This window comes from Cyprinus carpio, chromosome B4 (assembly GCF_018340385.1).
Source record: "Cyprinus carpio isolate SPL01 chromosome B4, ASM1834038v1, whole genome shotgun sequence".
Taxonomy (NCBI): Eukaryota; Metazoa; Chordata; class Actinopteri; order Cypriniformes; family Cyprinidae; genus Cyprinus; species Cyprinus carpio.
Window position 1 is genome coordinate 20,924,188 of NC_056600.1, and position 72,089 is coordinate 20,996,276.

The following is a 72,089-nucleotide window of genomic DNA, read 5'->3' on the forward strand; positions in this document are numbered from 1 at the left end:
GGGCCGTTGCTATGGTACTTATGCTGGTTGCTATGGTGTTGCTATGAGGTTGCTTGGGTCCTCGGGTGTTTGCTATGGTACATGGGATGGTTGCTCGGGCCGTAGCTAGGGTCCCCAGGATGGTTGCTAGGGTACATTGAGTGGTTGCTATGGTACATGGGATGGTTGCTAGGGCCGTTGCTAGGGTACCTAGGGTGGTTGCTAGGGTAATCAGGGTGTTTGCTAGAGTGTTGCTATGTGGTTGCTAGGGTGCTCATTGTGGTTGCTATGCGGATGCTAGGGTCCTCGGATGCTTGCTAGGGAGGTTGCTAGGATCCCCAGGATGGTTGCTAGGGCCGTTGCTAGGGTAATCGGGGTGGTTGCTACGGTAGTGCTATGTGGTTGCTCTGGTACTTGTGGTGGTTGCTAGGGTGGTTGCTAGGGTACCAGGATGGTTGCTAGGGCAGTTGCTAGGGTACCCATGGTGGTTACTAGGGTAATTGGAGTATTGCTAGGGTACTTGGTGTGGTTGCTAGGTTACATGGTATGGTTGCTTTGGCCGTTGCTATGGTACTTATGCTGGTTGCTAGGGCCGTTGCTATGAGGTTGCTTGGGTCCTCGGGTGTTTGCTTTGGTACATGGGATGGTTGCTAGGGCCGTTGCTAGGGTCCTCAGGATGGTTGCTAGGGTCCATTGGGTGGTCGCTTGGGCCTTTTGTGAGTTTGGTAGTTTGGTTACTAGGGTAATCGGGGTGTTTGCTAGAGTGTTGCTATGTGGTTGCTATGGTACTCATGGTGGTTGCTATCCGGTTGCTAGGGTCCTCGGGTGGTTGCTAGGGAGGTTGCTAGGATCCCCAAGATGGTTGCTAGGGCCTGTGCTATGGTACTTATGCTGATTGCTATGGTGTTGCTATGAGGTTGCTTGGGTCCTCGGGTGTTTGCTATGGTACATGGGATGGTTGCTAGGGCCGTTGTTAGGGTAATCGGTGTGGTTGCTAGGGTGGTTGCTCTGGTACTCGTGGTGGTTGCTAAGGTACCAGGATGGTTGCTAGGGCAGTTGCTATGGTACCCCGGGTGGTTACTAGGGTAATCAGAGTGTTGCTTGGGTCCTCGGGTGGTTGCTAGGATCCCCAGGATGGTTGCTAGGGCCATTGCTAAGGTCCCCAGGCCAACATCCACTGTGCACTTTCCGTCAGCTATCACATGAGCCACTGTGACAACGTTCTTAATGTTGATGAGGAGTAAACTTTTATCTGTGTATATTAAATATTTTAAATAGCCTACAGTGTTTTTCTTTCATTTTCCCCGACTGCAGACAAATATAACACTTCGGTGAGGCAAAGCTGACGTCTATTTGCGAAAATGTGTCAGCGGTCAAAAGCTGCAAATGCATTTTCCCGACACCGTGGTGGTGGTACGTGCGGTGGTAGAACCAACGTTTTGGATGGCCACCTACTGTATGTTAAATTTGTTTGTTTCCTGCGTGGATTACTTGGCCGTTCTCCATATGGCTACAGTGTCTATGTGCAGGAGCTGGGTTGCGACGCGGTTACAGTGTGACTCACAATTACACTATCCTTTCTAAATTGGCTTCTAATTGTTTCATTATGTAATTGGCATGATACAATTTTACCTGACTAATAATAAAATGTTATATTTGATTTATTTTGAACTCTCCTGAAATCATTATGACTAATAAACTGCGAGGAGGCTTTTGTTACCGCAGAATCTATGCCCAGGATATGTCAAACTGAAGGCTCTGAATGTTAGGAGCAGTAGGCACATCATCGGAGACCTTTTGATTTCTGTCAATCGCTGATGTTAGCAAGTTGTATGGGAAAAGACTAAGTAAATTACATTTTTGTCATAAGCAAGCAGTAGGCAGCAGGCAAAATGGGTATAAGTCAACCTACACCCTCTGACTAAAATCAGACTGGCAAATTTATGATCGTGAGACCGGCGCCCTAGGCTCAAAAGAGACATTAGGTCCCCAGTGAATGTATAATTGAAAGTATAGTGAGTCCGGAGTAATAAAATATCTAAATTAATAAACAGTCGATATTTGTTATCAGCTTTTAATTAGAAACATTGCCTAAATTTAATGATCACGTGAAACTGGAGTCAGATTGAACACAGAGCTAGACTAAAATTCAAACTAAATCCTGATAAATTCAGAAGCGCAAGCAAAAGACCGAATACACATTAAACCTTTGACCAATCCACTGGATTCCACTTCTTGGGCTGGCAGGTGGATTACCAACAGTAAGTGCAATGTACTCACCTAAGAAAGTACTGGATAATATAAGCAACTACATGGGTTAAAAGTTAGGTTTAGGGTAGGTTTTAGGTTAGTACCTAGTACCATTATCTATCTATTGATTTTTACAACATATAGTACATCTACAGTTCATAGTGAATAAATTAATTAAAGGGACCAGTTCTCACTATTAACTGGTTGTTTATTAGCATGCCTATTATTAAAATATTAGCTATTCATTAATACTTATAAATCACATATTCTACATGAACATACAGTAGGTGGCCAGCCAAAACATTGGTTCTACCGCCGCTCTTACCGCCGCCGCGGCGTCTGCAAAGTGCATTTGCAGCTTTTGACTGCTGAGTGGCGCTTTAATCACAAGTTTTCAAACAAGCGCATCAAAGCACATTTTCGCAAATAGATGTCAGCTTTGCCTCACTGTTTTGTTATATTTGACTGCAGTCGGGGAAAATGAAGGAAAACACTTTAGGCTAGTTAAAATATTTAATATTCACAGATGAAAGTTTAGTCCTTATGAAGATATGTGCGTTTCTTAGAACGAATTCAAGCAGGATAAATGTCAAGCCTATGAGCCTGTGCTTATATTTTCTCTACACTAATTTTAGATTTGACACATTTAAATATTGTGCAGTATTATTTATATAATATGAATTGTATGTTATATTATTCAAAAGAAATTGTGGTTTACTTTGCATCGGAACATTAAGAGTGGTAGCCTATTGTGAGCTAGGCTTGCGTGTTTTATAAATTATTTTCTTTATTTTAGTAAAATGTGAGGCACTGTATATTTTCGCTCCCATTATTTAGGCCTAATTAAAACAAGAAATGAATAAATTAAACCTGCACGATTTAGCTAAATCACTGAAACTCTGATTAATAAAACGTCCTCATGATTAAACTCAAGTCATTATAATCAACAAAATACACACAATGTAAAAAAGAGCTTCATTAATTGACAACTTCAGTGATTTTAAATGGAGTCTACTTTACTTGCTTTCATATAATTTAAGTAAAGTAAAAATAAATAAATAAATGAAATAAATAAATTGCAGCCGCATTTAGATGCAGGTTTGTACAATATTCTGTAAAATGTCAGAGTGCAAGATTTGCTCGGCGCCCATGATGCTGAGTGCATGTGCAGCATTTATTCTTATTTGTCTACATTTTATCTTAATTACAAATCTTGTTTGGTTTTATTTTGGATAATTGCATGTAAAAAATATATATATATTTACTTTGTAATGCATATGCAAAATGTGAATTATTATTCATATTCAAGTGTTTGTGCGAAAATCATTAATGCGCTTGACAGGGAGGCGCCCTCTTGATCACGTGATTTTTTTCCCTAATAATGAAATAACTGAAAATCTGGTTGTCTCACATACATGAGAAATATATATATACAGAAAGCTTGAAATGTCTTTTAAACGAATCAATTCAAAACGAAAGCATTATGTAATCTGAGAAGGTTTCATTTCTCTCTAAAGCCGAGTCCATGTGGAGAGAGTCAGCACTGTGAATTTCATCTTGCAGCCAAGAAAACATTTGTTTATTAATAAATAATTAAAATGTCTCCTTTTTCGCAATTATTAGGCTACTTCTGCCTGTGCTTTGTGGCAAACTTAATGCATGTTCTTGAGAGCGGAATATATTAATCCTCGTTATGGATTATAGATGTAAATTTAATATAAACCTGCGATTAGTTGAATAATGACAAATGACCGACTAGTAACTATAAAAATCTTACGTGGGAGGCAGATCTATTAAATACCCTCTAGACATCTCTGTTAAAGTTTTTAAAGCATTTTATACGTGTTTGTATAAATTCTTCTTTCAGAATGGTCTGTAACGGAGAGATGCCTTAACAATGCTTTTCCCTCTGAAACACAAAAACGAAAATTTAAATAAAATTGATATTTTATGTTTCGAGAATGGCCAACCCTTCTCTGTAGATATTGTGCTTCTGGTTTGTGCATTTTAAATCACATAAAGTCTACAAAATATAATGTCTCCCAAAACTCTGGTTTTTTTTGTCACCTATAAAACATGTTCATAGACTGATACTTTACTGACTCTGTTTGGGATTCAGAAAAACTTAAAGAGATGGTTTAATATAGGCCTATTGTTTATGAATAGGCTACATTCTGTGAAAATTTATATTTCACACTCTAAAAAAATATTGTATGGACGCAACAAAATAAAACGGCCGACGCTCCACTCAGCTTCAACTTTATTTTATTTATTTATTTATTTTTATAGGCTACATTATGAAAATAACATTTCAACTTTATCCACGGAGCAAGTGCGGAGCAGTGTTTCTGGTATCAGTGAGCGCGGAGCGGATTGATTATTAAATGCTCGAGCGCGGAGGGGAAATTGTATGATTGCATGATGAGCTAGTATTAAAAAATAAATGAAATAAAGGTATTTCCAGCATTAAGGTAATAACGTTACTGCTTTTTATTAATCATCTTGTCTCAGTTATATAAATTTGACTGGTAATGATAAAGAATTATATTAAAACTTGTCTTGAACAATTTCTTTGTCATTTGAATATTGATTTTAAGTATGGAGGCAAAAAAAAAAAAAAAATAAATAAAAATATTTAAATCGTAAAACGGATTTTTTTGTGAAAAAAATCTGGGATTTTTTTTTGGCCATAATGCCTATCGCCCAGCCCTAATGCAACAGTTTGCATCTTTTTATTTTATTTTATTTATTTATTATTTATTTTAATTTTAGTTAAGGCACTTCCTCTGAAATTAAGTTATAATAACTAATAAACTGTATTGCGCTATACAGTAGTCAACATTTGAAGTGGATCAAACCTTTCTTTAAAGTTGTCCTAAAACCTCTTCTGCAAGTTTGATACCCTCATAAGACACTGTCCATATGAAAGAGCAAGAAATTCACACCTTTATCTCGACCCCCACAAGCTATACAGAACTACCCCACAGCCCCCTCCAGCTGAACTGAACTCGGTCTGTTTTTGGGCTGTGAGGAACGGTGTGTTGTTACTGGGTTGAAACATGCCTGCACTCACAGCAGTCCTACTCTTTTTATTCATTATTTTCTCGCAGCCCATATTATTATTTTCACTAGACCAAAATAATAACAAATTATCAATTGATAATTAATCATTATTTTTGCGAAAATCATTATTATTTGTGAACGTAGGCGTTTGAGGAATGAAGACGTATTTCATTGAGCTAATGCTGTTAAATAGAGATTAAAAAAAAAAAAAAAAAAAAAAAACCCTGTAGGCTATTCTTAAACTTGGAGCTTATTATATTGAACTACAAATCCAAACACCAGAAGCAACCTACACTCTCAGTGTTCTTTCATTGAAAAGTATGCATTTTATTTATTCACAGGCTATATGGTAGAAAGTACGGAGCCCCTCTGGTCCCACTTTGTCACACAAAAAAAAAAAAACCTATCTTGTGGCCTCAAGATACTAACTCGTGGCCTCAAGATACTAACTCGTGGCCTCAAGATAAGTAACTCGTGGCCTCAAGATACTAACTCGTGGCCTCAAGATACTAACTCGTGGCCTCAAGATACTAACTCGTGGCCTCAAGATAAGTAACTCGTGGCCTCAAGATACTAACTCGTGGCCTCAAGATAAGTAACTCGTGGCCTCAAGATAGTAACTCGTGGCCTCAAGATACTAACTCGTGGCCTCAAGATAAGTAACTTGTGGCCTCAAGATACTAACTCGTGGCCTCAAGATAGTGAAGTGTCTGACACGGACCTTTGTTATTAAACTGGACCCTGTACTGTAGTGCAATGTAATACTTCACATTCTGTGCAATATTCTCTGTTTTAATATTCAGTGTAATAAAGTTTGCTGCAGTTCTGCTTCTATTTATTTACTAGTACTGTTCATCACAATTAATTCAATTCTGTTAATACAGTAATGTAAATCTTGTAGGCTGTATATCCATAGTCCTTTATAATTCTTCTTCATATTTTATAGCATATGTTTCTGAGTTAAACAAAACCAAGTAATTGCAATGATACATAATACAACACTCGGTTAGTCTTTGTAACGTAAATCTCCTCAGATGACATAGACGCCTGACAACTTTGTTGTTGTGATTAACGTAAACACGCAATTCATACTTTGCAGTCACGTGACTACCATGGATACCTCGCGGGCAACATACGCTGACAAAATGCATCCAAGTGTGCATCCAATTGCACAACAACTATCTGCCATGCAGGCGACGATTATTTACACCTCAAAACACCAACTTTTGTATATTAAAACTGGCAAGGTCCTGTCAAGATCCTGTTAATTCATACTTTGCACATGACGTCACAAGTACTGGCTGGGAAATACCGGGAAATACACATAAATACATACAGCCAGACGGAGGTACCGTGACCTAAGCCTAGAACGCCCTCTGCTGACGTTTTATCGTAGGCTACAAGGACATGCTTTTTCAAAATGTGAAACACTTCAATAATTAATGAACCAGTCTGCACACTACTATAGGCTAACTTAAAATCAGAATCAGAAATACTTTATTGATCTTTATTGATATTGATAACTCGGGGGACAATTCTTGTGTCACAGTTGATGTGCACATCAAGACATTTATATAGGATAAAGACATTTATATAAGAATTATAAAGGACTATGGATATGCAGCCTACAAGATTTACATTAAATTAAATTAAAATTAAATTTATGCATTTAGCAGACGCTTTTATCCAAAGCGACTTACAATGCATTCAAGCTATCAATTTTTATTTATCATGTGCTCCCGGGGAATCGAACCCCCAACCTTGCGCTTGGTAACACAATGCTCTACCACTTGAGCTACAGGAGCACTACTGTACAGCATTACTGTATTAACAGAATTGAATTGATTGTGATGAACAGTACTAGTAAATAAATAGAAGCCAGAACTGCAGCAAACTTTATTACACTGAATATTAAAACAGAGAATATTGCACAGAATGTGAAGTTTTACATTGCACTACAGTACAGGGTCCAGTTTAATAACAAAGGGTCCATGTGTCAGACACTTCACTATCTTGAGGCCACGAGTTAGTATATTGAGGCCACACAAGTATCTAAGTTTTTTTTTTTTTTTTTTTTTGACAAAGTGGGACCAGAGGGGCTCCGTAAGAAATAATATTTTAGTTGAAAACTTTAAGTGCCATTGTTTAAAAAATGCATCATAGAAACGTTTCTAAATTACTACCCCAATTCTATAATGGTAAAATTTATTCAGGCCGATGGCGTTTTTTTGACATTATTTATTTTTATTTTTAGAATAATTGTATCCTACATAAATGGGTGAATCAAAACAAATATAACTTTTTAACTGCAGGCAGATAGGCCTATATTATTGTACATTACAAATATTTGGATCGTCCCTAATTCTGTCCCTTATTTTATTAATGTATAAATACTTATTTTCTTCAAGAATAAACATTATAAATAATTAATAAAAGAAAGAACCTCTTTAAGCCCTTATTTGTAGGTTGTAGGAGATATGCGAGCGATTCATAGATTTAAAAAAAAAAAAAAGTGGGTGCTCGGTTTCAGAAAACGAATACAGCTCGTAAAAAAATGCTATGATGAAAAACTCATGGTAACTTATTAATTCATAGAAATAATTTAAGCAATTAAAACCTTTTTTATACTAGATTCAACTTGAATTTCAATACTATTAAACTGACTTTAAAATCTCAAGGAGTTTATAAGTTGAAACGGTAAAATGTCACACTGCATGTTAAATAGCCTAAATGAACTTGTGTCTTATATTGTATCTGAAGACCTTGATTGCATTTTAGCATAAAACTAACAATCTATTTTGATTTTTTTTTTTTTTTTTTTTTTTTTTTTTAATGAACAATTCCTGTATAAAATGTGACAGCAACCTTTATATCAAACATTTTGAAATTGTCCACAGCTGAACAACGCGAGAGGCAGATTGAGCGCGCGGAGTTAATGTGATGCACAAAGTCATTTTTAGATGCAATGGAAAAATAAAGCTGGATAAAAACATACACGAAAACATGCTAAAAATTAAATTAAGTTTGTGAGAGTTGCATTTTATTACATTCAGAAATAATAACGGCAGGCCTTACAATGCTATAGGCTTATGTACCAACAGGATATTTTTAGTTCCCTTCACTTTACAACAAATCCTTTGAATTCAACAAATTTATCAGAACAGAACAAGAATTACAAATATATAATTCTAATGGATAAATATAATTGCAGTATATAATAAATATAGGCTTATAAAAAAAAAAAATTATTAAAAATTATTTAAAGTGATACATAAGGCAAGGTTGGGCTTATCTCTCTCATTCCGGACAAATCCAAACATGTTGCCCATTTGAAGTTAAACTCTTATTCATTAGGTAAAACAGGCGTTGGATTTCACACGTGTTTCAGTATAGACGAAAAAAAAAATCATAATGACCAAAAATATGCCAAAGTGCTGCTCGCGCTGGTGAACTGCTGTTTCCAATGAATATGTGCGCGATCAAAGTCACAATTCACAATTTTTGGTCACACAGTAAAGGGATAATTCAAAAAATGCAAAGTGTTATCAATTTGAAAAGTCAAGAATAATAACAGAGTGAATAAGAATTATTTGTAAATGCTGGACCGTTCTCATTTCGCTCTGCAAATGGAATCTGAATATTATTATAATTGTTTTTAAATTTTTTTAACCAAGAATGAACCGAAATGAAAACATTTAGATTTTAATCCGTATATATATATATATATCTATATATATATATATATATATATATATTATATATATATATATATATATATATATAGTATGTATGTATGTATGTATGTAATGACTGTTTAATAACAATAGCATGCATAAGATCCCTTGTGTAAAGGTCTTTCTTTTAATTTTTGATGAGTAGACTGTAGCCTAAGACTGTCCTATTTTTTAATGGCTTTTAAGGTTGTTATAATGTATATTATAATGTTATTGTTGTTTAACGTCTTCCTTTCATTTTACAATTACATTCAGTTCGCAATCCGTCCCTTTGCGCCACCTGGCGGTAGTATAGCGAATGATTTTAACACGCGACTGACTTGCAGTTAACGCCGCGGCCCTGCGGCGGCGGTACGCGAGGCGGTATTACCCATTTTGGTTGTCTACCTACTGTATACCACATACCTAATCCTACTGAATACCTAGCTTAACAACTATCTTAACTATTAATATGCACCAAATTAGGAGTTTATTGAGGCCGAAGTTGTAGTTAATGGTTAAAGTGTGAACAAATGTGCTAAATTTTCATTTTGTAGTGGGTTCAGCTCCAAATAAATAAAATATAGTTTTATAGCCTGGAACAGTGAATTGCTGTTCTTCTCATTAATGGCATGTTTTCATATATTGAACTTGGATTTTCCAAATAAAAATCAGACTACCGGCCACCCACTCCACACCTCTTACACCTACAATCAAAGCTCTGCATCATCTGCCACACGGGAGACCACCACCAACCAACCACCACCAACCACCTGAAACCCTCCCAAACCCTATACTATACAAAAAGTATTCAGAGCACACAAAAATCATCTATTGACAATTTGGTAACACTACAGTATATATTAAGGAACACATATTCACTATTAAGTAGTTGCTTATTAGTATGCATATTTCTAGCAAACAGGCACTTTGTATTAAAAAGCACATATTATTGCTTTATTCTAAATGGTAATGTTCTACAACTAATAGACATTTAATTAAGAGTTCTCCTTCAATAATTACTGCTCATTGATATTAACTAAGGCAGCTATTGTACATGAATTAAGATCTTAATATGCTTTGCTTAGTATAGGCCATATAATACATAGTACCTTAAAATTTTAGTTGATAGTCTATTCGTTGTAGAACATGGTCATACAGAACAAGCCCTTAATTTGTGCAGTATAAGTACTAATAAACAGCCCACCTGCTAGTAATATGCATAATAATGACCAAGTGTATTTGATGTTTGAGATCTTATTAACATCAGGATTTTGGAAAATCAGATCACATCAGTTGGAAAATTACTTTGCAGATATCCAAGGCCAAATCTGAAAATAAAATTATTTGCAGCAAGAACAACAGTTTGTGATGTTTGTTAAAGTGTATGAAATTTATCCATTTAGAGTAGTAATCACTGATAACTAGTGAACTGAACCACTATTTTGCTCACAATTCTTCAACAGAGAGAGAGAGAGAGAGAGAATGCCACAATATTATTTTCAGTATTATTTTCATTGCTATGTGATTATTATGGTGTTTTATGTGAACTGTAGGCTGTTCAACTTATGTGGTTGTTAGGGTGTGTATCCCACTACAATTAATAAAAAAGAGAGATTGGTTTAAATTTGATATATGATTTTATTTTAGTAATCAGTACTAAATTGTGTCATAATGTACCATTCCCTCCACCTGGTTAAAATTGTAGTCCCATATGCTATTGCTACAACAACCCTACTACAGCACTTCCCATTCACCCCTAATAATGCCCTTACATTTAGTGCCAATCACATAAAAATAGGCATTTATATTACATTTTGGTGAATTGCTAGCAAATTTGTATGATTTGAACAGTCAACCCCACTGTAAAGAGATTGTAAAAAACGGAGACTGAATGTCTAAATTCATATGAATTCACGAAAACCTAAAATAGTTATGACTTGTCCTAAGAGTATGTTGTCAATTTTCTTAACTCGGCTCTGCTCAACTCCTCCAGTGTAGGTCTAAGGGAATGTTTTCTCCAGGTTTATTAGGGTACCTATACTTCCTCTTTTTCCCAGACATGTCCTGGACTGCATTTCCCAAAAGCATTGTAAGCTTAAGTTGATCATAGCTCCATTGGTGGCAATGGGTCTACAATCAATTTAGGCTTACGATGCTTTTGGGAAACACAGCCTAGGTCAGGATTTCTAGATTGCCAAAAACATCTGGGTTTTGCCTTTGTTTTCCTGTTTTTTTTTTTTTCATACTTGCTGAAGGTAATAACTAAAAAAAAAATTTGTTTGACCAGCAACATGCAAGCATTGTACATAATTTACCAATTGTGTGTGCGAGAAGGTGGAATTTACAGGGAACAGTCAAAGCGATATCATAGCAGTGTGTGCATATAATGTATAAGGACTTTAACCCAAAAAACCCAAAGAGATATTATTTATAAAAGTTAAGACTCATCCACGCCTTCCCTTATGCCTGGTTTAAACACACCCCCATGTCTACATCATGATGTGTTTAGATTTGCATAACACCACCCAAATGTTCACGCAAAGAAAAAGGCATTACCTTTGATTCTCACTGGTGCTGCTGGTGCCATGTTTTGGAGATGCTGTTTCGTTGTGAAAGCGAAAATACTTTGTTTGGCCTTCCAAAAGAGGACACAACTAGATATTAGTGTTTAAGTTGTATTTACAACACTGTTCCAGAACAATTTAATCCAAATATTCATATATGTGCAGCACATTTTATGGAGGACTGTTTCCTGATCCTGGGAGAGAAAACTACAATGCCGGCTGTTCTGACTCACAGTCTGTAAGTACATTTACATATGTAAAGGATTTGCCACTGATGATTCAAATTAGAGTTTTGAGCAGTGGTTCTCAAATACAGTCCTCGCGCCCCTTGCTCTGCACGTTTTGTATGTTTCTCTTATGGCTTCAGATGTTTGTTCTATTAGAACGTAAGTGCCCTGCGAAGTGGACATCACAGGATATTCCGCCATGATTCCAGTTCGAAAGAAATGTATATGTTCCATTCAAAGTGCATTGAAGTGTGTGAGACGTTAATTTAAATTGCATTTATTTACAGAGGTATATGATGTCACACTTGTCCATGTGTGAAGACGCTGCGCAGCACAAATCCATGATTAAAGTGAGGTAACAGATTTCCCCTGCTCAGGGAGTATGGAGCAATAAACACTGTGTAGGGACCATGTCAATGGGAACACAGTTCATGCACGGAGCTCTCTTCTAACGAGCTGATTATCTGAATTAGGTGTGTTAACAAAAAGAGACATGCAAAATATGCAGAGCTGGGGGGTGCAAGGACTGGAATTGAGAACCACTGCTGTAGAGTAGTATATGTCATTTGTCGTTTCTCTGATCACAAATGCAAGGTTTTATGTTTACGTGGCACGATGCAATGCAACACGTAAAAACACAGTATAAGTCATTATAATCCATAATTATGTCCCCAATAGATGCAACAAATGCCTTGTTTGTAATGAGTTTTATTGTTATTTTCTTGTCAAGCCGGTGTTCTGACCACGCATCACAGTATGACAAGGGGTGTAACATTTCCGTCACATGCTTGAGGCATCCGGCCAATCACAACGCACTGGTTAGCTGGCCAATCAGAGCACAACTCGCTTTTCGGGCGGGGCATAGAGGAGAAATAATAATGTACAGTATGTGTTTTTTGAACCTTAAACCACATAAACACATTTCATTACACCAAATAATGTTATTTTTAGCAACATCAATGAACAGGTAAAAATTACAACTTTAAAGGTGAATGTGTGTGTAAGAAAACCCTTGGCAGTGAAGAAACCCCTGATCAAAGTCAGATCCTTTTGAAACACGCATAAATGACAAGCTTAACACAGCCCCTCGCTGGCGGTATACAGAAATTTACATGAAATTTACTGTACATTATACTGAACCAAATTGTTGTTATTAAGGGATCTTGCAAATTTTTAATAGGGTACTTTTACATAAGACTGTGCCCTGTGGGTACCAAAGACAAGATGGTTTATAATTATATTATATTATATTATATTATATTATATTATGTTATGTTGTTATTTATTGTTTTTTATTATATTATATTAATTTAAGATATACAGTAGGAGAAAAGAAATCAAATCATCACGACTTGCTTTATTATATTATATTATATTATATTAATTTAAGATATACAGTAGGAGAAAAGAAATCAAATCATCACGACTTGCTGTTAGGTATATCTAAGCGTTTGTGTGCAGAGTGGAAGCTAACGCATGCTTATTAATGCACGGACATAGTGCGATATCATTCTGTTCAACTGAAAACTTGAAGGCCATCATAAGGATAATACTGATTTCAGTCAGCATTGTAAATGGTGTACCCTAATTTTTGTGTACACAATGAATATCATCAAAACGCTTTAGAGGAAACAAACAGGTGCTCTTTCTCATCTGCGTAAGAAAGCTGCGAAATGCAAAGCTCTAAAATCAACTTGTCCAAAGCTGATGGTTTATATTCACAATAAGCTACAGAATACATATAAAACTGAACCCATTATGGGCTAATAATGACAGTAAGACCTTAATAATGTATGATCACGCTTTGGTTCTTATTTAAGAAACTGTTAAAAAGTTGTATATTATTACAGCAAAAAAACTAAAAAAACAAAATCAAGCCTATATAAGATCAGCATTTGAACACTATTAATCATCTGCATTGTTATTTTTATTATTGCATAGTGAGATGAATGAGGAGCACGTCTGTCTTTTATGTGCAAACACGCAATGTTTGTCAAGTCAATCCATTGAGTGGTAGAAGCTAGTCAGTGGTTTCAACTACACAGGTTCAGGATTGCATATATATATATATATATATATATATATATATATATATATATATATATATAGATAGATAGATAGATAGATGTACTGAACAAAATTATAAACACAACACTTTTGCTTTTGCCCCCATTTTTCATGAGCTGAACTCAAAGAAAAAAGACTTTTTCTATGTACAAAAAAGGCCTATTTATCTCAAATATTGTTCACAAATCTGTCTAAATCTGTGTTAGTGAGCACTTTGCCGAGATAATCCATCCACCTCACAGGTGTGGCATATTAAGATGATGATTAGACAGCATGATTATTGCACAGGTATGCCTTAGGCTGGCATGTGAAGTTTTACTCTATTGGGGGGTCTGGGGGGTGGGGGGGTGGGGGGTGTGGGGTTGGGATGAGATTTCCGAAAACCGGTCAGTATCTTGTGTGACCACCATTTGCCTCACACAGTGCAACACATCTCCTTCGCATAGAGTTGATCAGGTTGTTGATTGTGGCCTGTGGAATGTTGGTCCACTCCTCTTCAATGGCTGTGCGAAGTTGCTGAATATTGGCAGGAACTGGAACACGCTGTCATATACGCTGATCACATGCTCAGTGGGTGACATGTCCAGTGAATATGCTGGCCATGCAAGAACTGGGATGTTTTCAGTTTCCAGGAATTGTGTACAGATCCTTGCAACATGGGGCATTGTCATGCTACAACATGAGGTGATGGTTGTGGATGAATGGCATAACAATGGGCCTCAGGATCTCGTCACGATATCTCTGTGCATTCAAAATGCCATCAATAAATTGCACCTGTGTTCATTGTCCATAACATATGCCTGCGCATGCCATAACCCCACCGCCACCATGGGCCACTCGATCCACAACATTGACATCAGAAAACTGCTCACCCACACAATGCCATACATGCTGTCTGCCATCTGCCCTGTACAGTGAAAACCAGGATTCATCCGTGAAGAGAACACCTCTCCAAAGTGCCAGACGCCATCGAATGTGAGCCTCCTTCCTGATTTCTTATTTTTTTTGCATGTTTGTCACACTTTAATGTTTCAGATCATCAAACAAATTTAAATATTAGTAAAAGATAACAAAAGTGAACACAACATGCAGCTTTTAAATGAAGGTTTTTATTATTAAGGGAAAACAAAATACAAAACTGCATGGCCCTGTGTGGAAAAAGTGTTTGCCCCCAAACCTAATTGCACCCCACCCTTAGCAGCAACTACTACAATCAAACGTTTGGGATAACTTGCAATGACTTTGTTACAGCACTGTGAGGGAATTTTGGTCCACTCATCTATGCAGAATTGTTTGCAATGAGTTTGTTACAGCACTGTGAGGGGCATGAACGCCTTTTTAAGGGCCACAGCTCCTTCAGGTCAGGACTTTGACTAGGCCACTCCAAAGTCTACATTTTGTTTTTCTTCAGCCATTCGGAGGTGGACTTGCTGGTGTGTTTTGGATCATTGTCCTGCTGCAGAACCCAAGTTCGCTTCAGCCATGAACAGATAGCGGACATTCTCCTTCAGGATTTTTTGGTAAACAGCATGGTTCCATTTATCACTCAGGTCCTGAAGCAGCAAAACAGACCATCACACTACCCTCACCATATTTTACTGTTGGTCATTATGTGGTGTTACTTTTACGCCAGACTTAATGAGGGACACTCCTTCCAAAAAGTTAAACTTTTTGCCTCGTCAGTCCACAGAGTATTTTTCCCCAAAGTCTTGGGGACTATGTTTTCTGGCAAAACTGAGATGAGCCTTTATGTTCTTTTTGTTCAGCAGCGGTTTTCGTCTTGGAACTCTGCCATGCAGACCATTTTTAACAGACCATTGTTAACTTGTTTTATCTTTGACTAATATTTACATTTGTTTGATGATCTGAAATATTAAAGTGTGGAAGGGGGCCAACACTTTTTCACACCATTGTATACCGTATATATATCGCTGTGTGTATTCTGCAGTTTGCTAGTTTGTTACACCATTAGATAGAACATGTCCATTTTATACGACCAGCAACCAGTGCTTTGAATGAAAAACACGCCTCTACAAGAGATAGAAAAAGACATGCATCTACCAGAGAGACAAAAAAACTTTTGATCTTATTTTATAGACTATGATTAAAGTTGTAATGAGATGCACATATACAGTACCTGTCATGGTTTCGGTTTCCCTTCTCCTTTTTTTCCCTTCAGCTGTTCTCATTATCTCTCCTCTACCACGCTAATTGATTCACACCTGTTCTCTGCGCTTTGCCGTACCAAGACCCGTACTCGAAAGTATACCAATAAGCGTCGTGTCAGAAGTCCTAAGTATCTTTGTGGTCAGAGAGTATGGCTTTCCACCCAGAATTTACCTCTCCTGACTACTTCCCGCAAACTGGCCCCCAGTTTTATCGGACCTTATCAGATTTCTAAGGTCATTAGTCCTGTCCGGTCAAATTGAAAACTGCCTTCCAATCTTCGTCGCATCCATCCCCGTTTCATGCATTAAACCAGTCATACGCACACCTTCACGCACCCCCTCCACCTCCCCCTATTCGGGTCGAGGGTGCCCCTGTTTACACAGTGCTGACTCCTAGATATGCGTTCGAGGGCGGGGTCACCAGTTTCTCGTTTACTTGGTGGGTTGTGGTCCTGAGGAGAGAAGTTGGATCCCCTCCCGGGACATTCTGGACCGCTCTCTCATCGATGAATTCCTCCCGCACTCACCAGGTTCTCCCTTGGGAGCGCCAGTGGGCGCTCCTTAGGGGAGAGGCACTGTCATGGTTTCGGTTTCCCTTCTCCTTTTTTTCCCTTCTGCTGGTCATCTCATTACACTCACACACCTCTTCAGCTGTTCTCATTATCTCTCCTCTACCGCGCTAATTGATTCACACCTGTTCTCTCTTTCCTCTAATCACCTTTGCTATTTCTAGTTCCCCTTTTTCCCTCGCTCCTTGCCAGATTATTTTGTTTGCTATTGATGCATGAAGCTGCACTAACCCTTTATTGCTGTTGTGTCGTGTCCTGTCCTGTCCTGCATATTGAACTGTCAGTCTCAGGTCGGATCTAACTGTGCTCTGTACTTACCTGTCGCTCTGTCCAGTCCGGCCAATGCCGACGAGTCCCCTGCACAGTCTCCTCTCCAGCCATCTGACCTTGTTTCTTACGAGAGAAAGGAGGACAGCGAACGCCTTTCCCTGTGCGCTGACAGTGTGCTGACCCGTTTTACGAGGAAGGACTTTCTGTTATGGATTTACATCGAAAAGAGACTTTCTATTCACCGTTTGTGTGCCTGCTCCTCGGCTGCCTTTGTTATTTATCTGAAGACTTTTTTTGCTGTTACACTGCTATTCCCTATTAAAAGTCTTCATTTGCATTTCGCTTTTGGGTCTTACCTCTCCTCACTACAGAATAATCTGGCCAGCAATGGACCCAACGAATGCAAGCCCGATTCAGACTGCTGTTGAGCTGCAAGGAGCCATGCTCAGGAAACATGACACGGAGCTAGCCGCTGCCCGGCATGCGGTGGATTCCCTGGCCGCCCAGCTCTCGGATTTGTCTGCTCAGGTTCATCGGCTCAAGAGGGGTCCTCCTGTGTTTTCCGGGGGGTTGGAATCCCCAGAGCCCAGAGTCAATAACCCTCCATGTTACGCCGGTGAGCCTACACAGTGTTGGTCGTTTCTCACCCAATGTGAGCTTGTTTTCTCTCTCCAACCAGTCACCTACGCAAGAGAGCGGGCACGGGTTGCCTACGTGATCTCTCTCCTGACAGGACATGCCCACGAGTGGGGAACCGCAGCATGAGAGGCTGAGGTCGAGTACATCAATCGCTTTGACACTTTTAGGGAGGAGATGATTCGGGTATTTGACCGTTCGGCTCGTGGAGAAGAAGTGTCCCGCATCCTGTCCACTCTCCGCCAGGGGAGACGCTCTGTGGTAGATTACTCCATTGAGTTTCGCACCCTCTTGACCACCTGTCGATGGAATGAGCCGGCGCTCGTGGCACGCTTCCTTGAGGGACTCAGTTCCAGCATCAGAGACGAAGTCATCGCCCGTGAACTGCCCACTCGTCTCGATCCTCTTAACGAACTGGCCATACGAGTAGAGAGGAGGTTTGATCTCCGCCGTCGCTCCAGGGGCGTGGACTTCTCTGCTTATTCAGCCACCGCGTCCATCTCTCCCTCCCAAATTACTAACCCAGAACCAGAACCCATGCAGTTAGGTGGACTGCGCATTTCTGCCAAGGAGAGGGAATGTTGCATCACTTACCGTCTCTGCATTTATTGTGGCGCTGCCAGTCACTTTGTGTCAACGTGCCCAGTAAAAGCAAGTGCTCGTTACTAGGGGAGGGATTACTGGCGAGCGCTACTTCCATCTCTCCTTCAAGGTCGTGCACCATCGTTCCTGTAACCCTGCAGTGGCCTGGTTCGTTGGTTTCTTGTAATGCTTTAATAGACTCTGGGGCTGAGGGAAATTTCCTAGACGAGTCCTGGGCCCACAAGCAAGGTATTCCTTTGAAGGAGCATGGGGAGGCCACTCCTCTTTTTTCCCTAGATGGTAGTTCCCTACCCCGGGTTCATCTTCAGTCTGTTCCCTTATCTCTCACTGTCTCTGGTAAGCACCACGAGACCCTTTCCTTTTTAGTTTTTCGTTCCCCCTTTGCTCCTATAGTTTTAGGTCACCCCTGGTTAGTCAAACATAACCCTCATATTCACTGGTCTAATAATAACATCCTCTCTTGGAACCTGTCTTGTCATGTCGAATGTTTATTGTCTGCTAATCCTCCTGTTTCCTCTGTTTCTGTGTTTCAGGAGGAGCCGGGCGATTTGACCGGGGTGCCGGAGGAATATCATGATTTGAGCGCGGTTTTCAGTCATTCACGGGCCATTTCTCTCCCACCTCACCGCCCGTACGATCGTAGTATCGAGCTTCTTCCCGGGGCCACGCCCCCTCGTGGTAGATTGTTCTCCTTGTCCGCACCCGAACGGGAAGCTTTAGAGAGATATCTGTCCGAGTCCCTCAATGCCGGGACCATTGTCCCCTCCTCCTCACCTGCTGGTGCAGGGTTTTTCTTTGTCAAAAAGAAAGACGGGTCTTTGCGTCCCTGTATCGACTATCGTGGGCTCAATGACGTGACCGTTAAGAATCGCTATCCCTTACCGCTCATGTCATTCGCCTTTGATTTGTTACAGGGGGCAAAGGTTTTCACCAAATTGGATCTTCGTAATGCGTACCATCTCATTCGTATTAAGGAAGGGGATGAATGGAAGACTGCGTTTAATACACCGTTAGGGCACTTCGAATATCGGGTACTTCCGTTTGGACTCGTGAACGCACCGGCTTTATTTCAGACGTTAATCAATGACGTTCTAAGAGACATGCTCAATATCTTTGTCTTCGTTTATCTTGACGATATATTGATTTTCTCTCCGTCTCTCAAGGTACACATACAACCGGTACGCCGAGTCCTCCAACGCCTTCTTGAGAATCGTCTGTTTGTGAAAGCTGAGAAGTGCACTTTTCACACGCCCTCCGTTACCTTCCTTGGTTCCGTAATCTCCGCTGATTGGATCAGTATGGACCCCTCGAAGGTACGGGCGGTTACAGATTGGCCAATCCCTGACTCTCTTGTCACGCTCCAGCGCTTTTTAGGTTTTGCAAATTGCTATCGATGTTTTATACGTAACGTTAGTCAAGTAGCGGCTCCCCTTACAGCTTTAACATTGGTCAAGTCATGTTTTAAGTGGTCGGAGTCCGCTCAGAGGGCGTTTGATCACTTAAAATCTCTTTTTACCTTGGCTCCTATTCTGGTAACCCCAGATAGCTCTAAACAATTCATTGTTGAGGTCGATGCGTCAGAGGCGGGAGTTGGAGCCATCCTTTCCCAATGCTCGTCCTCCGACAACAAGGTGCACCCCTGTACTTTTTTTTCCCACCGTCTCTCGCCTGCAGAACGCAACTATGATGTAGGTAATCGCGAACTGCTGGCCATTCGCTTAGCTTTGGGAGAGTGGCGTCAATGGTTAGAGGGGGCAACCTTACCGTTTGTCATGTGGACGGATCATCGTAACCTAGAGTACATTCGTTCCGCTAAGAGGCTTAACACCCGTCAGGCTCGCTGGGCTCTATTTTTTGCCCGTTTCGATTTCTCGATCTCATATCGCCCGGGGTCAAAGAACGTGAATCCCAATGCACTCTCTCGCCTCTTTGTTTCCTCAGACTCACCCTCCACCGACGAGGGAGTAATCTCTCCCTCTCGAGTTGTTGGTACGGTTGTCTGGGGAATAGAGAGGGTAGTTAAACGTGCCCTGTCTCGCTCTGTCGCTCCGCGTAACGTTCCCAAGAACCTCCTTTTTGTTCCTGTTATGGCGTTTAGCAATTCTTCAGTGGGCTCATTCCTCCAGACTGACCGCCCATCCCGGAGTTTGGGGCACGCTTTCCACTATTCGCCAACGCTTCTGGTGGCCCAATCTTGACCGTGACTTGCGATGTTTCTTCGCTTCGTGTACGGTTTGCGCGCAGACTAAATCTAGCAGTTCTCCGCCGGCGTGTCTCTTAAGACCATTACCTACTCCGTCTCGTCCGTGGTCTCACGTAGCCCTTGATTTTATTATTGGCTTACCCCCGTCAGCAGGTAATACGGTCATCCCGACAGTAGTGGATCGATTTTCTAAGTGGACCTCTCCCTAAACTTCCTTCTGCCAAGGAGATGGCTCACGTTTTAGTCAACCACGTCTTTAAGATACACGGACTTCCTTCCGACGTTGTCTCGGACAGGGGACCTCAATTCACGGCCCAGCTCTGGAAGGAATTTTGTCGTCTCATTTGCGCATCTGTCAGCCTCTCCTCCGGGTTTCACCCCCAGACCAATGGCCAGGCTGAACGCACCAATCAAATCGTTGGTCGCCTTCTGCGGAGCTTAGCTTTTCGCAACCCATCCTCTTGGTCAGAGCAACTACCATGGGCAGAATATGCCCATAATTCATTACCTACGTCCCCCACCGGTCTCTCGCCATTTAACTGTTGCCTTGGCTATCAGCCTCCTGTGTTCTCCTCACAGGATGCTGATTCCAATGTCCCATCAGTGCAGGCTTTCATCCGTCGTTGTAAGCGCACTTGGAGAAGGGTTAGATCTGCGCTTTGCCGTACCAAGACCCGTACTCGAAAGTATGCCAATAAGCGTTGTGTCAGAAGTCCTAAGTATCTTTGTGGTCAGAGAGTATGGCTTTCCACCCAGAATTTACCTCTCCTGACTACTTCCCGCAAACTGGCCCCCAGTTTTATCGGACCTTATCAGATTTCTAAGGTCATTAGTCCTGTCACGGTCAAATTGAAACTCCCTTCCAATCTTCGTCGCATCCATCCCGTTTTTCACGTTTCGTGCATTAAACCAGTCATGCGCACACCTTCACGCGCCCCTCCACCTCCCCCTATTCGGGTCGAGGGTGCCCCTGTTTACACGGTGCGTAGACTCCTAGATATGCGTCGTCGAGGGCGGGGTCACCAGTTTCTCGTGGACTGGGAGGGTTATGGTCCTGAGGAGAGAAGTTGGATCCCCTCCCGGGACATTCTGGACTGCTCTCTCATCGATGAATTCCTCCGCACTCGCCAGGGGGCGCTCCTTAGGGGACAGGCACTGTCATGCTTTCGGTTTCCCTTCTCCTTTTTTTTCCCTTCTGCTGGTCATCTCATTACACTCACACACCTCTTCAGCTGTTCACATTATCTCTCCTCTACCGCGCTAATTGATTCACACCTGTTCTCTCTTTCCTCTAATCACCTTTGCTATTTCTAGTTGCCATTTTCCCTCGCTCCTTGCCAGATTATTTCGTTTGCTATTGATGCATGAAGCTGCACTAACCCTTTATTGCTGTCGTGTCGTGTCGTGTCCTGTCCTGCATATTGAACCGTCAGTCTCAGGTCGGATCTAACTGTGCTCTGTACTTACCTGACGCTCTGTCCAGTCCGGCCGACGCCGACGAGTCCCCTGCACAGTCTTTTCTCCAGCCATCTGATCTTGTTTCTTACGAGAGAAAGGAGGACAACGAACGCCTTTCCCTGTGCGCTGACAGTGTGCTGACCCGTTTTACGAGGAAGGACTTTCTGTTACGGATTTACATCGAAAAGAGACTTTCTGTTCACCGTTTGTGTGCCTCCTCGGCTGCCTTTGTTATTTATCTGAAGACTTGTTTTTCTGTTACACTGCTATTCCCTATTAAAAGTCTTCATTTGCATTTCACTTTTGGGTATTACCTCTCCTCACTACAATGCCACATTGTTTTAATTGTATGGGGCAATACTGCAGTCATTTTGGCAATAAAAATGTAAAAATATATTGCAGTAATTAGAAACTGTCCCAAGACTTCATGTAGGCCTAATCATTCATAGTTTCATTATTGGGCAATTCACAAGTTCACACTTACATATAATTAGCTGAAGTATTATAATGCATATTTGGCGTGCTGTCCGGGGAAGGGCTCCGAGCTTAGGAATGGCCCGAACCTAGAGTACCCCCCATTTAGAAGTTTAATATGAACTCCAAGTGGAGGAGATGGGGTAGAGGGGGGATGCTGATAAACCGTCAGTGGATAGAGGTAAGTCAGCTGTTTTTATACCCTAGTGTTGATTAACTTAAGTGTGCTCCACCTGTGCTAATTATAAATGTGTTTTATAGACTATTTTAGATTTAGCAAATAGGCCTACATGTGTAAAAAAAATAAATACATAAATAAATAAGTTTTTGGACGACAATATATTTTGTATATATTTACAATGCACAAACCAGAAGCAACAATATCTGCAGAATGGAGAGGGACTGACCATTCACAAAACAAAATATCAATTTTATTTCAATTTTAATTTTTGTGTTTCAGAGGAAAAATCAATGTTAAGGATGTGACATTTCTCTGTTATGGACCGTTCTGAAAGCAGAATTTATGCAAACGTGTATAAATGTTTTAAAAACTTTAACAGAGATGTCTAGTAGCCTATTGTACACGCCTTTAGAGAAAAATGCAACCTTCATTCAAATTATATAATCAGGGAGTATTTGCTTTTGTTTTGCATTGGTTCCTTTAAAAGTAGGCTAAACATTTTTCTCATGAGGTACCCCAGTTTTTCTTTACTTCATTATCAGGAAAAAAATCAAGTGATCATGCGGGCGTCTCCCTGTCATGCATGCACATTAATACTTTTCCGCACAAACACTTAAATATAAATAGTAATAGAGCACATTTATTTTAGGTTAATGCTGGGATCAGCATTAAAATAAATCTTCACAAGTCTACATCAGAGACAGGTTCAGTTATAACCTGTAAAATGAAGGCTATTAGACATTTTAAAATGACCTGCAGTTCCTGTTCGTTGATCATTAGTTTTCCTGTCGCAGTCATAAGTGTTTTATTACTTAAATTGTTTTTTTCCATAAATTGCTTATGCATTTAAGGATAAAGATACAAAGCAGGTTAAGTTAAATTGTGCAAATAATTATAAAATGCTATAGACTGCAAAAAAGATTGCAGTTTCACATTTTGCATATGCAAAACAAAGTAAATTTTTTTTTTTACATGCAATGATACAAAATAAACAAGATTTGTAATGAAGAAAAAATAGACAAATAAGAATAAATGATGTAGCCCCTCAGCACATCTCTTGAGCATAGCACTCAGCAGCGTGCACGCCGAACAACCAAATCTTGCACTCTCAGAGCAGATTATTATAAGTTATGTGAAACAAGTGTGAAACAAGTAATTTTTTTAAAATAAGATAATAGTGACAATGAACATTATATGAAATTTAAATTAGTTTTGACGATTTGCCCTTCAGTCCGCTAGTGCATTTCTGACCCGCACTTGGCTGAATTTCTGTGAAAAAGACAATTTCTATAATGTTATGATACCGAAAGCCTGGAACAGATTACAGCAGTAGTCTATAGACCTACACAGTAAGCCATCAGTCATTAGCATGATTATTATGAGAGAACTTTAAACAGAGGACATTTCATTAAAGGGTTAGTTCACCCAAATATTAAAATTATGTCATTAATGACTCACGCTCATGTCGTTCCAAACCCATAAGACCTCCGTTCATCTTCGGAACACAGTTTAAGATATTTTAGATTAAGTCAGAGAGCTTTCTGACCCTCCATTGAAAATGTATGTACGGTATAATGTCCACGTCCAGAAAGGTAAAAAAAACATCATCAAAGTAGTCCATGTGACATCAGAGGGTCCGTTGGACTTTATTCCGCTTTTTCTTCTCTTCCGGGTCAGTTGTGAACGCGACTGCTGTGACTGTTGACGTACGACACTGCTGACGTGTTTTCTGGTGCGCCCAATAACAAAGAAAACACGTCAGCAGCGTTGTACGTCAGCGGCGTCACTACAGTGTTGTGAACGCGCTCACAACAGACCCGGAAGAGAAGAAAAAGCGGAATAAAGTCAAAAAAATTTTTATTTTTGGACCGAAAAGTATTTCCGATGCTTCTATAAATTGCAACGGACCCTCTGATGTCACATGGACTTCTTTGATGATGTTTTTATTACCTTTCTGGACGTGGACAGTATACCGTACATACATTTTCAATGGAGGGACAGAAAGCTCTCGGACTAAATCAAAAATATCTTAAACTGTGTTCCGAAGATGAACGGAGGTCTTACGGGTTTGGAACGACATGAGGGTAAGTCATTAATGACATAATTTTATTTTTTGGCTGAACTAACCCATTTAATCAATCCCTTCTTTTCAGTTTCAAAGATTTATCTAAATCATCCCAAGTTTAATTTATCCGTTTCTTGTTTTAGTTAGGCCTAAATAATGGGAGCAAAATTATACAGTGCCTCACATTTTACTAAAATAAAGGAAAGAATTCATAAAATAGGTTACGCTACAAGTTCTTAATTAGTGAACAGAAATCTTTTCCCCACGTAGTTCTTTGTCAAGATAAAGGACAGGTAACGAATATAAAAGTATGTGCATGAAAAAACGCATGCTGTTTTATTAAAGGAATGTTAATATATAAATTAAAATTTTATTTTTTAGTCATGGGGGAAGTTGTGGCCTAATGGTTAGAGAGTTTGACTCCTAACCCTAAGGTTGTGGGTTTGAATCTCGGGCCGGTAATACCACGACTGAGGTGTCCTTGAGCAAGGCACCAACTGCTCCCTGGGCACCGCAGCATAAATGGCTGCCCACTGCTCCGTGTGTGTGTGTTTTCACTGTTGTGTGTGTACACTTTGGATGGGTTAAATGCAGAGCATGAATTCTGAGTATGGGTCACCATACTTGGCTGTATGTATTGTGGCGGGAGGAGCAAACGACAGACACAGTGGGGGTGGTGTCAGGCCTCGGAGAGGCTTTTATTAACAGAAAATAAACCAAAAGAGGGAATAAAAGTGTCCAAAAAGGGAGGCGTGTCCAAAATAAACAGGGAATCTGGTGTCCTTGTCGTGCTGCAGGGTTTGTGTAGGTGGGGCAGTGTTCAGGAGGGAAGGGTCCAGGTAAGGGGTGGAGTCCGGCGGCCACACGCGCTCCCCTCTTCGGTTCGGGGCGTGAGGTATGGTGGCTTCTTCCAGCAGCTGCATTCTTCTCGCTGGCCGCGGCGCTTGAAAGGGATAGACGGCCCGGCATCCTGGCCCGACGGCCGTGAAACGTGAATCCATGTATGTAGCCTAGCCTGAAATAGGCTACCACTTTTAATGCTCCGGTGCAAAGTAAACCACCATTTCTTTAAGGTAATATAACACATGATTTATATTATATTACCTGTAAATGTTTTAAATCTAAAATAATGGGTAATACTTAGCTTAGCGTAATGTAACGCCACGCCAGCAGAAGGAGCCATTACCTGAGTATTGACTGTTCACCGCTCCCTCTGCTTCTACAGTCATTTCCTGTTGAGGACTATTTAACATGAGTCAGCGTGTTACTTCACTGTGAAGTATTGCCAGTTTACCTGCCTTACCGAGCATTTTCCTTGTGATTATTCTGACTGCCTGTTTGTTTATGATTCTGCCTGTTTCCTCATTCAAATCTCTTGGATTGCCCCATTGGATTTACTGCCTGATTGGACTGATGTTTGTGTTTGACCTATTTGCCTGCCTACTCGTCTCTGCCTATTGGATTACCCCTGTGCATGTTGAAAGATCGGACTGCCATTACGGTACTGACTCTTTGTCTGGTTTCACGACTCTGTTTGTAAGATCTTCCCTTAATAAACTCCTGCAAATGGATTCTCATACTGCCTCAGCCTCGTCGTTACAGAATACTTCGCCTCAACTGAATCCAGCAGAAGTTACCGCCATGCAAGCAGCGTTCGCTTATCAAAGTATTGTATTAAAGGGGTACCAAGATCAACTGGGTAAACTTCAAGCAGTCAACGAGCACTTGACGAACTACATCCAGTCTCTTCCATCAGCCATGCTGAGAGCGGTGAGTTTCGCACTACCTGATAAGTTTGATGGTTCTACTGATCGATCGTTTTGTTCGACAAGGGAAGATTTATTTCGAGAACCAGGATGACAAGTTTAATTCTGATGATCAGAAATATGCCGTCATGATGTCATTGTTGTCTGGGAAGGTGATCGACTGGGCTGCAGCTGTTTGGGACACTGACATGCGATTTAGACGATCGTTTGATTACTTCATACAACAACTTCAAGAAGTATTCGAATATCCCGCAGGGGGCAAGGATATATCGACTCAACTTCTACAAATATCCCAAGGTAACAGAACAGCTGCTGAAGACGCCATCTTGTTTCACACCCTCACGGCTCAGAGTGGTTGGAATGATGTTTCTCTGAAGGCTGTGTTCCAGAGGAGCCTCAACACTGACCTACAGGCAGAATTGGTTTGTAAGGGAGAAAATGTATCGTTTACTGACTTTGTCAAGCTTGCAATCAAGATGGATAATTTAATGAGACAAACTCCTCAAGGAAGGTATGTGAGTGAGATACCGCCTGTTACCCCAAAGATGACTCAAGCCATACCTACCGATACCGTCAAGTTCCTTGGAGAACCCATGCAAGTAAACCCTACCAAGCTCTCCGAGATTGAACGAGCAAGGCGACTCCAACTTCATCTCTGTCTCTACTGTGGTGAACCAGGCCATCGCTGCCAGAGATGCCCAGAACCCAGAACCCCATTATGGTAAATATGGAACACTTCTCATTGCCTAGTAATCAAGCGTTCAAATTTCCTCTTACCTTGAAAACTGAAGAACTGTCCATATCGTAAACGGCAATGATCGACTCTGGAGCTGCATTAAATCTCATCCATGAGGATATCGTCAGGAAGTACAACTTACCCGTCCAACCATGTAACCCACCCATTAAAATTAAGACCATCAACGACACTGCAATCGGAACTGGAATAACTCATCAAACCAAGACACTTACACTGCAAGTGGGATTATTTCACCAAGAGTCCATATCCCCCTACGTCGTTAACTCACCTAAGCATGAAGTCATCCTAGGATTTTCATGGCTGTCCGTTCACGACCCGGTCATATCTTGGCATCAGGGTGAGTTGACCAAGTGGTCAGCCTTTTGTAAAAGTCACTGTTTCTCGTCAATTCCCCAACCTTGCTATACTACCAGTGTGGAAAGTCCCATCAGTGCCAAGGCGGTCAATATTCCCCCCTGTTATGATGACCTAGCAGAGGTTTTTAGTAAAACTAAGGCCACACAACTACCCCCTCACCGTCTCTGGGACTAGTATTGATTTACTCCCCAATGCCATGCCTCCCAAGAGTCGTGTTTACCTGTTGTCTCGAACTGAATCCCAAGCCATGGAGGATTACATTGAAGAAGCTCTGAGTTCAGGATTCATCCGACCTTCTACTTCTCCAGCGGCAGCAGGATTCTTCTTTTGTTCTTTGTAGGACGGAGGACTCAGGCCTTGTATTGATTACAGAGGATTAATCAATGTCACGGTAAAATTCCGCTACCCCCTGCCATTGGTTCCTTCAGCTCTGGAACAGCTCCGTGAAGCAAGGATATACACCAAACTCGATCTACGAAGTGCATACAATTTAATTCGAATCAAGGAGGGCGATGAATGGAAGACTGCCTTCCTCACCACTAGAGGGCACTACGAGTATCAGGTCATGCCGTATGGACTTGCCAACGCACCAGCTGTTTTTCAGTCCTTCACAAATGAGATCTTCCGTGACTTTGCTGAATCAGTATGTAATTGCCTACATTGATGACATTCTCATCTACTCCAAGTCTGAAGCAGAACACGTTAACCATGTCAAGACCATACTCACTCGGCTCCTGAAGAATCAATTGTACGTCCTTCCTGGGTTAGCACATTAGTCATCAGGGTGTCAAGATGGATGAAGCCAAGGTTACGGCAGTAACGGAATGGCCCCAACCATCCACCGTCAAGGAACTTCAGAGATTCCTGGGATTTGCAAACTTTTACAGACGATTTATTAGAAACTACAGCATGGTTGCTTCACCTTTGACATCGCTCCTCAAGGGAAAACCCTCCAAACTCAGGTGGAGTGAGGAGGCCACTCAAGCATTCAACACGTTTAAAGTTAAGTTTACCACAGCTCCCATCCTCAAACACCCTGACCCCAACTTACCCTTCATTGTGGAAGTAGATGACTCTGACCCAGGAATTGGAGCCGTGCTCTCCCAGCGCCATGGTCAACCAGGTAAACTGTACCCTTGTGCATTCTTTTCAAGGAAGTTAACGGTAGCTGAGCAAAACTATGATGTGGGGAATAAGGAACTCCTGTCAATGAAAGCAGCGATAGAGTAATGGAGACACTGGCTCGAGGGAGCAGTCCACCTGTTCCAGGTGATTACAGATCACAAAAACCTGGAGTACATTAACCCTCTGGAGTCTAAGGGTATTTTTGGGGCCTGGAGAAGTTTTGTCATGCCCTGACATTTGTGCTTTTTTCAGTTTCTTATAAATGTCTAAATGGCTAAAGTCTAATCTCACTGTAATCAGCACAAACTGGGCTATAATAATATGTGAGCAGCATGTATGTACATGATTGTTTTTTTGAGAAAAAAAATGTTATGCGTGGTTAGTGAAAAACTAAAAATGTTAAATCACTTGAATAAGGCAATAAAACACATATAGAAAATTGGTTCCCGGGACTTTTGAGAACTGGAGCTTGTAGCCTAGAATTTTTTTTTCTAAATGATGTGAAAATCATCTTGTTTACTCACAGAAAATAATATATTGATTTAGATTTTCTAAGACACTTTTTGTTGGTAAAAGTCATATGCGAGTAGGCGTCAACTATCATGAATTCACACCTGAGAAGACAAAGGCCTGCATAATGAGCTGCATAATGAGCCATTCAGTCAGCTGTGTCACTGAGAGGGGTGAGTTACAAGAAAGAATTTAAGGACAAAATAAATGTATATAATTTTATGTTTGTAGTTTATTTAGAATATATTTAAGTATCCCACAACATAATTTAATATTCACTTGTAAATGCAGTTAAACAGTTTATTAGGAACAATCAAAGCTGACTTTCAAACTGAATTTTTTGCATCATTATTCCAGTCACACAATCCTTCAGAAATCCTTTTAACAATCTTATTTTCTACAAAAAAATACATTTATTGTTATTATTATCATTATTATTATTATTAATGTTGAAAAGAGCTGAGAATAATTTTTTCAGGTTTTTTAGGGGGGATAAATTGGAAGAACAGCATTGTTTATTACATTTGCTACAGTTACTTTTATTGGTACATTCATATTTACATCAAGCTTTTGAATGGTATAGTAGTGTATATTGTTATTGAAACTTCATAATATTTCACTTGATTATACATTTAGTCAGGAATTATAGTTTGGAAAAAGTCTTTGGAAAAAGTCTAACTAGTAAAATGTTTACCACGTTATGTGAAAACTAGTACAAGTATAGAAATAAATAAAAAGAGACTTACTCATGTTTATGATCTCTGCTGGATAAAGTGCTTCATTCTTTTTTTCTGAGGAAATCCAAATCTCAAATCCTCAACCTCAGCACATCTTTTTGGGGTGAATTATGTCTTATTCCTCTCATCGCGAAGCAAACAGTTAAATAAAAAAAACTTGAAGAACAGTCTTGCTGCATTGTCTTCTGTTGTGTGGGCGTATTCAAGCCGCGTGCTTCAGTGAAACATTAGAATTTGAATAGGGCGCTCGGCACGTGGGCGTGGTCGCATTAGAAGATAATGAAGGGAGACGTGAAAAACGGACATCACGTTGTTTTCATATGGATTACTTTATTACTTTATATTTGTTTTCGGCAGCACTTGTTTAGTTTAAAAGTAGACGTCAAGCTTTCTATAGATATCTCTCTCATGTCTCTGTGTTGAGTATTCACTGAGTTACAGTTCATTTTAATGACACGTTTGTAACTGAAGATCAGCGCAGACAAAGGCTGCAGACAGCACTCCTTGTTTGTTATCTTTATTTTATAAATGCACAAAGTTTTGTGGTTATTATGTCTGTATACAAAAAAGTAGACCCTTTACAGATTCGATTGATGTATTGCTCTTATCTGTATGGTCAAAACTGAAAGTGTAATTTAAGTTCTTTTCGGGGTTATCAGGAGAATATACGCGTTAATCGACTCCAGAGGGTTAAGGGTGCGAAACGGCTCAACCCACGCCGAGCTCGCTGGTCCCTCTTCTTCACGCGCTTCCAATTCACAGTGACTTGTTGCCCAGGAAGTAAAAACACCTGTTACGTAACTCGTTCTGGTGACCTTCAATATCCAAGGATGTCACTAATTACATCAAAGCCTGTCAAGTTTGTGCTCAATCCAAGACCCCCAGAGAGTTACCATCCGGACTTCTGCAACCTCTACCCATTCCACAACGCCCTTGGTCTCACCTCTCAGTAGACTTTGTGACTTACCACTGTCCAATGGTTTCACGGCAATCCTCGTTATCATAGACCGGTTCTCCAAGTCATGCCGGTTGGTCCCCTTGAAAGGACTCCCCACAGCCATGGAGACTGCACAGGCTATGTTCCACCACGTTTTCAGGAACTATGGAATCCCAGAGGATATTGTCAGCGACAGAGGCACCCAGGTCTGGAGAGCGTTCTGCAAACAACTGGATATTAATGTCAGTCTCACATCAGGTTATCATCCACAAGCTAATGGTCAGGTGGAGAGATTAAATCAAGAGCTAGGCAGATACTTACGATCCTATTGCAGCAGAGAACAACATCAATGGTCAGAATTCCTCCCATGGGCAGAGTATGCACGAAACTCCCTGACTCATTCGTCAACAGGTCTGACCCCTTTCCAGTGCGTCCTCGGATATCAACCCCCTATGTTCCCGTGGTCTGGCGAACCATCATCAGTCCCCGCTGTGGATGACTGGATTTGTTGTAGTGAGAGGGTGTGGGACAGTGCTCATGTCCGCCTTCAACAAGCTGTAAGAGTACAGGAACTCTAGGCTAACAAGCGACGCCAGCCACACCCTCCCTACCAACCAGGACAACGGGTCTGGCTCTCTACACAGGACCTGAAGTTGCGGCTACCAAGCAGGAAGCTCAGCCCAAGGTATGTTGGTCCATTCAAAATTCTTCGAAGAATATATGAGGTCACTTACCAATTGGAGCTTCCTGCTAACTACTGTATCTCTCCCTCCTTCCATGTGTCGCTGCTTAAACCGGTCCACCCGGATGCTGACCCCAATCACGAGGCTCAAGACCCACCACCGCCACTGGACATTGATGGAGCACCAGCCTACAAGGTCAAGGAATTACTGGACTCTAGAAGGAGAGGGGGTCAGCTCCAGTATTTGGTGGATTGGGAGGGTTATGGACCTGAGGAGAGGTCATGGGTAGCCGCCAGTGACATTCTTGATCCGTCTCTCACGGAGGACTTTCTACTCTAATTTGTTCTAAATGAGAAATTAACATAACTTTATAAGTAGCCTACAAAATTTGCATAATGATTATGAAATATTTTATCTAGGCCTAGAGTGTTTTTCTTTAATTTCTGCTGACTGCATCAGTCAAATGTAACATTGGCGAGGCGAAGCTGACGGCTATTGGTGAAAATGCACTGTGAAGCGATCCCTTGCAAACTTGTGGTTAAAGCGCCACTCAGCGGTCAAATGCTGCAAATGCATTTTGCAGATGAGGCGGCAGCGGTAAAAAGCAGGTTCTGGTTGACCACCTACTGTACGTCCAGAGCCTCAAATATGAGAACTCAAAAATGTTTTAACTATGCTCTGATTTGTCAAGGTACCAAAGTCTGCAAACAAAAGTCAGAGATAAAAGCCTCCTGAGTTATGAATGAGTAAAAAAAAAATATTCTTTGGGGTTTATCTGAGATCAGGCTACAACCAGATTCTGTAACAGCCATGCAGATTAAATAAGTTAATTGCTAAATCAACATCCTCATGTATCTAAGCGTAACGATGACCTCCTGTCTACATAATTCTTGGTTCGAAATTGTCCACATATTTGATTTGCACTGACAGCCAATTAAATTTAACTGAACATGAATGTTGATCTATTTTGGGAAAGCATTGTAATCAGTTAATGAGTTGTAAGAGAAATCTTCTTGATCTCATTTTGGTGCTTAATTAACCTTGAAATTAGAGATTTCCCCTGGCTGGAGAGACTAACCTCTGCTTTTTTGTGATGTTTTTTAAACCCATCTCCTGCTTTCTTAGATTAGGTACATTGTCAAATGGATTGGTTATTTGTTTTATGCTCTCCGTCTCTACCGTTAACTCTGCCCTTGTTCCAGATGCCTCTGGGAGAGATGGAGGATTGATGCTTTTTCTTAGTTTATCCAGCTGAGTGATTGAGACAGCTCTGATAGTAGTGTCCACACATGCTGGCAGCAGTCACAGTGGTCATTTGTGTGTGCATGCAAGCATGTGCAAAAAGGCCATTTAAGTGCAGAGTAAAATACAGTATATGGTAACAACGGGGAATATTTACAATGATTCTCTCATTCAACAATCTGAAAAACTCACATCTGGAACCTAGGATGCCCAAATATTTTAACGAGGGTTTAAGTTATTCAGAAAGTGGTAAGTATGCTATCCTTAGGGTGAATACAAGACTGGAGTTCAAATGCTTCGTACGGCACTGCTTTGGAACCAAATTGAAGAAAAAAAAAATTAATAAAAAAAAAAAATATCAATTGATTATATTTTTTTATAAATTGTGTTTTTTTTTTTCTTGGTTTTTTTTTGTTATTTAGAACAAAATGTTTCAAACAAAGCATGTTTTCATAAGAAATATTATTTTATTTTTAGGTTTTTGATGGCTAAAAATATTAAAATGTCAAAAGATGGTAAATTATCAATATTTCCTTCTATTTACTAAGAATACTAAGTTGGCATACTTGTGCTAAATGTCAGTTTCTTGTTGAGAAATGTTGAGAAACATTAGCTCTTGATTCCCATCCTGCTTGGATCAGTACATGTATATTATGCTAAATGTTTTGATCCATACATGTATATTATGTTAAATGTTTTGTAAAAAAAAAAAAAAAAACTTTCTATAAAAGTCTGGCATACTTGTTTAAAGTAATATATCCTAAAATTACACAGACCTTTTTTCTTTTGTTGCAAAGGTTCAAAGGTTACTGCATAACAGGAATAACCCAGATGCTGCTCATGGACAGTTTAATTTCAGTCAATTTTTGAGGTTACATTTTTGTGGATGTTGCCGTAAGAGTCAGCTGTCTGAACGAGTAGGGTATTCCTGCAGAATCGGAGGCTGCAGTTTTAGGACCCCGGTTATAGGACCCCAGTTATAGGACCATAGTTTTTTGTGACAGCATCACCTACCGAACTGGATCCCCAAAAACACTAATTTGAGATGGACGACATGGACAATCAGACTGTGAGTACCGATATTCAATTAACTTTTATTATATTACATTTAAACGAAGCAAAGTTTACATGGCCAAAGTGAGAGCTCCTAAATACAAATTAATAACTAATTCCCACGAATTTAGAATTTGTGTTCTAGATTTATTAATTACTATGAAGTTCTTAATTCGTGGCCATGATTTAATAAATCCTTTTATAATTTTATAATAAGTAAATCTAGCCAGCACATTAATTTAACTTAAAAGATGAGAATGAAAGCATGCTGATGTTAAATGTGTAAGATTTACCTGTAGCTTACTGTATTAGTGTGATAACTTGCTTAATCATTGTTTTACCTTATTAGTTAAGTATAGAATACCTCTTATATATTTACACATTTGGAGTTTGGAATTAGACGTCAGTAACATGAATATTCTTATTTGACTTTCTCTCTCTACAACTCCAACATTTTATAAGTGTTAAATCAGAGATATATATTTCAGTTGAACATGTTAAACAAATGTTTCTTATTTATCTCTCTCTCTCTCTCTCTCTCAGAGTTGAAGCCTTCAGCCATTCTGTCTGCAGCAACTGATGGAAAAGGGGGTCTTTTTGGTGCTTTTGTTCTTGCACAAATTATATATATATATATATATATATATATATATATATATATATATATATATAAATTAATTCTTTAATCATTCCAGAGTTTTGTCTTGCCTCTCTACAGCCGTTACAATATCTGGCTATATCATTTAGTGACTGCATATGCTGATTCCATTTTTATTTTACCCGATAATAAGAAAATTAGTTAAACTTAAGGAGGTTAATCAATATACAGTATAATTCAAGAAACTAATACTTACTCCACTTTTTCAGTTGTTTAGAGATTGATGTACATTTTTAATTTTTTTTTGTGTAAATTAATTTGTTTAAATTTAACCTCTGATGCATTTTTTAATAAAAAACACATTTTATAAAATATAATAAAAATACTCCTGAGATTAAATGTCATTCGAACTATGTATGTACAAACTGCAACCGTTGCTATATCATCCAGTTCGGCAGGTGGCGCTGTCACAAAAAACTAGGGCCCTATAAGTGGGGTCCTATAGCTGGGGTCCTAAAACTGCAGCCTCCGATTGTGCAGGAACATACTATTGGTCTGAACAGTAGATAGCAAGGCTGCCTGCCTTTATGTCTTTGGCTTTCTCTGCCTTTCATTAAAAATGTTCCTTTCTGTTTCTCTGGTTGTGCCGTATGGACTGGTGCATTCAGATGATCTCAACTCACAGACACATTTAATATCACAGCCAGATGTCAACTCTTGCAAGCCTTCATGTCTGTGTGTGTGAAAGTGTGCCAGAAAGCCGAACATTGGTTGAGGGACAGTGAGACCTCTCATGAGCCACACGTTAAGCAGGTGAGGAAATGAGAACTTCAGAACAACTCCTGCAGCTCAGCAGAACTCTCAAGGGCCCTATTCTTGTTCTTGTAATCAAACTCTATCTCTCTCTCTCTCTCTCTCTCTCTCTCTCTCTCTCTCTCTCTCTCTCTCTCTCTATATATATATGAGGTATATTTATAGTAACTAAGTATAGTTACAAGTACTAGGGTTAAAATGTTATATTTATGTGGAATACATTTACAACATGTTTTATATTCATGCTATTATATGTATCTATTCACATTAAACCATACACTGTAAAACTGTGATGTAAAAAAGAAAAAGAAAAAAAGGCCCACATTCTAATATACTGTTTTCCATTAAAATAGTAATATACCATAGAAAATGCAGTCTGAGTAAAATGTTTTTTTTTTTTTTAAATAAAAAAAAAAAAAACAAGCAATAATAATCAATAAAGAATTCTAAAAACAACTTGTTCACATAACTTTTTGAATTTCTCTAGCGTTCAGACACATCAAGAATCAGCATATGAATCTCAACAATGGTATTCACTATTGTGATAATAGATAACAATCCTCTCAATAGTAAATGGATAAGATTAGGCTGCTAACTGATGATTAAATCATCATTAATAAGTAACCCACATCACAATGAGACTGTGTTTGTCTCTTATAAACACATTAAAGCAGCCAAATAATAATACTAAGAAAACAAAGGTCAGTAGCTCAACAAAGTTGCCTTTATTTATATAGTGCTTTTAACAATACAGATTGTGTCAAAGCACTTTATGCTATTAAATAGGAAAATAGTGTGTCAATAATGCAAAATGACAATAGTAAACACTCATTTTTTAGTTAAAGGCAGTTCATCATTGAATTCAGTGATGTCATCTTCCAATTCAGTTCAGTTTAAATAGTATCTGTGCAATCAAGTCGACGATATCCCTGGATATTAAGTATCCCCAACTAATGGCACTTTTCCACTGTGTGGAACGACTAGCCTTGGCATAGCTCAGTATGGTACAGCACAGCTCGGCTAGGCACGGTTTGCGTTTCCACTGCAGTTTAATATCGCATTAGAGTGGGCGGGATTATAGTTGCGCCGCCTCTACTGCCGCGACTCCTAAAAAAACTTTTTCATTCCACGTCGCCCCATCAAGCTCTCTCTGGATCCGGTCCTCTGCTATCAATGAAACAGACGTTTGTACTTCCGCAGCAGACAACAAAACTTTTTGGTTGTTAAAAAAAAAAAAGGTGCGCTCATCACAAAGACTGAGAAAATTACCGCGGAATTGCAGTTAAAATCTGACTTTTTTCAACAGAAGTGGGCACTTATTGAAACATTTGCTTGAAGGAAATAGTTCATATATATTAATTTTAGAACCATGCAGATAATTTGCAGGTGCATTGTGGTGCATTTACTGAATTGCTGTCAGGGAATTTATTTATTTTTAATTTAGTGTTTTTGTTGTTGTTGTTTTCTTAGTGCTTATTTATTTATTAATTTACTTTTCATTAGGGCTGGGTGATATGCCCCCCCCCCAAAAAAGTCCCCGATTTTTTTCACCAAAAATCCAATTTATGATTTAAATATTTTATTTTTTTTGCCCCCCCCTACAATATTCAAATGACAACGAAATTGTTCAAAACAAGTTTTAATATAATTATTTATTTATTATTTACCAGTCAAATTTATAACTGCGAAGATGATAAAAAAAAAAAAAAAAAAAAAAAAAACTGTAACATTATTACCTTAATGCTGGAAAGACCTTTATTTTATTTATTTATTATTATTTTTTTTTATATAAATTATTTGTAAATAGAGCAGACACTGTCTAACTGTGTCTACACCGGATGCGAGAGTTGTTGTTCCTTGCCCCACTGCGCTAAAAGTCTGTCTAAACTTGACATCACACAGTTGCAAATAATCTGAACGTAGTGTCAGAACATTTCGTCATCAATAGAACGAGCATCAGTTTACTGGTGGGGATCGTGTCACATCACGCCGAGTCCAGCTTAGACAACATCACTGGGTTCTATTGTCTTTTATTGGATAGCGCTACTCGTGCCCGATGTAGACATTGCATGCGTTTTTTAATGGGTTAATTTACAGCCCTGCTTGTCTTTAATGTTTTTATTAAATATCTGTATTGACTGCATAATCATATCATCGTATTATTTACTGCCATGCGAGCCACAAAAGTAAAGCTTGGTGAGCCGCGCAATGAGCATTGCTGCAAGTTGCTTTTTGGCGGATATGCTGTGCTTGTGCTGCCGCGGTCTTGTTCATTTTGTAGGGCAAATCCGTGATCAGCAGAGTTTACAAGGTCTTCACTGAGGATCTGTCTCGGGGGCTCATCTAGTTGTCCTGGTCTCCACTGACATTCAGGGCTGTAGAGGTCATCTCTAGGTGCTATAGGTTTATAGATAATAGTTCAGCCTTCATCACTATAGTCCCCCACAATCTGGTCTCCAAGATCAGAAACCTCAGACTGAATGTCCCACTATGTGACTGGGTTGTTGATTTTTACAGTACTACTGTAATCATATTATTATTAGTTGGTCGTTTTTTGGTAAGTAACTCAGTAAACACATTATTAATAAATCATAATATGTTTAGACTGATTGACAGGCAATCTGACCAATTATAATGCCAAATCCACCATCTTGTCAGAAAAATAATTGATTAACTTCGGGGGACTTAAACTTTATAAAAATGTGTCATATTGATGTCTTTCTGTGGTTTAAATAAAATACTTTGTTCATTTATATTTATTTTTATGCTTTAAGTATTTATGAAAAGACAATCGCTTCACGTGCTGCTTGAACTGAGGCAATACAGTGATCTGTCATGACACATTAAAGAGCCACAAAATGGTATTTATTTATTTTTCTTTCTTAAAAAAAGACAGATTTTGAAAGCTGACACATTGTTTCATACCAGAAGTACCTGCTCTGTCTTGTCTGTCACCATGTTGTCAGTGGAAAATCATGAAAAATTAATGAATGCAAATCCATTCCTGTTATGCTTTGAGGCAGTATGCACAGAACAACATTTCATACTGTACTTCCTCTGAGAATCCCATATCACACTTTTATTACATTCTTTCAACAAACTTTATTAATCAATAGTAATTAAATTAGCAGCAGATTTAGACCTTTACCTTATGATGTGTAAGGATTTTTTTTTTTTACACTCCTACTTGATGCTAAGAGAACTTGTGTGGGTTGCAGGGTGAGTAGTGGGTTGCAAGTATGAAAATCTTATTAGAATCTTATAAAAAAAAAAAAAAAATCACACACATAGTATATATGTCCAGTTTTGTTTTTGCTTGGTGAAAACCCATTACAAACACTTACCCCCATCTCTTGGACAAGGTGCATGTGCCAAGATGCCACAATTATCCCAGTACTATTTGACAAATATCCTGTGTAGAGTTCATCTGCAGAAGAAAACATTGCCAAATCATGTTTTCTACTCTTGAAATTGCTAATATATTTCCTCCTTCTCCAAATGATATCCGTGAAAAACATCCCTGGCTGTTAAACTCAATGGTCAAATCTCCCTCAGATTGAAAGAAAAACCTTATTTTACATGTATATGCAAAGTATCAATGAGCCTTGGCAGTGTTATTCCTCCAGGAAAAGATAGCATTATCGCATCTCTCAAAAGCATCAAAATGAAAAGAAGTATTTACTTTGCACGAGTCAGTCCCCAAGACAATGAGTGCTATGACACAAAATAAGCGTTTGGATTTGTGAATGCTTTGGACATCCTTGTGGGGTTCAAGAGCTCCTTGGGTATAAGAACAAAATAAAACAAAAATAAAAAAAAAAGAAGAAGGGAGAATGGACACACACACACACACACACACCACACACACACACACACAGGAAGTCCCTTGTATCATCAATCTCATCCTTCAGAGCAGGACCCCCCTGAGTCTGCACTGCTGTTCTGTCTCTCTCTGTACTGCAGCAGGTCTCCAGACACCCCTGTCTCCAACCAGGGTACTGGACCAGCCCACAGCACATTAATGTGGCACACTTCCGATTATACAACTCTGAAGTCAGTTTCCACCTCTCTAAAAACTACATCCTGCAGTGGAATTGGAAAACATTCACGATTTAGCATCAGTCTTAAGTGATGATAGTTGGAACATCCAGAATATCATCTGCCAAAATTTAGGGGTGGGTCATAATTAGGGTTGGGAACCGAGAACCGGTTCTTATTCAGAACTGGTTCTGTTTTTTTTTTTTTGTTTTTTTAACTGAAACCGTGAGCAATTTCTAAGTTTCGGTTCTGAAAACGGTTCTGGTGCGACACGTGACCAAGCGCTGTGAGCAGCCTTGTGCTGGTGTTCTGATGATTTGGTGTTTCCCATAAAGGATGTCACAAACCAAATAACAGAAATGCCGCCCTGCCTCTTTAATTACTGAGCACATTTTCTAATGACGCGCACTCCACAGACACGCGCGCCGCGTTGTGTCTTTAACTGCCGAACACATGTTTGGCAGCGTACAGCACCTGCCTCCACTAAATTACATGATATATTTCCCATATTGTCATTAATATATATACTGACGTCAACTTATTGGACCACTAAATAAATAGACTGCTATTGTTATGTAAGTATGAGGGTTAGATTATTTAGTGTACAGGTAATTTCAGGAGTGATAAACAAAGTGACAGAAAATATTTATTTTATTTGCATTTTAAATGTTTAAAAATGTGGAAACCACTTATTGCATCACACCATCTCCTGACTGCATTATTATTTGTAAAATAGGGGCTTTGTGGAGTGTGTGTATACATGGTTATAAGTATAACAGTTTATATTTCATTAATTTAGGGAAATTAACAAGTGTCTTAGCCCTCAAGGGACTATTTGGCCAACCAGCTTATTCCTGCTTGAAAAGCAAAATGTTATTAATAGTGTAAAAAACATCAATTTTGAAGCACATGCTGATTGATGGACTAGCATTGCTCAGCATTAATTACTTCCTTCCAGCAACACTACATTCAATGAAGGTAAAATAGTAAAAAACATAAAAATAGTTCATTTAAATGGAATCAGACCTGGAAAATTTGTATACTGTAATATATATGTTGAATTTCGACATTGCCAACCTTTAAATTAAGTTGACAGTAAGTAATAAACAGTATTGAGCATTGACTAGTTTAGTATTGTGCATTTTTCTTTAGTACTATTTTTTTAATAGTTGTTTAATGATTTTAATGGAACAGGAATCGGAACCGGATCCGGAACTGGAAAATTTCTAACGATTCCCAACCCTAGTCATTATGATGTTATGATATTTGGATCATGTGTCACTTAAGGTGTGGTTATGAGTACATCACATAAGAAAGGTTGGTGGGATCTCTAACTTGTAGAACCTCTTGCTGTATCATCAACACAAGGAAGACACAAGTAATAAAATAGATTGTATTAATAAAAGATAGATGAGTAATCAACAACTACTAAATTAATACCATTAATGAAATAAGAATAAAGTGCATAAGATGCATAAAATGCAAGTGGTTATGTTGGGTATTGCTATGTCAGAGTTATGTTATCTGAAAAAAGATAAACTGTTGCTACTCTGAAAGTAATAAGGTGAAGAACCTTATTATGCATCAAACAAATATGGGAAAGATTATTTGTTATCAACTGTAATCAGCTATATAATATCTAATATAAATTTAAAAAATCATTTACTGATACTATACAGCAATGCCAAGGCCTCTGGAAGAGGTTTGGATAAGTGATAATTACGTTCTCTGTGGTCCAGTGAGCAGTGCGGTAGCAGTGACTTCATCTACTGGTTGTGCTTGTAACAATGCAGTGGGGAAAGAATTTCACGTTCTGAACCTGATTGAATACTCTGTCTCTTCTCCACCAATAAGCTGGTGTGTGGTGGGCATTCTGGCGTAATATACAGGTGGATGCTGCACACTGGTGGAGGTTGATGAGATTCCCCCCTTCTATGTAAAGCACTTTGAGTTCCCAGAAAAGCATATAAGAATATAAATGAAAGGAATTATTATTATTATTATTCTCATTATTATATTATTATTATTATTATTATGAAGCCTGAACATAGATTATCTCTTTCCTCACAGGCTGGAGGCTCAGAATGTTGTCGTATCTGTTGCTGCCTCAAAGCTGGAGACTCAGGACTTGGTATCTGTTATTTCCTCTTCTTTCATGGGTCAGAGGTTCAGAATGTTGGTGATCTGTTGCAGTCCTTTCCTTGATAGGAATCTGATATTGTCTCACAGTGACTCAGAACTTCTGTGTTTCTGTTAACGTCTTTTCCATTGCAGTACTCAGACTCAGAACTTGCTCTGTTAGTGTCTCACTCTTGTCTTTTGGGAAGGTACATTTATCCCTTTCCGATGAGGAGGATATTGCAATTTGGCGCTTCTCCATTTTCAGGCTGTGATTGACTGTTTCCATCAGAGTGGGGGACACAGTGTGGCCCACCCTTCTTTCCTCCTGTGGAAATTATTTGCATTGTCCAAACACACATTTAGAAAAGTGTAATTAAAGCTTTACCAATGCATTATTCACTTACCAAACCACAAGCAGAGTACCTTTGGCAATGTTACGAACACATTAAGTCGAAACATGATGGAAAAAGATTTAACTGTCATGCATGCATTTATTAGTCCTAAGTAAGATGACATGTGTGTTGTAGTTTGCATCAGTTTAAGGTTCTGAGAACATAGTTATGAATGGATTTGCATGGAAGTCTGTGATCCCTCTTTGTTTCACTTGCTGCTGCTACGTCCAGAGGTCCTAAGGAATTTTTAAGGCGGTCACAGGCCAAAACCTGAGGAATCAGTTGGTGGGTGAAGAGCAGAAACTGCATTCTGACCAATAGGAAGTCCTTCCCAGGTTTTGTACCAAAGGTCTGCTTCTTGCCCTCTAAGAGGTGTCTAGCTGTTGTCCTGGCATCTTTATCTGATAGCATTGGACAGTTCCCATAACACCCAATGTACTTGCTACATCGTTAGAAGTATGGCATCTACACTAATATTAGTCTGTTTCTCTCTTTTTCCGAGGTAGCCACCAGATCCAGTTTGTATCCAGATCAGATGGTCACTGCAGTCACCCGGATCCAGTTCGTATCCAGACCAGATGGTGGATCAGCACCTAAAAAGACCTCTACAGCCCTGAAAGACAGCGGAGACCAGGACAACTGGATGAGCCCGAGATACAGATCCCCTGTAAAGACCTTGTCTCAGATGACAACCGGGACAAGACCACAGGAACCAGAGTCCTTTGCACAATGTGACATTGCTGCACCCTGGAAACTGCTGATTTTGTCTGGCCAGAGGAGAACTGGCCCCCTAACTGAGCCTGGTTTCTCCCAAGGTTTTTTCTCCATTCTGTCACCGATGGAGTTTTGGTTCCTTGCAGCTGTCGCCTCTGCCTTGCTTAGTTGGGGACACTTCATTTCCAGCGATATCATTGACTTGATTGCAAATAATTGCAAAGATACTATTTAAAATGAACTGAGCTGGATGATGACATCACTGAATTCAATGATGAACTGCCTTTAACTGTCATTTTGCATTATAAACCTAAACCATCAGTAAACCCTAGAGATGGTTGTACGTGAAAATCCCAGTAGATCAGCAGTTTTTGAAATACTCAGACCAGCCCGTCTGGCACTGATAACCATTCCACGTTCAAAGTCACCAATATTTGCTTTACATGCAGGGATCGACTGGGAACAGTAATTAATGCGTTCATGACCGCAAGGTTAGATTATTGTTAGAATATGCTTTAATAGGTGGTTGCTCTGTGCCTTTTAAGGGTTAGTTCACCCTCACACTGCTTCAGGGGGTAAAAGGCCTCCTGTAGCAAATCAATGTGTTTTTGTAAGAAAAAATATGCATATTTAAAATTATATAAACAATTTTGTGTAACTTCCGCTAACTGTCTTGGCACGTTAATGAGAAACTGGCTTTCCGGTGGATGCTGCAGGACGTAGGCATAGTGCATGTGTGTGTGAGTCTCATGAAAACCAATGTTTGTTTACAGGAGCAAAGGAAGCAAAGTTTGTTTACTTTACCAAAGGAAAACCAATCTTCTCTTGGCTTATATCAAAATCCTCTGACATTTTTCTTTACAAATCCTCATTTTGTACTTATAATTCATGACCACCATTTTGTTTTGTTTCATCTCCGTCACGCTTCTGCATTTGTCACTAATCACCAGCGCATGTGCTATGCCTACATCCTACGTCATCCGCATACAACAGTAAAAGAAAGGTGTTTATAATGTTTTAAATATGTATGTTTTCTAACAAAAACACATCGATTTGCTACAGGAGGCCTTAATTCACCCACCGGAGCCATGTGAGGCACATTTGAATATGGATGGATGCGCTTTATTCAACCACTTTTGGACTGTTGAATAAAAACAACCGCCCATGTCATAATAAAGATTGGAAGAGCAAGGACAATTTTTTATATAAATCTGATTGGATGCTTCTGAAAGAAGAAAGTCATATACACCTAGGATGCCTTGAGGGTGAGTAAAACATGGACTAATTTTCATTTTTGGGTGAAATATAACCTTTAATAAACAAATTACAGCTGGTCCAGAATGCAGCAGCTAGAGTTCTTACTAGAACCAGGAAGCCCGGCTTTGAAAAGCCTTGAATGGTTTGGCTCCTCAGTACTTGACTGAGCTCTTATCACATTATATTCCTTCAGGTCCACTGCGATATCAAAATTCTGGCCATTTGAAAATACCTATAATAATTTAATGCCCAAACTCTGGAACAATCTAGATTAAAAACCCACCTCTTTAACCTGGCTTACACATAACATACTAACACATCTCTACTATTCAAATCTGTTAAAGGATAGTTAGGCTGCAGTAATTAGGTCAACTGGAACTGGAAACACTTCCCATAGCACCCTGTGCACTTCTACACTAATATTAGTCTGTTTCATTCTTATTCCAAGGTCACTGTAGCCACCCAGATCATAGAGATGATAGTGGATCAGCACCTAGAGGTGACCTTGACAGTCCTGAATGTCAGCAGAGACCATGACAACTAGATGAGTCCCAGAGATAGATCACCAGCGAAGACCTCATCACCTAGACGGCCATCGGCACAAGAGCACTGGAACCAGGATGAGTCCTCTGCACAATCTGACTTTGTTGCAGCCTGGAATTAAACTGCTGGTTTCATCTGGCCAGAAGATAACTATAGAGTTCCTTTGATACACTACTTTCCTGTTTCATACTGTAAGAATGCTTTGACACAATCTGTATTGTAAAAGCACTATATGAATAATAATAATAATTCCTTTCAACACACTCAAGAACACCTTACAATTATAAAATACATAATTAAAACAGAAGGAAAAAAAACATAATACAACACAATAAACAATAATACGAAGAAAAAGCAATACCCAATAACATAACTAAATCACTCAGTATAGGCTAATCTAAAAAAAAAAAAAAAATGAGTTTTGAGACGTGATTTAAAATTGAGAGTCTAAAACTATTAAGTATGTCCTGAGGTACAGTATTCCAAATCATTGGAGCAATACAACTAAAGGTTCTACTTCCCATGGTAGTCAAATGTACAGATGGTACAACAAGAGTCACAGAAGCAGAAGACCTGAGAGATTGGGTAGGTGAATACACATGAAGAAGTTCACTCAGATATAAATGTGCTAGATTGTGAAGAGGCTTATAAGTGAAAAGTAAAATCTTAAATTGAATTCGATATCTAATTGGAAGCCAAGTAAGGTGCCTCAAAACTGGAGTAATATGCTCTTTCAACGATGTTCGTGTAATGATCCGAGCTGCTGAATTCTGAACCATCTGAAGTTTATGAATAAGTTTCTGTGAGACACCACTGAGAAGACAAAGACAGCAGTACCATTAACAGAAAGAGATGGTAGAAGACAATTGATATTTCGCAGATAGTAATATGCTGACAATGTAATATTATTTATATGTGCATCAAAAGACAGAGTGCTGTTAAGGATGACACCCAGACTCTTAACCTGAGAAGAAGGAGAGATAACAGAATCGTCGATAGTATGTGTAAAACTTCCATGGCTATGCAGTTTTAATTTAGTACCTACTAATAAGACTTTAGTCTTTTCATCATTAACTTTGGGAAAATTGCATGTAAACCATGATTTAATTTCAGAAAGACAAAGCAAAAGGGAAGAAGATGGTAATACTGAATTAGGCTTCAAAGATATTGTAACAACTAGCAGTTGTTCTATTAACGTGGGCTAACTGGAGCTAAGCTAGACTGTTGTTAATCTAACGGCTAGCAGGGTGCTAGCACCTATACATCACGATTTACTTTCACTAGCGAGCAGAGCAAACACTTGCGTCCCATACACTGCACGTGAGTGTCTCTGTGAGCAGAGTTATTAACAAACCAGCCGACAGAAGGCAGTTTTGTCTATTACTCTTTTAATTCTGTACTCAATATTCAAACTTACACAGGCATGGCCATATCACAAGTCACTCCTCTACACATCTTTCTCCATGACGGTGACAGTGACCCATTTATAAAACAGGGCTGTAAATGAACCCAAATCAACTCACATTAACTTGGACATGAACACACATAACATTACTAAAAAAACTCAACCATCTTGCTTAAATAACCCATAATTGAACGCTAAACAAATACCCATAATGCACCTGGCTGCCAGTGCTGACTTCTGGGTCATTACAATATATAGAGCTGGGTGTCATCTGCATAACAGTGAAAGTTTATATTAAATTTACGGAAAATCTGTCCTAGAGGCAATAGTCAAGTCAAGTCAAGTCGTCAAGGAGAACTGGATCAGTCGGGGGGCCAGTTCTCCTCTGACCAGACGAAACCAGCAGTTCAATTCCAGGCTGCAGCAAAGTCAGATTGTGCAGAAGAATCATCTGTTTCCTGTGGGTGATTAATAAATAATAAATAATAAATAAATAATAAACAGAAGAGGGCTCAAAACTGAGCCTTGAGGCACACCACTGGTTATCTGAGATATCCGTGAAGGATTTTTTTTTTATCTGAATGAACTGAGTGCGACCAGATAAATATGATTTAAACCAATCAAAGGGGATACCAGTGATTCCAATAGAAATCAGCCTCTGCAACACAATACTATGTGCGATAGTGTCAAAAGCTCCAGTTAAATCAAGAAGAATGAGTTCTGATAAAAGTCCAGAATCCGCAGCCATTAACAAATCATTTGTGACTTTAATAAGTGCTGTCTCTGTGCTATGATATGGACGAAAGGCAGCTCAAACAAGTTATTCTCCATTAAATGAGCATGTACCTGCTGAGCAACATTTTTTTTCCAGTAATTTAGAAAGAAAAGGTAAATTAAAAATGGTTTGAAAATGTTCTGGGTTATTATGATCCGCACCAGGTTTCTTAAGTATGGGAGTTACAGCTGCTACTTTAGAAGATGAAGGAATAATACCAGTGATAAGAGGAGAATGTATGATTTGAGTTATCAGTAGTAACAAGGAAGGTAAACAAAACTTTACAAGATAAAGGGAAAAATTAACCACATGACCCATTATTGTGAGTTAAATTCTTATGAACAGTTTAAATTTTATCACTGAAATAAGTCATAAAAGTATCAAATATAGTATTAGAATGTGAATGCAATGAAATAACATCTGGTGGTCTCAAAATATTATTCATTGTAGAGAACAATATTTTTGTATTCCCACCACCAGAGTTTATCAAATTGGCATAATAATTTGTTTTAATCAACTCAAGTCAAGTCACCTTTATTTATATAGCGCTTTAAACAAAACAGATTGTGTCAAAGCAACTAAATAACATTAATTAGGAAAACAGTGTGTCAATAATGCAAAATGACAGTTAAAGGCAGGTCATCATTGAATTCAGTGATGTCATCATGCAGCTCAGTTCAGTTTAAATAGTATCTGTGCAATAATTTGCAATCAAGTCAATGATATCGCTGTAAATGAAGTGTCCCCAACTAAGTAAGTCAGAGGCGACAGTGGCAAGGAACCAAAACTCCATCGGTGACAGAATGGAGGAAAAACCTTGGGAGAAACCAGACTCAGTCGGGGGGCCAGTTCTCCTCTGGCCAGACAAAACCAGCAGTTCAATTCCAGGCAGCAGCAAAGTCAGATTGTGCAGAGGACTCAACTGGTTCCTGTGGTCTTGTCCCGGTGGTCATCTGAGACAAGGTCTTTACAGGGGATCTGTATCTGTGGCTTATCTAGTTGTCCTGGTCTCCACTGACATTCAGGGCTGTAGAGGTCCTTTCTAGGTGCTGATCCACCATTTGGGCTGGATACATACTGGATTCGGGTGACTGCAGTGACCACCTGACCTGTATACAGACTGGATCAGGTGGCCTCGGAATAAGAGAGAAACAGACTAATATTAGCGTAGATGCCATTCTTCTAACGATGTAGCAAGTACATCGGGTGTTATGGGAAGTGTTCCCGGTTCCAGTTGACATAATGCAGCCTAAAAATCCTTTAACGGATTTGGATATTAGAAGTGTATTAGTGTGTTATGTGTAAACCAGGTTAAAGAGATGGGTCTTTAATCTAGATTTAAACTGCAAGAGTTTTGTTTTGTTTATTCCAGGTTTTAGGCACTAAATAGGAAAAGGATCTGCCGCCCGCAGTTGACTTTGATATTCTAGGTATTATCAAATTGCCAGAGTTTTGAGAACACAGCAGACGTGGAGGACTATAATGTAACAAGAGCTCGTTCAAATACTGAGGTGCTAAACCATTCAGGGCTTTATAAGTAATAAACAAGATTTTAAAATCTATACGATGTTTGATAGGGAGCCAGTGCAGTGTTGACAGAACTGGGCTAATATGGTCATACTTCCTGGTTCTAGTAAGAAGTCTAGCTTACGGTCACCACAACCACAGTGCCCGGATGCAGGTGGCTTCTGCAAGGCCTCGAACGGATCATCACGTGGGCAAGAATGAGCTTCAAGCCTGTGAAATCCAGGTCCCTGGTCCTAGATCAGTTCCACTTTATGTTGGGAGACACCAGAATTCTATCAGTTTCGGAAAAGCCAGTGAAGAGCCTGGGCAAACTCTTCACTCACAATCTGATGGACACCGCTGCTCGGCAGGGTACCAGCGATGACCTGGACACATGGCTCTCGGCAGTGGATAAGTCAGGACTTCCTGGTAGGTTCAAGGCCTGGATTTACCAGCATGGCATTCTTTCTCATCTCCTCTGGCCACTGCTGATCTACGAAGTCCCAATTACCACCGTGGAGGGCTTCAAGCGGAAGGTCAGCAGATCTCTGCGCAGGTGGCTGGGCTTGCCACGGAGCCTAAGCAGCATTGCTCTCTTTGGCCATAACACCAAGCTACAGCTTCCCTTTAGTAGTCTGACAGAGGAGTTCAAGGTCACACGAGCCAGAGAGGTCCTGCTCTATCGAGACTCAGTTGACACCAAGGTCTCCACAGCAGGGTTAGAGGTCAGAACAGGAAGGAAGTGGCGCGCCCAGGATGCAGTGGAACGGGCAGAGGCAAGGCTGCGGCATAGCACCCTGGTGGGTACGGTGGCTACGGGGCGGGCCGGGCTTGGTAGCAATCCCAAGCCGTGCTACATCAAGGCCAGAGGGAAGGAGAAGCGGAAGCTTATCCAGGAGGAGGTACGGGCCGAGGTTGAGGAAGCTCGCTTCAGCAGAGTGGTAGGCATGTCCAAGCAGGGGGCCTGGACAAGGTGGGAGAAAACAGCTGGCCACAAGATCACTTGGGCAGAGCTCTGGAAGGCGGAACCACACCATTTTAATTTCTTGGTTCAGTCAGTGTATGATGCAGTCCTGCCAACCTGTTCACCTGGGGCCTGGTGGATTCACCTGCTTGCCAACTCTGCTAGAAAAGAGGATCATTAGAGCATATCCTCAGCTGCTGCTCAAAAGCCTTAGGAGATAGATGTTATCATTGGCACCATGACCAGATCCTGAAGGCAGTAGCAGACGCCATCTGCACTGGCATTAATATCAGCAAACAGCATCATCCAAACAAGTCTGTAATTGCCTTTGTTTGAGCAGGCGAGAAGCCGCAGCCCCCTAGAAAGACCCAAGGGGGCTTGCTCGCAACAGCAAGAGACTGGCACCTCCTTGTGGACCTAGGGAGTCAATTGAGGTTCCCAGACACCATTGCAGTCACATCACTCTGACCAGACATGGTCTTGATGTCCCCAGCGAGTAAACAGGTGGTGTTACTTGTACTTACGGTCCCCTGGGAAGACAGGATGGAGGAAGCCCAGGAAAGAAAGAGGGCCAAGTACGCTGATCTGGTAGCTGAGTGTCGGAGGAATGGGTGGAAGGCCCGCTGTGAGCCTGTTGAAGTGGGCTGTAGGGGCTTCGCAGGCCAGTCTCTACATCGGGTCCTGGGACTCTTAGGGATTTGCGGACTGCATAGGCAAAGAGCCATCAAGAACATCCTGGGAGCTGCTGAGAAGGCTACACGGTGGCTCTGGTTAAGGAGGGGGGATGCGTGGCGTAGGGCGCTACCTGGACACAAGTCGGGGCCTGATCACCCCCGGCTGGGTCGCCCGGGTGAGGGTGTCTGATGTAAGACCCGAAACACCCTATGACCCCGGGAGCATTACTGACGATGTGTCCAGGTTGCACTGCAAGGTGTATTTAAGTACTAGCTGCTGCATTTTGGACTAGCTGGAGTTTGTTTATTAAGCGTTCAGAACAACCACCCAATAAAGCATTACAATAATCTAACCTTGAGGTCATAAATGCATGGATTAACATTTCTGCATTTGACATTGAGAGAATAGGACGTAATTAAGATATATTTTGAGATGGAAAAATGCGTTTTACAGGGGGATAGAATGACCTGGAGAAAGCACTTCTAGAGAAAGGTGTCTTTCTTAGGAAAGATTGCTATCAAATAGCACACCTAGGCTCTTAACTGATGATGAAGAATTGACAGAGCAGTTATATGAAGCACAGTTATATGAAGCACCATTACTTCAAAAGAGTTATACTTAAAGCCCGCCCTCTGAGAAATACTGCAACCATTGTTATAAATTGAAGCAACACCTCCCCCTTTACCTTTTGGATGTGGCTCATGTTTATAACAGTAATTTTGGGGGGTAGACTCATTCAAAATAATGTAATCATCAGGTTTTAGCCAGGTTTCTGTCAAACAGAGCACATCTAGGTTATGATCAGTGATCATATCATTTACAAAAAGTGCTTTCGTAGAAAGGGTCCTAATATTCAATAAGCCAAGCTTTATCACTTGTTTATCTGTATTTTATTTGTTGAACCTCAATTAAATTGTAACTCTTAAATTGGTTTGGAAGTTTTTTGTATTTTCTAGTTCGGGGAACAGACACAGTCTTTATAGTGTGATATCTAGGTGAAGGAGTCTCTGTGTGATGAGAATTAACTGACTTCTGTGACGTGAGGCGGCTAGCAGATGGTCGGTTTAGTCTGTCTGCTTCCTGACCTGGGCCCCAGTTAGTCAAGTACAAACTCTAAGACTATGTGCCATATTTCTAGAGAGAAGAGCGGAACCACCCCAGGATGGATGAAGACCATCTCTTTTCAACAGGTCAGGTCTGCCCCAAAAGCTCATCCAATTGTCTATGAAACCTATGTTATTCTGCGGGCCCCACTTAGACATCCAGCCATTGAGTAATGACATTCTGCTATGTATCTCATCACCACGGTAAGCAGGGAGGGGACCAGAGCATATTACAGTGTCTGACATCGTGCTTGCAAGTTCACACACCTCTTTAATGTTATTTTTAGTGATCTCCGACTGGCGAAGTCAAACATCATTATTGCCAGCGTTAATAACAATCTTACTGTATTTACGTTTAGCATTAGCTTGCACTTTTAAATTTGCCAAGATGTCAGGCGCACTGGCTCCCGGTAAACATTGGAATATGGTGGCTGGTGTCTCTATTTTTACATTCCGTACAATAGAATTGCCAATAACTAGAGCACTTTCATCAGGTTTCTCAGTGGGTGCTTCACTGAGCGGGGAGAACCTGTTTAATGTTTTGACTTGAACAGAAGAGCGGTGTTTTGACCCCCTACTATGCCACCTCATAATCACCCAGTTGCCCTGCTGCAGAGGCGCTGTTACTGGAACTGAACAATGTACAGGACTCCCTGAGCTAGTTGCATCCAAAGCGGTATCTAGAGCCCTCACATTCTTACTGTCCTCAATTAAAGTTTGGATGCATGTCTCTAATTCTAAAATCTTCTCTGTCAGCCTAACTAATTTCCTGCATTTATCACATGTGAATCCCTCGTCGCCAACAGAGAGAGAGATAAACTTTACATGTGGCAAGCGGTGCAAATAACAATAGCAGGAGAAGCCATTAGTCACTGTGATTGATGAATGATTCTTACCAGAGTTGTTTGATGAACTTTTGGGAAAAAAACGGCGCGAGAGAGAGAGAAGAGGAGAAAAGAAAACTAATGACAAGCTAACGAATGGTAACGCGCTGCAGGTGCGCTGCACTCACGGATTTAGAATAAAAGTGAAATAATTAAATGAATCAGATTAGATTGATAGATAATATCAGAAGTATGGTGGGAATTAAGTTATATTTTATCACTTTAAACAAGAGACAGTGATAGTAAGATATAGATTCTACAGAAAAACAAAGCTACACGGAGCTACGATCACAAACCAGCAGCATGGCAAACAGGAAGGAGCAATAACAGCAGAAGAAAGGGCTTCTAGTCTCTAATATGGTGATCATACATTTCCTTGTGTACAGTTAAACCAGATCTCATATATAAATGCTCAAGTTGACGCCCCTTTGCTTTTAACTGACGTAACTCAGGAGTATACCATGGAGCAGTATGAGCAAGAGATAGTCCAAGTTCTGACAGGTGCAATAACATCTAAAACGTTCTGCAACTGGTCGTTGTAGTAAGAAGTCAACTCATCCAGGCTAAGTAATCCCTCAGTGTTCAACATGTTATCAACTTCATTGGCAAAAACAGACAAATCTATATTCTTAATATTGTAAAATGTGATAGTATGGCTTTGAGCAATTTTTGATACAGTTAATTTGGCGCTGAAAGACACAAGCTTATGATCAGATATGGACAGGTCACATGAACTACAATTAAAGGTGTTATTCCAGTGCAACAAATCAGGGCCCGGTTCCCCAAAACGTTCTTATCGCTAAGTAGTTCTTAACCTATTCCTTAACCTCTCTCTTAATGTTATGGCAAGATTCCGACATGTTCGTACGCTAAGTATATCTTCTGTAAGTCACGATTTCGTAAGGTTGGTCTGGACCATTCGTAAGCTCTCTCTTAGCGTTGTTTGAGCTCAAGACGCTAGAGCACCCTCACTAATTTTAGAAGCACCATCAGTGATTATTTCTGGAACCTGGTTAATATGCTTTTATTGCAAAACTGTATAAAAAAACAACAAAATACAAATGCACTTAATAAAACAATTGAATAAATGCATATTTATAAGTTAAGCACTTAACTAAAATAAGAAGGCTATTAATAAAATAAATAACTAAGGCTATAATCATTTTATAATCAGCTTGCTTCCATTTAATGAGATAAGCCTACTCCTCATCTGAATTAGAAAAAAGGCGCTTCTAGTCTTCAGTGATGCAAGAACGTTTGAGCATACACATAATCTTTGAGCAAAAGCAGAGCCAATTCGTAAAAGAACAATGTATATTTAAAAGCACACATCCAGTTTTGTGTGAGTGAAGGAAATCCACTTGCGAGTGGAGATTCGTGCTCACGCATTACATGGATCACGTAACATTATGCGCTCTCGATATGTCAAATATCACGCAATAGAAACAGCCTAAAATTAAGTATAAAGAGGAGAAGAAAGCGGCCGTAGGCAGCTACACATGCCAGGATCCGCCACTGCCAGATACAGTTAGAAAATTGCTTAAAGTCTATCGCAAGACATCTGGTGGGGGGGGGGGTTATTTGTTGGAAAGATGCATGCACTTGATTGCACTGCAAACAAATAACAGCAATATGGAATGCTGATTCAGCACCAAACTGTAAATCTCTTAGCCCACAGCAATACACCCATTCATTCATATCTGTCTCTCACACGCACACCTGGGGTGGCAAGCCAAATTTCAGGGGGGGCGGTGCCACCCCTGGCCACCATGTAGACACGCCTTTGTACAGGCCTATTTATGAAGTTGACTTTTTTTGGTATCAGAACTAATATGGTGGTAATTAGCCTAGGCTATTTCGTAATGTCATTAAAGCGTTTAAATTGGCAATCACTTTTGATAAATAAAATCTGGGAAACAATTTGGCTCTAAATGGCTAAGATCTATAAATGGGTAAGCATGGTGGTGTCCAGTAAGTGACCAACTATGGCAGCGATCCAACTTGTCCTTGTATTGAACCAAAGACGGCGCGGGCCGCGGAGCCATTTAGTCCATGTCAATTTTTTTATTCTGCAAAACTTAAGCCCTTTTGACATTTTGCCTGACGTGCTATATTAAAAAAAAATCGCCTTCCAAGACAACTCATTATGGAGCTGCTGGACCTTCTCAGACCTGCGCTTGCCAGGCTAATGCGGCTGAATTTTGCTTTAAGCCCTGAAGTCCAGCTGCTTGCAACACTAAGATTTTTTGCTACAGGGAGCTTCATCGAGGTCGTGGGAGAGGGCTACGGCCTAAGCAAGACCTCGGTGTGGAGGTGCCTCCACACTGTCACCAACACCCTTCTGCGCCATGCCGGGGAATTCTGATTGTAAAGTACTGTACCATTAATATAAAAGTGTTTTACATAATTTTTAGAAGTCGTTAAACTCATGTCAAGAAGCGGCACAAGTGGCACAACGGGATAAGGAGGGTGGATGATTAGCGAGGGATACCCGATTCGTCTACCCGTCACAACATATCGTGTGAACATATTACTGACAATTTGATAATTTAATTAATAGTCTATATTTTACGGATAGCTTAAACTATGTTAAAATAAATGTTACTGGAATAATTTGAGGAATGTTTCATTTGCATACAACGTGTTGTCTTTCTTAACGCTGTAATGCACCTTCGCGTGAAGTTGAAAATCGATTCCTGAGCAATCGATGCCAACTTATTCAGCACCTTCACTTGAGACAGCGCCTTTGTAACGTCGGACGTAAGAGGCAGTGTGTTAAGAAGCTTCCTAAGGGACACTTCGGGGAACACACTTAGGAACATAAACAACTTTGGTAAGATATATCTTTCGAGTCTTCTTACCACGCTAAGAGTGAGCGTTATCGGGGAACCGGGCCCTGATCAAGTATGTGACCTTTTGAATGAGTTGGAAAATCGATAAACTGTTTCAGTCTAAAGCTATCCAAGCATGTCTAATAACACTGCAATCGTTACAAACTGGACTACAATAATATGTATATACCATGTATGTACATGATTGTGTTTTTGAGAAAACAACGTTTATGCATGGTTAGTGAAAAACTACAATTTTGAAGTCACTGAAATAAGGTCATAAAACACCTAGAGAACAGTTGTTCACAAGACTGTCAAACATGGACCTTGTAGCCTAGAAGTTTTGCTTCAAAATGATGTGAAAATCATCTTGTTTACTCACTCACAGAAAACAATAGATTGATTAAAAAATTTTAAGACACTTTTTGTTTAGAAAGGGCATATGCATGTAGGCGTGATTGACCATGAATATTAGTGTAATTCACACCTGAGAAAACAAAGGCCTGCATAATGAGCTGCATAATGAGCCTTTCAGTCAGGTATGTGACTGAGAGGGAAGAGTTAGAAATAAAGAATGTGAGGACAAAATAAATGTATATAGTTTTATGTTTGTAGTTTATTTTGAATATATTTAATTATCCCACAAAATAACTTGAGATTCACTTGCAAGTGCAGTTAAACAGTTTATTAGGAACAATCAAAGCTGACTTTTAAAGCTGTTTTTTTCCATCATTACTCCAGTCACACGATCCTTCAGAAATCATTCTAATATTCTGATTTGCTACTCAAAAAAACATTTATTATTATTATTATTATTATTATTATTATTATTATTATTATTATTATTATTATTATTATTAATTGAAAGAACAGAATTGTTTGTAACATGATTATTGTATTTATTATCACTTGTGTGCTAAATAAAAGTTTTAATTTCTATACATACTGACTCCCAGCTTTTGAATAGTATAGTGTATATTGTTACACTTGGAGTAATAATGATGAATTTAGCTTTGATCACAGGAATAAATTAAATGTTAAAATATATTCAAATAGAAAGCAGTTAGTTAAAAGAGTAAAAATATTTCACAATATTACTGTTTTAGCAAATGCAACTTTCTGTATTTTGGATGGAATAAATGCAGGCTTGGTGAGCAGAAGACAATTCTTTACAAAAACATTAAAAATCTTACTGTTCAAAAAGTTTTGACTGTCATGTGTATTGTGTCATGTTGAAATATATAAATGAACATCACATATCTGGCACATACCTCATATTACTTTTGTATCTTATTGCTGTCTATGTTATACGTTAGAACATAAATAAAAATAACAACAACAACAACAACAACAACAAAAACATCCTGGCATCGTGAAACATTGAGATGATGTAAATGAAACTTCATAATGTTTCACTTGATTATACATTTAGTCAGGAATTATATTTTGGAAAAAGTCTATCTAGTAAAATGTGTACAAGTTACATGAAAACTAATACAAGTAAATAAATAATAAAAAAGACTTACTCATATTTATGATCTCTGCTGGGTCAAGCCGCTTCATTCTTCTTTCTGAGGTAATCCAAATCTTATTCCTCTCAGCGGTCTTATTGAGGTGAATTATGTCTTATTCCTCTCAGGGCGAAGCGAACAGTAACATTTAAAAACGTGAAGTACAGTCTCGCTGCTTTGTTTGCTCTGATGTGGGCGTTTACCTGCTGCGAGCTTCACGTAGACAATTGTAATATCAATAGCGTGCTCGGCGCATGGGCATGGTCGCATTATATATAATAAGGGAGACGTGAAAGACTGGACATCACGTTGTTTTCATATGGATTACTTTATCAAATAATATATAGTTTTTGATAAGACTTGCTAAGACTTGTTTAAAAGTAGACATGTCAAGCTTTCTATAGATCTAGCTCTCATGTCTCTGTGTTGAGTATTTGCTGAGTTACAGTTCATTTTAATGACGCATTTCTAAATGAAGATCACGCAAAACAAAGCCGGCAGACAGCGCACTCTGTTGTTTTGTTTATTTTCTAAATGCAAAAAGTTTTGTTGTTATTATGTGTGTATACAAATAAAAGTAGACCCTTTACAGATTCGATTGATGTATTGATTTTATCTGTACGATCAAAACTGAAAGTGTAATTTAAGTTCTTTTCGGTCTTATCCGGAGAATATGCCACAAAACACATATACGCGTTAGTCGACTCCAGAGGGATAAGTATCAGTAGCATTATCAACATAAATGTTAAAATCACCAACCATAGTCATATTTGGATAAAGAGAACATAATACAGTTAAAAAGGCTGAAAGTTCAGTTAAAAAGTTAGTATTAGATTTAGGTGGATGGTAAACACTTGTTATAATAGAGGGTACTGGTCCATTAATTTTTAACACTGTGGATTCAAAATAAGCATAAGAAGGTACAGCTATAGTTGACACCATCCATTACTTATTATATAGCATTGCTAGAACACCACCTCGACCTGAGACTCGGGGCTGACAAGCGTAAGCAAAACCTAGAGGAATGGACTGGTTCAACTGAGAAAAATCATTGTGTTGCTGCCATGTCTCAGTCAAACATGAAAATAAAAATCTAACTTACAGTCCTTCAGTAGATCCCAAACCAATGGTGCTTTGTTGTTGATTGAACAAATGTTAAATAATCCAAACGTAAGAACGTTCATAGTAGATTCAGTGATTTTTGACTTGCCTAAATGGGCTAGCACAGAGTAATCCACAGTTTTTTCACTTTCCTTGTCAATTGCGAAGAAGATGACCAGAAAGACTTCATCAGGTTTGAATCATCATAATTGTAATTCCATCTTGATTTGCGATAAACATATTTGCTACGAGGCATGAAAATGTCAGTATGAAAATGAGGATCCAGGCTGTCACTTGAATTGCAGCAGCGGCAGATCCAGGACTAGGCTGTCACTTCATAAAATTTAAGATATTTTGGATGAAAACCTGGAGGCTTGAGGCTGTCCCATAGACTGCCAAATAAATAACAGTGTCAAGGTTCATAAAAGGTATAAAAGTCATTGTCAGAATACTCCATCTGCCATCAGACGTGCAATCTGGGTTATATGAAGTGAAGGGGAACAGTTTTTGTAAGCGAAGAAAACAAAAATAACGACTTTAATCAATAATTCCTTTGTCAAAGGTCTCCTCTGTGTCTCTCCATATCAGCATATCCTGTGTATGCTCTTCTGTGTCATCCACACCACAGGGATGCACTGTTTCTACGTGTATTTAGCTTTGATTTGAAATAAAACAGTGCATCCTTGTGGCGCCGATGACAGTGTTCCCGTCGCATCATATAACCCAGATTGCATGTCTGATGGCAGATGGAGTATTCTGACAAAGACTTTCATACCTTTTATGGACCTTGACACTGTTTTTTACTTGCCAGTCTATGGGACAGTCTCAAGCCTCAAGGTTTTCATCCAAAATATCTTAAATTGTGTTTCGAAGATGAACGGAGCTTTTACGGGTTTGTAAAGACATGTGGGTAAGTGTTTAATGACTAAATTTTCATTTTGGGGTGGAGTATCCCTTTACGTTGCAAGGGGGCCCTGCTGGAAAACCTCCACCCCACCCTCCACTGCTGTCAGGTATGTGTTGCTTGTGGTACTTGTGTACAGTGGCACGTCCTGTGTATGCTGATTGTCTGCCATTATGCTTATTCTACTGTCTCTTCTTATACTAATATAAGCATACTGTCAGATCATGCACAGCCAGTTTTTGTGGGAGCTGACTGTGTGGACTTCTCAGAGTGCTCAGGCTCACAGTCCTTGCAGTTTGGGTCCTGTGGCTGCAAAGGCAGTGTGGCTACTTAGGTCATGGAGATAACAGATGGATCTGGTGGAGGGGTTGGAGACAGGCATGGCCCTTTCTTCACCCTCACCCACCAGATCCAGCACCCTCTTTCAGGGTTTGCCTACTCTGCGGGCCTGTCTTCCTCTGAGGAGGTTGATGTGGTAGGCCTTGACTAGGATGAGGCTGGGGACTCTTGACCCCAGTCCATCCAGTATGGGGAGTTGTTGGAGGTGGTGACCAGGGCTGTAGAAAAATCAAAGATTGTCTGGGCTGATGAGAAGCAGGAAGATCATCCAAAGAGAAAACTATAGAGCACGTCCCTCCACTCGAGAGGGAATCTGATGCCTGACGCTTCGTTCATTCAGATTCAAGATGCTGACGTCAAAGACTGTGACACAAATCAGGTCCGAGGACTGGTTCATCACCATAGATCTGAAGGATGCATACATCCATGTCTCCATCCTTCCCAAACGCAGGAAGTTTCTGAGGTTTGCTTTCAGTGGTGAAGCATGCCAATACTGAGTTCTTCCATCCGGTCTAGCGCTGTTACCCCACACTTTCATCAAGTGACATTTTCTGAGAAGGGAACAAGATGTTGCATTCATGCTGTGTCACCTATGCTCAGCTCTTTCATGTTATTTCTTATTCAGCTCAGTGCTGCATTATATAGGGTCCAATGCCCCCTATCTTTGCACACTTGGAGTGCAATAACATTAAATTAATCAGGCATCAGTTTTCTTAGGAGAAAGGTCTTTTCCCCATCAGCTAAAGCTGTACAAAATATCTCGTTCCCGACTCTAAATAACATAAATAACATTTCATGATTTTCACACATGACCTTCAACGATCTGCAGAATCGTATAGTTATTGTGCCTCCCATACAGGGCTAACTGGACTGTGCTAACAATTCAAACAGAAATGGCTTAATTGAGACAATTTAAAAAAAAATCAGTTTGCTGTTGTCTACAGTTTAGACATTGCAGATCACATTGTATTATTTTTATTATTATTATTATTATTATTTTACCTAGTTAAACTAATTTATCTTGTGAATATGCTGTGTTAAAATCATTTTATTATATGAGTTTTTAACAAGATTCTTATTAGTTGTTATTATTTTGATTGTATTTTGTTTGAAAATAAGATTTGCACCAACTGAACTGACATGACATTTCCTTAAATTTTGACGAAATTAATTATTTTTGAAATAGTGCTATTCACTTACCTATACCATTAATCCTCCCCAATCCTCCACAATTCATTCCCAGGTCTTAGTCAGGTTGTTCCTCACCAGTAACGAGACTAAGCCAGCCATTTCTTTATGGCGCTTGCTTTGTCCACAGGAGGGCTGTCTTTTTGTAACAAAAGACCCCTTTGCAAACTTCTGGAACAAAAGAAAAAAAAAAAGGAAAAAAAAAGGCACAAACACAGAGAAGGACACTCTTCACAAGTGTATGACCCAAATGCAAAGTCTCTGCTGTTACATACAAAATAAAGTTATGGAATTGTAAACATTGACTCTGCTGACAAGGTGCAGCACACGGTTGATAGATAAATGTTTGGCTTATCACTTGCTGTGCCGTCTCTGCATCACTTCTTTATATATATGTATATATATATTATATATATATATATATATATATATATATATATATATATATATATATATACTTTTATATATATGTATATATATATATATATATATATGTGTGTGTGTGTCCCAGTTACACTTAATGTTTTCACATTTTGCTGGATAAATATAACTTAAAAGAGAGAGCAAATGTAATTCTATTTTGTATTTTATTAATATAATTTTGTATTTTATGTAATATTTGTAATACTAATTATACATTTCATAGTGTTTTTATGCATTTTTATATTTATTCCAAAATAATAACTAAAGGCGGTAACAATTTGATCAATATTCTGGAAACAATAAGGTTTCATTAGATACCTTCAGTTAACTACTTTAGTTAACATGAACTAAGAATAAACGTCTCAGGTTACGAATGTAACCATGGTTCCCTGAGTTGGGAACGAGACACTGCGTCCTCTAGGGGTCGCTATGGGGAACACCTCGTCGTGACCCATGTCTGAAGCATACAATGAAAAAACACCAACGAGTTGGCCGACGACAGCCTCTGATGTCACTACCAGTGCGACTATAAAACAGGCACTGGGAAAACACGTCATTCACTTCTTCATCTGAAGCTTGCGTCCGAAGCATGGCAGGGAGCTAGAGGATGCAGTGTCTCGTTCCCTACTCAGGGAACCATGGTTACATTCGTAACCTGAGACGTTCCCTTTCAAGGAATCTTAGAATTGCTTAATATTTGGGTCGCTATGGGGAACAGTATACCCACGCCGCCATGCTGAGGGGAGTGCAGGCCAGAATCATGGCGAACACTAAGTACCAACTCTACCATTTCAATGGGAGTTGCCCCCGGGACGTTTAGACGGCTGTATGTGACAATACCCCTTATGGCCAAAAGGCCTAAGCTATATACCCAACTTAACTGTTAGGGCCTCGGGCCGGGTGGTAGAGCTAAAGGCTTGGAATCAGGAAAGATTCCTTTAAAGGGATACAGCTAGGAACCTAGCATTTTATACTAAGTGTTGCCTGTCACACAGGGGGCTACAGCTTGCTTCCGCAAAAGCTTGCTGAAGGAGCTGTCTCAACAGATCTCCAGTAGCAACACCCTGTTTAGATAGGTTTCCGAGGATACATGGGTGGAGTGGCGCCCAAGATGAACGGGGCTTTTACCAACTCAAGAAAGGGCACGAAGCAACCGCGCGAAGCCCTCACCATATAGGATTTTAGAAAGAACGCAGAGAACTAGCGTGCGAACTTAGCACAGTGTGGATTTCAGAAAGTGTGCAAAAACTTCACGTGCACACTTACCATAGCATGGATTTTTAGAAAGTGCGCAAAGTGTTCACGTGCACACTGACCACCACGTGGTTTTCAGAAAGTACACAGAGCTTAGCGTGTGTACCTAAAGGTTCCTAAGCATCGCAGAGGCGCTGAACCACACGGGAGAGGCAAGCTCAAATTTTACAAACCTCTAGCAAGGGGAGCATCACCTGAGGCAGCATATACAAGAAGACTTCTGTAACTGCCACCTTCTCTTCCCGCTAGATGCGACAGCACCTAAGCGGCCAGGAGACCCCTCAGGGTGACCTGGCTGGACATCCATGAAATTCCCTGCAGTGCTGTGCCAGGCCTGATGATCAAGGAGGCTCCCGCAGAAACCTGTGACCTCAGCCGCCTAATACCAGAACATGAAGCTGGATGGCTGGTGCTGACGAGTGTTTAGTAAACACTGTAACTGAGCACTGCAAAGGAAACTCACAGAGTTTATTAGTAGACACATAACCACCAGCAATTTACACATAAGTATATACAGAAAGGGTTATTTTTATACTCCCACCCTCCTGCGCTGGAGCCCCGCTCAAGGGGCGCCTCCTTTTAGTCCGGACCATCAGTAAGGTGGTTGCTATGAACATAGAACCAGCCAAAAACATTATAGGTCAAGCATAGGAGACTGTTATGTGTTAGAGGTTTCCACCTAACCTCGATCAGGTGGAGAGCCGGTGGTTACAGAGGAATTAGGAAGGGGAGGATAAAAGCAGAAGTTAAAAGTCCATAAAGGGAACGAGTAGATACCTCAGTATCACTCTGACTCTGACTCGTCTGGATCACATCCCTTAGGTTCTGCTTACCTCCTTGTGACCCACAATTCCTCTTACCTCTGCCTGCAGGTGGGGGAGGAGCGCGAGTCGCGACCACTAGCCTTCTGTGCCGGTCTTTGATCCTCAGATCGAGACAGGCCAGGACCCCTATGTTGTTCGGGCTCAGACCTGGACCTTCGTGGAACGAAGGATCTGAAAGCAGCGGAGTGCGCCTTCGTCTCCCCGAACTTCTCGATCACCGTCTCAACGGAAATACCGAAAAGTTCAGAAGCTTGCATGCAGATTGCCTCCTCAAAGACATCGCGTACGTGCTCTTTACCCAAACAAATGACGTAAAGATCGTGTGTGTCATCGGGTGTCAAATAACGCAGACACGGATGCACACATCGTCTAAACGCTTGCTAGTAGTCGCCATGATAGACAGAGAAAGAGCGCTCTTACCGGTTCTTTCAGATGCACGCTTCAAACAAAACGGTCAGTTTTGAAGACGAAGAAGAGAATGATGTGTTTTCCCAGTGCCTGTTTTATAGTCGCACCGGTAGTGACGTCAGAGGCTGTCGCCGGCCAACTCGTTGGTGTTTTTTCATTGTATGCTTCAGACACGGGTCACGACGAGGTGTTACCCATAGCGACCCCTAGAGGACGCAGTTCAAAGTTCCCTTGAAAGGGAACTATAGCCTACTTCTACAGCATTTATTAATCTTAGTTAATGCATTGTTAAATACATTATAAAAATCAAAAGTTGTGTTTGTTAACATTAGTTTATGCATTGTGAACTAACATTTGTATTAACTAATGTAAACAAAGATTAATAAATACTGTAATAAATTTTCATTATTTGTGAACTGATGTTCAGCTGTTTTTTTTTTTTTTTATAGTCAACTAATTTCGAGTCATCGTCATAAAGAAGGAAAGTTGTGGCCTAGTTGTGAAAGTTGTGGCCTAGTGGTTAGAGAGTTTGACTCTTAACCCTAAGGTTGTGGGTTTGAGTCTCAGGCCGGCAATACGACGACTGAGGTGCCCTTGAGCAAGGCACCGAACCCCCATTTGCTCCCCAGGTGCCGCAGCATAAATGACTACCCACTGCTCCGGGTGTGTGTTCACTGCTGTATGTATGCACTTTGGATGGGTTAAATGCAGAGCACAAATTCTGAGTATGGGTCACCATACTGTTATGTCTTGTCACTTTTTTTTTTTTAAACCAATGCAGTCATCATGTTTTCAGACCATTTCAAGTTTTATTTTGATGTGAAACAAAGTAGTGGTATCTAAGCAGAGAGCAGAGAGTTGTTTACTCACTTTATAATTAGTCAATAACGCCATCAATTTCTTCATTCAGACTGAGAGCTGGCACAAACACAAGAGGTGGGATTTATTACAAGAACCAATCACATCCAATCATAATCATATCCAATTATAGTGCAATGGAAGAATGGAAGACTCACGTGACTTTCCCCCATTCATCTCACTGAGCCTCCAGAAAAGTCACGGCACACTTTGGGGTGTCTGTAGAAAGTCTATGCACCGAAGAGATGCAAGCCTCCGCTGTAACTTTACTTGCTGGTGTCGCTGCTGGACAGTGTTACTTTGTAAAAACAAGTGACTTTTAGACTTTTAATATCATACTTAGTCATATTTGCGCTGCCTTATTGTTGGAATATCGATTATCTTTGCATCCAATTTTGAGGAGAGGAGACACTGCCTCCCTTGCCTCGCTTCTGATGCATATGTATATATATATATATATATATCCTCGCTTCTGATGCATATATATATATATATGTATATATATATATATATATATATGCATGAAGGATGCTCTGCCTTCACAGGATTTCATAATTGTGACACCAGAGGTTCCCGATTAGTGCTCTGTCGCATAGCAATGGTGCGAGAGGAGAGCTGACGAGAGGATAATTCTGCCAGGATAGGTGGAGCCAGAATTGCTAATTTTTGTTTTACGTCATAATGGAGGAGACAGTGATGTACCTCAGGCTTAGCCAAGACCGAGGCCAGGTAAGTTACATTGGTTTGCTGTGTCGTTTTTCAGATTACAACTTTAAATGCAGGAACTGGCTTAGAGCTTACTTGAATAATGTAATGATACATATGAAAAACTACAAAATACACACACGTAGCAGCTCGAATGCTTACTGATATCTTACAAAGGGCAAATTTTATATAGTTTATTGTCCTGACCATGGTGATCATATGTAGACAGGTTAGCAAAAATAAAACTGTGAATAAAGAAAATAGAGCATAGTACAGCTCAATGTTCAGTGGCAGCTGTCACAGCTGAACAGTGCTCTGTTTGACCGATCTGAGACCTTCAGATGCAGCCTTTGATATAGTTAGCAAAAATTAGTTTATATTCTGACAAAATGTTGATACTTTCATGTTCAAAATAATCAGAGGTGGACTGTAAGGAAGTGCATTTGTTATTCGTTCAAGTAATCTTGAACAAATATGAAGTACTAAGTTTATTTTTTTCCTCACAGATAGCAACACTAAATATATGGTCTTTTACAACATGATGTATTGTTGTAGATTAAACTACCCAACAGTTTATTCAGCAGACAACTTTAAATTGAATAACATTGAACATATTCAGAAGTAAAATGCAACATACACATCAGTGCAGCAGTAATATTAATGTAAAACCATCCTGACAAATTATTTTTCAGAACAATACTGTATACCTTTATTTTTACTCTCAATACCTTAAGTATATTAGAGTATGTAAGACAATACTTTTACTTAAAATGATAGTTCAGCCAAAAATGAAAATTATGTAATCATTTACTCACCCTTACGTTGTTCCAGGTTTGGAATGTTCATTTTTGGCTGAAATATCCCTTTAGCTCATTAATTTATTAACAAATAAATTAACACCCTTACAAGCTAAGGATTTAAATATGACTAGTAGTTTTTCCCCAATTTGGTTATTAGTAGTTACTAAAAGTAGTTTATTAAAGTATCTTAATATTTATTCTAATTACTTTGTAATAGCTCTGAGCTGTTTCTCTTTTCCTTCTTTCCCTAAATCAGGCCAGACCCCTGTACTGCAGGATAAAGCTGAATGTGGCAGCGCTGGACAGGTTTTTAATGTTTTTTGGCTGAGCAGGAGGACCTGACAGTGCTGCTATATCTTCTGAGAAGTGTTTTTCTTCTGTCTGCCAGTGGTACATCATACAGAGTGGTCTCCAGAGTGTTTGACATGCTTCGTTCCACTGTCACCACATTGTCCTCCGAGTCGCTGAGAAGGTGCTGGCCATTCACCAAGAGGGTCACCTCCTCTCTCTGGAAGACCCCAGAACACATGGAGGCAGGGCTGGGCTTTAAATTTATGTTGTTTTTCTGATGTTAAACTCAAGCTATGCTGTAAATAGTTGTAAAAAGTACTTTCAGTAATGTGTTGAACTATTTGGTTTAATGTATAAAAATAATTTACAGGACAAAAAAAAAAAATGCAAAGTATGGAATGTTTTGTAAGCTGCATAAACAACAACTATTACATAATTACTTCCCTTTTATTTACACGTGAATATGCAAAACAAAAATACAAAAAATGTACAGAAAGTACTCAGGGTCATTTACAATGAAATTACACTACAAAAATGAATAATGTACACAACTTTTTTTCTTTTTTAACTTACATCACAAAAATAAAAGGTTTGCAATCTTAACATTAGAAAATACGACACAGCAGGACATGCATACAAAATACAGAAGAGCTAAAGTTTGGTAAAAACATTTGTAGACATATCTTGAATGACAGCACTAAAAAAAAACAAAAACAAAAAATACGAAGGGAAAGACTATTGCCTTATATAGTCTTATTGTTTGTGGGCTTTGTGTTAAAAAAAAATAAATAAAATAAAATAACCCTGGCTTTTAACACTTTCGCCAGGTATTTGAGTAAATGAAAACAATACTTACATTTCAATGTGAATTCCCCCACAGAACTCTCACCCGCCATGTTTTTTGCATATAAACACTGTTGTCATCTGGGCGCAAGTGATTCTGCGATATGTTAGGGTGCAAAGTGTCCATCAGATGTACACTTAATTTTCCTGGGAAACGGAGGGCGAATTTGACGTCGCTTTTTGAAATACATCAGCCTTCATCATGCCACAGTGCATCATCCTTGGAATGCAGTCTTTGGAGGGCGCATTCTGACTTTGGGACAGCTTATGTCGTTACGCTGTGACACAGTTGCACTTCAAATGCACACTTCGGAGTCCATGCACTTCAGTTTGGGACACAGCTTGTGTTTATTTTCCTCTTTGCAGGATGGTAGGCTGAAGACTAGACTTCAGGTGAGTAGGAAGAAATCAGGTATGGGTAAACCTTGACGAGACCAGACAATAAGGGTGTGAAAAGTAACTGAATATATATAGTAGGTGATGATGTGAATGGTGGCAGGTGTGCTGATTGGGGATCTGATGCAGGTGTGAAGCAGACGGGATGCTGAGTCTTTAATGAAGTAAGGTGACTAGGCTGGTGAACTTGTGACACATCATTTTACAGCATTTTTACACAAGTGGCTAAAACTTTCAAGCAGTACTGTAGCTTTACAGGTAGGTTTCTTGAAGCATTTTGGAGACATTGCCACAGTTCTTCTGGATTTAGTCTGTCTCAGTTTGTTCTGTTTCTTAATGTCATTCCAGACAGACTGGATGATAATAAGATCAGGGCTGCATTTCCCGAAACCTTCTTAACGCTACGTCGTTCGTAAGTTATACCTTAAGTTGTACCTTGACGCTAATACGTGTTCCCGAAATGTTTTTAGTTAAGTATACCTTCTGTAAGTCATTCGTTCATAAGGTTACTCTGGACCACTCTTAGCTATACCTTATTGCTGTTCACAGTTCACTCTGCTAGTGGCCACCACTGTGCAAAAACTTCTTCACATTTCAGTCGATACGATTGTAATTCTGTGGCAAGAAAAAGTGTAGAACCAAATAAATATTACCATTCTAAAGTTGTAATACACCCAGTGTTCAATTAGTGTTCAATTAATAAAAGTGTTTTTATGTAAAGAATTAAACTGTCATTTTACTGATGGTTATTAGTTTTCCATTATAATATACAAATGCACATCGAATGCAAATGCAAACCATTAGGCAGCACATAATTAGGAGTCTATTTAATGGTAAGAATGTGATGGGGAGTTTGATCAAACTATGCCAGCGAGACTAGTTGTCCTACATCAAAGAAGGCTGCATCCGCGGAGCCAATTAGTTTGCACTATTTCATAATAGTGTCAGAATAGCTACTATGTCAAAAGATACAATTCTACAAAAATTTTGCCTGCCACGGGAGCAAATTCAGCAGCTTTTACATCTTGTTGGTCCAACCTTGTCGAGACGGAGCTACCCACTAAGCCCCGATATTCAGCTGCTGGCGGCTCTCCATTTTTATGCTGTGGGGAGTTTTCTGGAGGTGGCTGGGGATGGATATGGGCTGAGTAAGACCTCGGTGTGGCGGTGCATTCACTCAGTATACCTCACAAATATACCTGTGATTTTGATCCATATTGACATGATAGCATCACGCAGTTGCTGCAGATTTGTTGGCTGCACATCCATTATGCAAATCTCCTGTTCCAACACATCCGAAAGCTGCTCTAGTGTGTGGTGGACAACTATTTTTCCAACAGTGTAGTGTTGGAAAAATAGTTGTAGTACTCCTGAAAATTGTTGAGTGTAGAGAGTCTACTGGTGAAGGGATATACAATCTCATTGACCAGGAACTAAACAAAAGGAAAATACCATGGGGCAATTGTGTAAGCTTTTCTGCTGACAACGCCTCTGTCATGCAGGGGTTAAGAAAAGGTGTCGCAGCATTCATTAAGTCACAGAATCCCCACATTTACATGGTCGGCTGTGCATGTCACCTAATGCATTTAACTGTGGAAAAGTCTTCAAGAAGTCTATGTATTGACATTGAAGACATGCTCATCTTGATCTACTACTACCTTGACAAGAGTAGCAAGAGGAAAGCTTTGCTGCTTGACCTACAAATGCTGTGCGACACTGATGTGAGGAAAATTTTGAAATTATCCTCGACCAGATGGCTGGCTCTTGGCAAATGTGTCAATCGACTCCTCCAGCAGTGGGAACCTCTGACTCTGTTTTTTGCTGAAGAGGCAGCAGGGAAGAAGGCAGCTAAACCTCTCACATCCTCAGCTCATCCCTCTATGAAGAGCCCAGCTGCCCCTAAGCCCTCAACTCTCACACCTACCTCGGGTAAGCTTGCTGTCTCAAAGACTTTGTCCTCCAGCTTTTTGAAGACCAAAGTCCACCAGAGAAAGTCCAAGACCAGACCAAGCTCCACACAGCAACAGGCAGGGCCTACACCAAAACAACAGCAGACAGGACCTACAACCAAACAGCTGCCGGCAGGACCAAGCACTCCATGGCTGCAGACAGGACCTACAACCAAACAGCTGCCGGCAGGACCAAGCACTCCATGGCTGCAGACAGGACCTACAACCAAATAGTTGCCGGCAGGACCAGGCACTCCACAGCGGTCAGCTCAACCACCTAAGGGGTTTGACTTAAACCAATTTGTTTTTAAACAAAAAGAAATGGGCAAAAAACAGAGGGATCTGTCCAAAAAGAAAACAGAAAGGAAAAGGAAGATAGAAAAAACAGAGAGGTCACAAAACCACAGAGGTTGTATGCTTTCTTGACTGACCCACAGTCCAAGCTGAATGCTCTTTTTTTTTTTAAAGAGAGCTATACCTTTATTTGAAACCGCACATCAGAACCTGCAGAAAGAAGAGCCATGTGTGCCCATATTGATGCAGATATTTGAGCTACAGTTGCAAAAAATGCTTTTGCCCTTCTGCAAACCTGAGTGTGTTGTGGAAATGATGGAAGAAGTAAAGAGAGGATGCCAACCCACTCTGTAGAAATCCAGTGAACACCAGCTGCCTGATGATGAGCTGTCAATTGGACATGACACAAAGACATTTATCAAAAGTCAAGCTAACTTACCTCTTGCAGCTTTCTTCAGGTATGTAAGGAAATATTTCACTGCAGCTGTTGAGTACATGCTCTCTAAATTCCCCTATGGGGACGAATTGCTGCGTCATGCTGCCGTAGCTGATATAAGCAGACGGCAAACAGCCAAATTCTCCTCACTGACATACTTCATAGACAGGTTCCCCTGCTTCTTGGGAAATGGTGTTACAGTGGATGAAGTGGAGGAGGAGTTTCGGCTCTTTCAGTCCTCCACCTTGAATGATGGTTTTCTTACTAAACGGGCTGATGAATCTTGGAGAGAAGTAGGTGTGATGGAATCAGGAGGGAAGAAACTTTTTGCAAACCTCTCCACAGTTATGCTTGGGGTGTGTGTGATTTTTCACAGCAGTGCAGACTGTGAAAGGATTTTCAGCTTGGTCACTAAAAACAAAACACAATGTCGTGCTAGCCTGAGCACAAAGATGCTTAGTTCTCTGGTGACAAGAAAAGTCATGATTGCCTCCAAAGGCAGCATTTGTTACAAAGAGACTTTCACTGACACACTACTTAAAAAAGCCAAATCTGCAACCTTAAACGATGTTAAACGATGCAAAAGTTTAAACACTATGCATGGAAAATTATTTAAAAAAAATTGTTGTTTGTTTTTAGCAAACTGATTTTAATATTGATGGAATATTTTTTAAAAAAATTTATTTAATGTTTTTATTTATTTATTTACAAAGAATTTCCTCAGTTTACTTTTATTTCTGACAAGATTTTCAGGTGGAAGAGGTTTCCATGGGCTATGCCTCCTGTAAAAAATGTTTGGAGTGATTGCAATAATTGTATAACATTTATGGTCTACTTGTATATGTTATGGAGTAACTAATAAATCTTAATTGGTGAAAGGATATTATGTGTATAATATGTATTGTAGTGTTAGGTATCTCATAGGTTTCTCACAGGTGTGTGTGCAACGGTGTAGCATACATTGGCGGTGGGCTGTCAGGTTCTCGCGTGTAAAATTTCTTCAAGGTTGGCAGGTATGCCTCTATATAAACTGCGGTCCCCTGTCTGAGACAATGTCCTCAGGAATTCCGTAATATTGGAAGGTATGATTGAACATGATTTTGGCAGTTTCCATTGCTGTAGCCAGGCCTCTGAGGGGGAGAAGACAACAGGATTTAGAAAACAGGTTGGTCTGTGATGAAGTCAACTGCTAGGTGTGACCAAGGGCGGTCAGGAACTGGCAGTGGAAGAAGCTTGCCAGATGGTAGGTAGTGAGGGGTCTTGCAGATGGTGCAGTCAGAACAGCCCTGGATGAACCTTCTCACATCCCACAGGTATTGTAGTCTGTGAGGGCGGTGAATGGATGTTGTGCTCCCTCCAACCAATGCCTCCATTCCTCCAAGGCCATCTTCAGCTCCCATGTCATAGTTTCTTTCTGCTGGGCTGAGTTTGCAGGAGAAGGCGGCGCATGGATGGAGTGTGGCTGGAGTCCCCTGCTGCTGAGACAACACCTCTTCTACCCTGGTGGTGGAGGCGTCCACTTCCACGACGTAGGGCTTATCAGGGTCTGGATGGATGAGGAGCGGTGTGCTGATAAATGGCTTTTTGAGTAATGCAAAAGCTTTGGTGGCAGCTGGTGACCAGGACAGAGACTTGGGCTTGTTTCTGAGCAGGTTCGTGAGTGGACTGGTGATGGTACTGTAATTCTGGATGAATCGTCTGAAGAAATTAGAAAATCCTAGAAAGCGTTGGAGTTCTTTGATGGTGGTGGGTACTGGCCAGTTCTTGATGACTTCAACCTTCCCCTCGGTCATTTGGATGCCACCGTTGTCGATGTTGTAGCCAAGGAACTGCACTGAGGGTTGATGGAAGGAACATTTTTCTTCTTTAAGGAAGAGATGGAACTCTCTCAGGTGTTTCAGGACCTCCGTTACGTGGCGACACACTGAAACAAAAGTGTCTTCGGCTGAGTGGTTTTTCCTGTTACCGACTGCACTTGGTAGATCAGGGGTGTCAAACTCAATTCCTTGAGGGCCGGAGCCCTGCAGGGTTTAGATTCAACTCTAGTTTGTTTTTAGTGATCTGATTTTTATAGTTATTCTGGCTTCTTCGAAAACTATATGGTATGTGTGTTGTAGCAGGGTTGAAACAAAACTCTGTAGGGCTCCGGCCCCCGAGGAATTGAGTTTGACACCCCGATCTACCAAGTGCAGTCGGTAACAGGAAAAACCACTCAGCCGAAGACACTTCCGTTTCGTGACTAGGAATCGAGGAGGAATAGATACATCGGAGGCAGTAAGTATAACAACAGCGGTGAGATTAGATTAGATTCAACTTTATTGTCATTATGCAGAGTACAAGTACAGAGCTAATGAAATGCAGTTAGCATCTAACCAGAAGTGGAAGAATATAGTGTTATATATACATATAAGTGCAGAGTAAGTGAAGCTATGATTTACAGAATGTACAGTGGAGTTGCTATATACAGTATTGAGCAGAGTATATACAGAATATAAATAGGAATGTAATGTAGGGATTATATGTACATTATGAACAGAGCAATGTAGGATTATAGATATACACATTAAGAACAGCAGCAACGTAAGAACAGTGGTAATAAATACAGTTGGATGAGTGTGCAATAGTATTGTCAAACTCTATGTGTACTCTATGCAAAATAACAGTAGTGCAATGATATTTTTATAGAAATAGTTTACTGTGCTTTGAACAGTAACAACTTTGGCCAGTTTACAGTGTAAAAGCTTGAACTATGTGCAGTCTGTGCAAAATATGAGTAGTGCAATACATGTATGTAAAGTAAAGTACTGTGGCCAGTGCAGTAATAAAGTAATAAAGCAGGTGCAGGTTAGATTGGTGGTGTGGAGTTCAGAAGTGTCACAGCCTCGGGGAAGAAGCTCTTCCTGAGGCTACCAGTGCGAGAGCATAGGCTCCTGTAACGCCTGCCGGATGTAAGGAGGGTGAAAAGTCTATGATTAGGATGAGAGGCATCCTTGATGATGTTTCTTGCAACACCCAGGCAGCGCTTGTTATAAATGTTCTCAATGGAAGTTAACTGGGTGCCGGTGATCCATTGAGCAGTTTTCACCACTCGTTGGAGTGCTTTGCGGTCAGATGTGGAGCAATAGCTGTACCATACTGAGATGCAGTTTGTGAGTATGCTCTCAGTGGTAGAAATCCACAAGGATCCTGGGACTCAGGTGAACTTTCTTAAGGCTCCGTAAGAAGTAAAGGCGCTGCTGTGCCTTTTTGACCAGGGTGGAGGTGTTAAGGGACCAAGTGAGGTCAT

At 40.0% G+C, this 72,089-nt stretch overlaps 1 pseudogene; it reads left to right on the forward strand.

Moving 5' to 3' along the window:
• Nucleotides 1-28,165: 28,165 nt before the first annotated feature.
• On the forward strand, nt 28,166-49,751 carry LOC109097244 (annotated as a pseudogene).
• Nucleotides 49,752-72,089: the final 22,338 nt, after the last annotated feature.